This window comes from Bombus pascuorum, unplaced genomic scaffold, assembly GCF_905332965.1.
Source record: "Bombus pascuorum unplaced genomic scaffold, iyBomPasc1.1, whole genome shotgun sequence".
Taxonomy (NCBI): Eukaryota; Metazoa; Arthropoda; class Insecta; order Hymenoptera; family Apidae; genus Bombus; species Bombus pascuorum.
Window position 1 is genome coordinate 689876 of NW_026869730.1, and position 72089 is coordinate 761964.

Consider the following 72089-nt stretch of genomic DNA (forward strand, 5'->3'; position numbering starts at 1 on the left):
TCTATCACTTACTACAACAGCGTTACCATCATCTTTCACAAAGTTGTTGGAATAAACATTATTTTACACGTGTTAATTCAGTTAACTCAATTAAACCACCCCTATTATCGTAATAGAAATAAGGGGATTGATCACTTCGTGCCGTAGATTATCTAATCGTAACGAGTCGACCACGAACCTCCGAGCTAGACCGACCTCTCAGCCCAAAAAAAGGGACTTCTGGCTTAAGAAATTTTGGGGTTAGTTTCAAGGATGGATGTTTGGGTTCCTTACAAGCTAAAGGAAACTGACTTGATTCGATGCACCATCATCTGCATGGCACGATTGAAACGGGGAGAGAATAATGCACATTTGGGGCAAATCGGAATGAGATATGAGAAATTCACTGTTTGCACAAATATTAAACGTTGCTATTTTATCGTTTGTTTGCAAAGGTGTATCTGAAATGACTGGCATTTCCTTGAGTCCAATTCGCGTTAGCTTTTCCTTCTGACATGCATCGCAATTTTTGATACAAGTCTCTACCCTTTCCATTAATCCTGGTATTTTCTATTTTTCTTTAATTCTTTGATAAGTTTTTTGTACTCCCAGGTGTCCTATAGTTTCGTTATGGTTTTCACATAGAATTGTATCTACTTCTTCTTCTGTCGACTCTTTTATTGGTTCCCATGCAAAACTTAATCTTTTGTATGTATCATTGAAATAAAGAATTATGAGTTTCAACTGAATTTTTACAATATACCGACCAAGCCGTACAAATATACTGTGATATAGCTTGTGAAACTGTGTGACCGTATGTTCCGAAATTTCTGCGATACAATGTATTTGATTCGTTACACGGGCTTTCCCATCCAGGGATACGCACCACGCAAAATTTCGTGACGACGCGTTTCGTTTGGCCGTCGATAAACAAGCATTGTCGAAACAGGGCACGGCAATGTATCCCCTGCCAGCGATGTAAGGTCACCAGGCACATATCCACGCCCGTTGTAACATTCAAAAAACATATTAACCAATCAACAATATACACAGAGACATTATCGTGATGCAATACCACGTTTTGGCGTACCCTCGAAAATAAGAACCGATCAAGGACGTCAATGTGAATCAAAACTATTCAACGAATTATGCAAGCTGTTCGGCATCAAATACCATTGCAATGGTTTTCTACTGCTTTCCTTTTCAATAATGAATATCATCTATTCCTTTTGAAAAGGTTAAACTGTTAATATGACTTCAAACATGGTATACCTTGCTCCATATCACATTGATATAAAGAAATATATAGCAATATAAAAAAATTGAGAGATTTTAGATAATTTTGTTCTTATAACACTTGGTATAGTATTAACATCATGCACAATACTGAACACAATAGAATCTAGTTAATTAATATAAATTGTTGCGACCGTTCGCGGAGAGACGCGGTCGCGAGGAAACGCGTCAGCGAGAGTCGTAAATTCTCGCTACGATTCGGCTAATCGACGCCGCGAAATGGTCGCTCCCCGCGTTTCGTTCAGAATAACCGGGATGATTCAATGAACGCAACTTATTCTACGGTTGTAGAATAAATATATATATTTGTATCAGAATAACACTTACAGTTTATATAAGATGTCGGTTTAAATAGTGTTGGAAGTTACCACTAGAAGCTCTCGAGTTAGATCTTATACAATGTGACTGATTTGGACGCGACCGTACAGAGAGTTTTCGACTGCGACTGATCGGTTAGAATGTTAGATTGCGACTTTGCGATGCTTCTCAGTGAGTTCGCTGGACTGAGCGATAGTTGTAGACGTATTGACTGATTTGAGGACGAAGACGAACTGACTTGATAGTGACGATGCTGTGTCGGAGGTGAGCTAAGGAAGGGTGTGTCTAACGCACGGAATCATCTGATTTGTTGATGACAGTTTTTGGTTGGAGAAGTGAGGGTAATAGAAATTGTTTCTATTGGTTAGTAAGACTATCGATGGACTAGGAAGGGTATTAGCCACCCTCGATGGAAAGTTGGGAGTAGGAGGCATCGCACGTGTGAACACTTAGCGTTCACGTGTTTTCCAGACGCTAACCAGAAACCTTAGAAAACGCTTTCGTGGAAAAGCCCTTGTTTGCGATGAAAGACTTTCGCCAGAGTTTTCTGAGATTTATAGTCAGTCTGCGAGTATCTTCAAGAGTACGCAATAAAGATGTGCGGGCATCTGGCTGCCATATGTCCGCGAGGTGAGGTCCGGCTCAGGTAGAGAGTCGGCAGACGTAACAATAAATACTGAAGTATTTATATATAAAATTAAACAAGCATGAAATTTGTCTTTTGTATTTGAAATTTGTAAATAATAATTAGGAAAGGTAATGAATAAATGGAATTCATCACCTTTTTTAAATGGAATAGCGCATCCTACAATTAAGAGTGGATAAAAGAAACGGACTTACCGTGGCAGTGTCACGAATCAACTTTCCTTTTGCCATGTGGTACGCCAGATGTGACGGTCCTTGCGAGATTCCCCGTAGTCCGGACCCCAAGACCTATCTATTGTTCCATTAACTCGCAGCAGGCCTAAGAAGACGACATAAACCGAATCTGTTCAGTTTCAGTTTTCTTCACGTAAACATTTTCGGTTTACAGATGGTCCTTATGTTTGTTGCACGCTCTTACCTAATACGGAGAAAGCGGGTGTCTGGCAAGATAAGAGTTTTTCCACGAACAAGGATGCCCACGAGCCATATCTAGCTCTCCTTGTCTTTACTACATAATTCATTTACCAATGGGCATCGCGGATCGTTACCCTCACTTTTCCACCAAAAAGTGTGGACAACGAATCCGCGTTCTGAGTTCCAAAGGGAACACCCACACCGAGCTTTCTTCTTTGATGGTACGAGACCGTTCAAATAGTTCCATTTTTGATTCCAATTCAGTTACAATATTTACCTTTGTAATAAAACTCTAAGTCTAAAAAATAAAGACTATTCTAAAAATCAACAGTTGTGTAATTATTCAGAAATTACGTGACAGCAGCATGGCGAAGAATTTATGAAGTCTTGACTTGCTCAGAAATCAGTTTCAATCAGCAGACTCTTCAAATAATTTCCTAAAATATTATAGTCAATTAGAAGAACGAAGTAACTGTCGAAGTAAGAGCTTGAGGAAAACTAATATTAAAAGAAACAGAAATAAGGGAAGATTTGCATGCGAAAGGATGCGTAAGTGTTCATTGACAAAAATCAAATTAACTGATAATATAATTAAAAAGTGAGAAAAAAATATCGTCCCGTTCATGTCAGGGGCATAAATGCGGGATTTTTCATCTAATTGTTTCTGTATGAACTGAAGTATCCATTGAATGTCTCCCTTTCCTCTTAATTTTATGTGACGATGACATATATAAAGTCGATTACAAAGATGTTGGGTCACCAGCATAATTTTGTCTTTTAAGCTCTATATTTTGAGTAAGTGTGCAATTATATAGAAAAATGTATTGAAGTATGTTAGAGTATAATATAGAAAATCTATGAATACCAAAACGACTGATTTATTACATATGTTTCAAGAAACATCAGAAAAATGCAAAATTTTATATCACAAAAATTTGAGGCATTTTATTACTTTGTTACAAAGTAAAAGTTATGCCTCCGGTATAATTCTTTAGTATTTCGTTAGATATTCTTTATTTTTAATTATTTCTCTTAAACGATTGGTATGTATAAGTTACTTTTGTGTGTGTGTGTGTGTGTGCGCGCGCGCGCGTGTAATTGTGTGTGTAAAAATATACTATAAACAAAAGATAAGAGTTAGATTTCATTTGAATCATTGTACCTGTCGCTATAAGGCTGCCGGCAATTAATTCCGACGCGTACGTTGTCACAGACGCACAATTATAGGCAGAATTCACTGAAGCGGTCTCGACAACTTTTTGCGCATATTGGGGAAACTATGGCCAAACGGCAATTATATATATAGACAAAAGTTATACAAAAAGTTAATTTCTATAACATATTCAGAAATCATCGAAATCAGTAAAGTGGAAATCTTTGAAGGTAGTTTCCGAAATATTATTAAAAATACTTTCGATAGTGTACATTGAACTTTGCCTATATAAACGTTACTAATATAACCGTCTTAAAGCAATATTACGATACGTTAAACACTGTATGTAATTAAATAAACAAAACAGTGTACCGCCTAAATCTTTCTCACGTTAAACTAAACTTTAGTAACTACTAACTAGTAACTAAACTTTATGCAAGTTATGTCAGACTTCAAAAATATACAACCAATGCATGCTTTTGAACCAATGGATTCCTAAACATAAAATCGTTATATTTCGTCTTTATCCATCGAGTACTACCAAAAAACACAAAAAATGTTTGCAAGAAGGCGATGTTCTGAAAGCGATATTGCACTGCACGCTACCAAGTGTAAATCTGTATAATACGGAAGTAGAATCTAAAACACTCCTTAAGTGAGCAATGTTTCAATAACCGATTTTACGTAGAATATCCTGTAGTAACGAAACCAATATCGCTATTGTGTTATATTCGTCGTTAAGTATAAATAGTACGAATATAACCCCTTTCTGTTTTTGGTTCTTTTTAATATGTGGACTTTTCAAAATGGCTTTTAACACTGTTAAGCTCGAATTATAGTTTTACTCAACGAATACTTAAATCTTTAATGGAAAATACGAAGAGAATAATCTTGCAACTCTTGAATACAGTTCTACAGAAGGAAGAGATACTTTTAAGCTATTAACCAAGTATAGTGGTATAACATTCTAGAAGTGTATAACAATATACTGCCAGAGGATCAAGCATGATTCGAAACTAACAAATTCTGCGACTACAATATTTCTAGTGCCGGAGATTAATATAACAGGAATAATGGTGAAAGGAAAGCACACTATTATTGGACTCAATACTTTATAGATGTGTATTTTGCAGACAATGTAATGAGAAGGTCAGGAAACTTAATACATTTACATGGTAAAGGCGGCATATTTTAAAGTTATTGTATGCAAAACCTCCTTGAAAAGATAGATAAGCTAAAAATATTAATATAGAGCAAAAAGGAAGAAAATAGAGAAATAAGAATGAAATAAATGAAATTCAATGAAGATATATCTAGGGCGTAGCTATATTTACAAAAACAGACACATTCCAAGTAATAACAAAGTAAATCACATACACACATATACAGGACATATATATCTATGGACATATAGCTAGGATTAGGAGAAAGTAAATTTTTCTTTAAAGGAAAGATGGTTATGTATATGAAAATCAACAATGTATTGAAAATACAAAAAACAAAAGAAGAAAACTGTATTTGTTATTACGACTTACTTTTACATGTAGAATAATTTCCTATCCGGTTACTGTACTACCCCATTCATCCTGGAACAAATTTTTAGGTTAAAATTATTTATACAAAACTAATATGTATACGAATCTTTTCATTTTATAAAATTGTATGTACAAAATATTTACCTTCGCTAAATCTCTTTATATAGAAACTTTGCAGCTCAAGTTTCTAATCAAATTCAATTCTCCACTTAATACTCATTACCAAGTAATGCTTGGTAAATTAACAAATTATAACGTTCAGTAAATTTTTATACCATGTACATTCTACCTTGACTCGAATACGAAAGACGATTGAACAGCACCGATGTCCATAATATCAGTGAAGACAAAGGAGTGGTGCTACTTGCTGATTGGCTACGCTTTAGGACTACCGGTGGAATATGTACACAATCATTGCGCACACTTGTAAAATCTAGATGTTATTCTTTTGTTAATTTTCCATGGTTGTATTTCAATTTGAAGATTAATTAAATAAATGTTTAATAACGATTTTAATACCGAAAATAACGATTATTATACTCCGAATTTTTATATGGTTATAGTATAGCAAAATATATGAAATACATGTATGTGTTATGTACAACGGCACACGAAGGTATTTGAAAGCTCGCTACTGAAATATTAAAGACATATATGTGTGTGTGTCTGATGCTCTTGATATTTCAAAGTATTCTCATAACTACAGTAAGATACAGATATCAACATTATGCGTGTAAAATTTGAATTGGATAATATTTGTAAAAGTTAGAGAATACTCGTTACAGTAACACGCAAAAACAGAGTTATAAAAGTTTCTCTATTTCTATTTCTTACCTCATTTTAATATTTAGTTCGATCGCTTTTGCCTCGAATAACATCTCTAGGACATTGTGACATTTATGTCAATGTTATTCCATATTTAAGTAATTATCTGTTTTCATATCGTTTCCTTACTTATTTTACAATTATTTAGTCTTCTACCTATTCCATCCCATAAATATCATATTGGGTTTATATATTGGCTCTGTGATGGCGTGTGTTGTACATTTTTTTTTTTTTTTTTTATTTTATTTTGGTTATTTTACAATTTGTCCTTGCGGACAAAAATTAAACAACAGATATTACAATATTTATTTCTTCCTTATGTAATTCTGTACTTATTTAAATAATAATGTAACCTGTAGTTTATTTAAATATGAACAGTTTATTACATACAATCACAAAAGATCTATATTTTTATCAAGCCTAGGACTTTGGTTATCCGAATTGATCACGATCTGCTGTCGAATTGAATTTTTCCGAAATATTATCTATTCCATATATTTCATCACTTTTTCTTATTTTAAATAAAAGACAGAAGGTAATTTAGTTTGAACTATTTTATAAATATTAGTATTAAGGAGCGCCAAAGCTTTTCAATAAGAATGTAATAATTTCTTTAACATTCTGTTCTTGTTTCTCAATGTCTTTCAATGTTTCTCAAATCTTTTCTTGCAAGGGAGCATCTTTAAATTTTTGATTACTTGATGTTCTGATCATCGAGTCCGTAATAATATTAGAAAACATTTACTTACGATAAGAAAGGAAAAATATTTTTGAAATTATCACATAGTACATGAACAAGTAACACGAGCATGCTTAGTATCTTGATTGGTTTGGATTTCTATACATGAAAAATACACGAATTCCATTGACCGGCCGAGCATACATTTCTCCAAACTGCATAGAAATCGGCGTAAAAGTGAAAACATTTCACTTAGAAGGTCATACTTGTGTAACTCTTTCCGCGGGTTTGCAAACCGTAGAGAATTGCAGCGCTGCAATTCATTGTTATTCGATGTTTTCTGGCGACACTCTAATGAATACAATTATTTCAATGTTCATGTGTACTCTGTTATTTGTATAAGAGACAAAAGTGAGTCTCATTGTAGAATAAGAGAGTTCTTAAACCAATTTCATATATTTTAAGAAGACACACGTTTTATCTTTCACATTGCATTGTGAATCATAATTGATTTAAAAATGTTTCAAAAAGTTGATTACTATGTTTTAGAAGGATTAAGTTCTAAAGTGAAAGTAAACTAAGATAACCATGTATATGTATAATTCTTTGCAATAAAAGGTTTCCCAAGCTTTTTAAATATCCTAATAATATAGATTGCTTTCTAATTTTGAAGACTGTTTAAAATTTTACACATTTAAAAAATTAAAGAAAATTTTCAAATCAGAGTATCTCATATACTTCGTGCTTTTTAATTGGTATTTTAAACTTAAGTAATTGTAATCTTATCATACTTATATAACTCTATATACGATTTACATTTATATATTAAAACTTAATTGAATCATATTTTAATTGTTATCATGCTAAAACACATTATAATATAAATCGATTTTAATGTTTCTCAGGTTTGATTACCTTGGTCTTCACAGTTCTACTGACGCCCTATAAGTCTCTCGGCCAGAGTTTGCAGATGTGCGCAGACGGAGTTGCCATTTTGACAGGACTTGCTGGTATTGTTGATGCGTTGATGACGCCGCGCAACAGATTTTCCGGCTTTACCATGGCTTTCCTTGTATTCGACCTCGCTGCCTTTGGCCTTTCGTTTACATCTCTATCTGTGATCGTCGTTCGTATTTCCACAAACGTAGGGATGCCACTGGATGGTGACAAGTCTAATTCGGTACGTATTGTCTGTACTTTCACCGGTACTGTCCTTTCCTATTTCTTTTTCTCTGCTGAACACTATGTTGCACTACTCAAATGTTAATTACTATTTTTCTACGTTACTTTTGTTTTCTTTTCCTTCAGTTAAATTCTTCATTATTTAATAATCTATATAAAATAAATCTATAAATTTTAATATGTCATCTCCATAGACGATAGCACAATGAAATAAAATAAATATAGCATGTGGGTGGCCACCCCCAGCGGGGTGCCAGCCTCGTGTTTTCCAAGTTATATCTTTTATGAAGATAGACATTTATACTAATGAGTTTTTAAATACTAATACATTAGTTAAATTACATATTCCATAAACAAATGTAATCGTACGTGTAATAAAACTATTTATTATTTATCTGTTGAAAGATATATAATAAACGTAAACATATTGAGTAATAAATATATAATTTTATTATACCATATAATAAAAATTATTCTATATTAGTTATTACAATAAATTATTCCATATTTTATATTCTAGTGATAATAAAGATTATATACCTATAAATCGTAAATATATATTTTACAATATAATATGCACTAAAATTCCTTGTTGAAGATAATTACCATATTTAAAGTCGAAAAAGGTTCATAAAATGCCAAAATTTATAGAAAGTCTAAGGTGATTAATAACCCAGATTAATGTAAATAATCAAATGTAATTGTCGCTAATGACCTCGTAATTAAAGTAACATCAATCATTAATAAAATGAAAGTACCTTATGCCATTACAAATTGCAAAGACCATCATTTATAATATACTTCTAGTATGTTATAATTTTTTGTTTTTGTTTATGATTGTCCAATGAATCTTCTTTTTCTCCTTTTTCTCCTTTTTCAATCTATTTAAGAATAATCGTGATATATCTTTGTTCTCTAACACTAATATCTTCTTTCTAATTCTTCCGAGAATTTTACGCAGTTTACATGTCTTTTACATCTCTTGTTATTTATCAAAATTGATAAATGACAAATTGATAAATGATAAATTGATAAATGACTACGAACCATTGTCTTTTTACAGAATACAGACTCTGGAAGCTATAGCTGGTTCGTGTTAATCCTTAGCATCAGTGAGGTATTGGCAGACTTCATCCTGGTACTGTTTAGCTGCCACTTTTATGTAACTTTGCATCGGAGGGTGCACAGCTGTTTCCAAATGGAGACAATCGACGACGTAGTAAACAATGACGAAATCGAGATGCATGACGTGGTCCAGCACAGCGAGATGCCGGGTATTCAACCGCCTTGGTTGGTGTAGCCGCTTATGCAGGTGAGGCCGAATCCTCTCCCACGACCCTTCTCGGCTACTTACGGCTCGACCTTACTTAAATCGACGCTCATCGCTGAACCGACGCCCAGCGATGATCTGACGCCCAGCGATGAACTGACGTCCAGCGATGAACCGATGCCCATGGCTCGACCATCTCGTAGAACTTCCGCTATTATATCACGAAGCTGGCAATACCCTCATCCATTGCACGAAGTAGGTATTTCATTCGTCATCCTTCACGCTAGAAGATAAGTATCGCCGTGTAAAAATAGCCATCAGTATCTTTGACATCGATTTCTGCCGTTTCCCTTTCCATATATAATTATATGCGTAACCACGGAAAAAATTCTTGAACCGTTCTTGTCGCTCCTAATTACTCTTTCGAAATCTTTTTTGGCAAATTTCAATATTTGTGAAAGCGAAACGTAGCGAATTCTATTTCTTAAGATTCCTTTTGTACTTGATTTGATACGTAAGTGTTCTTAAGATTGTTGAAATTCCATGGAAAATGGTTAATCCCCTACTTACTGTGGCTATTTCATACGACTCGTATGTCATTTAAACGTTTCATTTAAAAATGAGAGTATGTGTCAATACTTGTCATGGCCATTGTATTTATTTGAATTCATTGAGAAAATAATTGTCATATAATTAAACCATCAGATTTAATAGAGGTGAAATTCATTTAAGAGATATGTCACTTCAAAATTTTTCTTGTATCTTCTTCGAAACTACAATGCTCTCTGATCCAGCTATCGCGAAATTTCTAGAACTATACATCAAATTTTCATCAAATTTTATTCTGCATAATTTACTATTATTTTTGCAATTTAAAGCTTTATATCTTCGGAAGAAATTCAAAACCAATAATGTAATGGCACAAACTCTCCTATCCTACCATACTACCATTATATTTATTATTTCTTAAAAACAGACCAATGAAAATAACATACAAAATTGTTGTATTTTCATTACTGCAAGGAATAAGAATAGGCACATAGAATTGTCATTTACAAATCAATTCAGTTAATCAGTTAACTATTTAGTATTTTTTGATCTTTTAAATAATTAAATATAAAAACAAAAATATATGTGGAATGAATATAAGTTTTGGAAATATACTTATTATACACATATATTTACAGAAAAAATTTCTTTAAAAGAAAATTAATTTAGATAGAATATCATTTCATATATTATCATTTATATTCTTTAACGATAGTTAAAGGAATAATGAATAATGGTATTTAATTTTACATTCGACCCAAACAGAGATTTCAACAACGTATCAGACGGCCGATAATGAGAATGCCGACTATCGGCGAAGAAGAGGAGCACCATATACACTTGTATAATGGTATCGACGGTACAGCGGCAGAAGACTTTGTGCTGATATTGATTGCACCCGGCCGACAGTGGGACAAATAATTTCCGACAATGAAATGTATTTAAAACACTGTATCAATTTCTATCATGTTGCAATTGTTCTCTATTGTATCTATTGTTATGTATCATATCCCTTAATTGATTTTCAAAATTCTTCTTTCATTAACGTATCTAAATTTGGTTGATCTAGTATTAAAAGTAGAAAGTTTTTATCATTTCAATTATCAACGCTTTGAAAATTTGTTAGACAATTGTTGTTGTTACACATAGATACATAGAATAGATATATAGATACATGTCGTGTTACTCGATGTATAGATATGATTATATTTAATAAGTAAGATTTAAAAGTTAGTAAATTTATATATATTTTCTGTTGTTTATCATGTAGCTCTGTGTATTTGTTGTGAAATAAATTCCAAATATAAACTATAATTGTGATATTTCTCGCCAGTCACTATAGGTTCTTACAAGTAATAGCATTTCTTTGTTTAATTAATGAATATATTATGATTTATTTCTTTGCAATATCATAAACGGCATAAGTTAACTTAAGGAAATTGTATTTTCGTCCAGTCGCGGGGAGACGCGTTCGCTTTGAGACGCGTCAACGGGAGTCGTAAATTCCCGTTACGATGTACGAATCGACACCGCGAGCAGGGCGATCCACTGATTTCAGTTACGATAATAGGGGTGATTGTGTTGTAATAACTGTAGTCTACAGTTATCTAGTATATATTTATTTATCACCATTAACAACACGTGAGACTTACAGAAATTATTTTTACACCTTACCCGATCTAACCCAGCAAAAGAAGAAAAATTACAACAAACGCAAATACTAGGAGGGCTGCAGAAACAGAAAGTAAGCAGTGGCTCCAAGAAATCTCACTACAAAACCCCTTCAGCATACTACCACAAGAGAAGGAACCAGAAACAACGGAAAAACCAAAACACAACGCCAAACCACCACCAATATACATCGATGGGCAAGTAATAGACCCCCTCCTCGAACTGCTAAACAATACGGCAGGCAAAGAAAACTACTCAATAAAACAATTAAAACTGGACCAGGTAAAAGTGCTAATCAACGCCCCAGAAACCTACAGAAAAGTGGTAAAAGTGCTAAAAGAAAAAAACGCCGGGTACCACACCTACCAGCTCAAAACTGACAAAAGCTATAAAGCAGTTATCAGAGGGCTACACCCAAGAACAAACACAAGCAACATATGCGACGAACTAGTCAAAATCGGACACCAGGTAAGGGCAATAAACAACATAACGAGATTTGGTACCAAACAACCACTACCGCTGTTCCTAATAGAACTAGAACCGAACAAAAACAACAAGGAAATCTATGACATTAAACAAATCTTAAACAAAATAATCACAGTTGAACCACCCAGACAAAAAAAAGACATACCTCAGTGCATGCGGTGCCAACAATATGGGCACACAAAAAATTACTGCAACAGAAACCCGGTGTGCGTCAAATGCGCAGGAAAGCACCTGACAACTTACTGCCCATATACGGGAAAAATAAACGAGGTAAAGTGCTACAACTGCAACGGAAACCACCCAGCCAGCTACAAAGGCTGTCCAGCCAGAAAAATACTCTAACGTAAATTGTTTCCGCCGCTTAGAAGCAGAACATATAATTACCACCACACACAACAAGACAGGGCAGAAGCTGAGACACCAATAAAAGTACAGTACGTAATGAACAACAACCACAACAATATCAACACCACTGGCAGTCGAAGCTACGCGCAAGCAACCAAGGAAGTAACACCCGTAGCCAACCAAAACCACAACAACAACACCAACGACGCTACAGAAATAAAAGAACTATTAAAACAATCCATCAAAAGCACCGACATGTTAACAAGAACGATAAGCGAACTAAACGAAACATTCAAACAGCAATCATTACAAATCACAGCTATGATACAACTGATAACAAACATGCTAAGCAAAAAGTAAAAACGGACATACTAAAAATAGCTGCCTGGAACTCTAACGGCCTACAACAAAGGGCCATTGAAACCAAAGCATTCCTATACCACAACAACATAGACATACTACTCGTATCAGAGACGCATTTCACAACAAAAAGCTACACAAAAATACCGCACTATACCATATACGATACCAAGCACCCCTCAGGAAAAGCACACGGAGGAACCGCAGTGATAATAAGAAACGACATTAAACACCACCTACACAGCCAAGTTAGTAAAGAACACATACAAGCAACTACCGTTACCGTACAAACTAGCAGCAACCGTCTACAGCTGTCAGCAGTATATGCACCACCGCGACACAAAATTACAGCACAAATGTGGGAAGAATACTTCCAACAACTAGGCGACAAGTTTATCGCAGCAGGAGACTACAACTCAAAGCACACAACATGGGGATCAAGAATCACTACACCTCGAGGCAGAACCCTGGAAAAACACATCAGAAAAAACAATCTCAATATATTATCCACAGGAAGACCGACATACTGGCCGACAGACCTGAGCAAAATCCCTGACCTACTCGACTTTGCAGTCACAAAGGGATTAAACGGAAATAAAATAAATATAGCATCCAGCCTCGAGCTTAGCTCCGACCATACACCCATAATAATAACATACAGAAACAAGCCAATACTCTACAACAACTCAGAGACGCTATGCAACAAATCCACTAATTGGCAAACCTTCAAAGAAATAATTGAAAGCAAAATCAACTGCAACATCCCACTGAAAACGCCCCAACACATCGAACAAGCTGTAACAACACTTACAAAAACTATACAAGAGGCAGCACGGGCAACCACAAAACCAGCAACTACCACTAGACAAACAAAACAAATCCCATCAGACATCCTCGAAAAAATTAGAGATAAAAGAAAAGCGAAAGCAAAATGGCAAAAACATAGAACAAAAGAAAACAAAAAACACCTAAACAAACTCGCAAAGGAAATAAAAAACGAAATAAAAGAGCACAACAACGACGAATTCACAAAGTTCATAGAGTCACTATCTGCACACGAGAACTACAACTACTCACTATGGAAAGCCACAAAAAAAAATAAAGAAGGCGATAAAACCAGTCCCAGCAATCAGAAAAGCAGACAACACATGGGCAAGAAGCAACGAAGAGCAAGCCGAAGAATTTTCCATCCACCTATGCAACACATTTACACCACACAACATCAATAACAGCAACCAGAACAGCCATACGGACGACGACGCGATAGCCACTAGCACTGCAATCGACAAGCAATACACCATACCCAAAACAACAGCACAAGAAATAAGAAACATAATAGAAAAAACAAAAAACAACAAAGCACCAGGAATCGATCTAATCAATGGCAAAATATTGAAAAACCTCCCTCCAAAAGCGATACGGCTAATTACAATAATATTCAATGCAATACTAAGAATACAATATCATCCTACATTATGGAGGCACAAATCATAATGTTACCCAAACCAGGCAAAGACCCACATGAAGCAACATCCTACAGACCAATATCACTACTCCCCGTGCTCTCCAAAATACTAGAAAAAGCAATATACGCCCGACTAAAACCAATAATAGAGAAGGAAAAATTAATACCAGACCATCAATTTGGATTCAGAAATAAACACTCCACCATAGAACAAATGCACAGGCTTGTCAACGAAATAATACACACAATAGAAAACAAACAATATTGTACAGCCCTATTCATGGACATAGAGAAAGCATTCGACAAAATAAACCACGAAAGCCTAATACAAACAATCAAGAAACAATTCCCGGAAGAAATATACCAAATAATAAAATCATACATAAGCAACAGAACCTTCACAGTAAAAATCAAGGACGCACACTCCGAAGCAAAAGACATCAAAGCAGGTGTTCCACAAGGAAGCGTCCTAGGACCCATACTATACACACTATACACGGCCAACATTCCAACAACTACCAATAGCAAAATACTGACATTCGCGGACGACACAGCCGTGCTAGTCAGGCACACTAACCCTGTAACAGCAGCCACAATACTACAAGAACACATCACAAAAATAGAAAAGTGGCTACAGGACAAACAAATCAAAGCTAACCCTAACAAATGCAACCACATTACATTCACACTGAGAAAACAGATAACACCAAACATCTTCCTGAACGGCACGCAAATAACACAAACAAGGCAAGTCAAATACCTTGGACTTCACATAGATACACGCTTCACATGGAAACAGCACATCAAATCAATAATAGACAAGATACAGATAGCAAGGAGACAAATGCACTGGCTAACAAGCCGAAAATCCAAACTAAGCACAGAAAACAAACTGAAAATATACAAAATAATCATAAAGCCAATCTGGACTTACGGAATTCCACTATGGGGAACAGCAGCAATGAGCCATATAAACAAAATAGAAACAATCCAAGCCAAAATCCTTAGAACAATGGTAAACGCCCCGTGGTACGTTAGAAACGAGGACATAAGGAAAGACCTCGGAATACCAATGGTCAAGGAGGAGATTACCAGATTCGCAACAAGATACAGAACAAGAATAGAAACACACCCGAACCAGCTGGCAGTTGAAACGTGCAACACAACAAACATCGCAAGAAGACTAAAAAGGAAACACCCAATAGACCTCATAAAAGATATAACTTAGAAAAAAACGAAGCTGGCACCCCGCTGGGGGTAGCCGCCCACATGCTATATTATTTTTTATTTATATTTTTTTTTTCTTCACCAATAAGATATAACACTTTACCAAATGTCCGCAAGGACAAATTGTAAAATAACCAAAATAAAATAAAAAAAAAAAAAAGGAAAAAAGACTGACTCGAGATGCTACAACGGACTGTTTTAGCGCTGGTTAGGAAGGTACTTCTACCGAGGGTCTAGTCCCTTTGGAAGGGCCTTTTTAGTTATTGTTTCAACAGACGTGGCATGCAGGGTGTTCGGTCTATCTGGTTACTGAGCGAATGGTTTCCTTGAGTGTGTGACACATGCAACGTGCATGGAATGCTGTGTTCTCCTTCGCTGTTCTAAAAAAGAGATATATTTTAAATAGAGATCGCTTTATACATGTAACGCATACATGTAGCACCGTTTGACTTGTATAGATCATGCGCGGTAAATATTTTTAAGAGTTTTGACTGAAACTTATTTGGATTAGATTTAAATTTATTTTTTGTTACGATACCGGAGAACGTAAGAACACTTTCTCGTAGAAACAAGGAAATATTGAGTAACATTAATTGAAAGATCTGAGAGAAAGATCTTCTAGGTATATAGGTATTATCTTTTCACCGACTTTCCCTTTTTTCATTTTTTAAGCAGATTCAGATTTGTATGCAATTTAATATTATCACGTATAAGTATCAATCACCTACTAATCTATGTATCACAACTCACTAATCAATTCACTTACGAAACCTCCATACTAATAATAATTTTCTAATTATAAAACCTGCTTATTCCGCGTTTTTATAACGTTATGTCTTCTTTTTAATTATTTAATTTTTTGCGTTTGTTCCAACATTTTTTCTAATATATATCAAGCACTTTGATAACAATCTAATTTTTTTAATTTCCTGTTTTGTTTGATTGTTCAATTTATTTGATTTCCTGGAAAAAAAAGTTACACTTTTGCATTAGAAATCACTTCCTGTTACATCTGCTACAGACTGTTTAGAACCGAAAGTTAGGAAAATAAATTAAAAGGCTAAAATTAAAGTTTTAAGTTATAGTTTTGCTTATCCAAAACTTATTATCTGCGTATATAATGCTTATAGAAATTCTATAAGTTATTAGCTCTGGAAAACGTAATAGGAAATTTTATTAACGATATTTTATTTTATCTATTAATTTCTAATTATCTGTTTATCATACAATTTTATCAGTTTTACGGATTCAGCACCTTAACGCACCCGTTTATTTTAATAAAAGTATGAGAGATCGTCCGCGAAAAAATGTTTGATACATATTTTTTTTATTAATAACATGCAAAACATCTTAAAATCCAGAAGATACAAGAATAAATTTCCTTTAAATCTCATATTGTTGAATAAGGATCCAAAAATTTTAAAAACAAAATTCTCCAAGCAATCATTTATATATGTAATTATATATGTAATATGAATTATTCAGATAATTTTTCTAAATGTTAATCCACTTTCGCGTAAATTTTTGTATGTGGACGTGTATTTTTCGAATGTGCCATATTGTAGATTTTTACTGCTGTAGATAGATACTGCTCACCTGTAAAATACTTTAGTCGCAACCTGTATACAAATAAATCAGGAACAAAATAAAAATACAAGTAAAATATTTAGCAGATAATATAAATATAAATTTATATTCATAAAGTTCGAGAAAGATTTCAGAACAAATTTTCTTATTTTTATTACATTACATTTTATCTGATTCACACTAAATTCAGCAATCGTCTTCAAAAATAAGTGACATACGTGTGTAAGGACCCTAATTTCAACGCTATTTAATATACTATACAAATTAATTCAAATGATTATTAATATTAAGAATATTGTATATAATTATAAATAAATAAAAATAATTATATTATTTCATAAATACCCAATTATACTAACACATAAATAAATGAGCACATAAACATGTAAATAAATATATATTAAACAAATTCAAAGAAGCGGAAACTAAACTATCGCTGCAACGATGCATCGTTAGAAACGCGATTTCTAATATCGCAGAATGACTCGAGAAATTTCTCCGGCTGGATACTTTTTTATGTAAACGAGAAATTGTCGCCATTTCAAAGACGATTACAAGGGACAAAGCGTGGAAAGCATGTAATTGGAGTTGGTGGTGGCTATGAACTCGGCGACGACTTGACCATCTGGTCACACCTGAAATGTTTTCCAGGTCGGAAGATGTAGTCCTTACCTAGCAGCGGATTATTGCAGATGATTTTATCCGTTCAAATGCAATTGCCGCGACAGGATAGCAATTTGAGACGCCAGTGAAAGCCTAGATCGATGCGAACTGCATTCTACTAGATTGTTTCTGAAGTATCCTCTTCAGTAATGTAATATAACACATTTTATTATCTTAATACCAGGGTATTCTTCTTCCGTCTTTGATCGATGGAAGCTTGTGAGTAGAATCGAGTTTATCGATAGAAATAAAGAGGGTTATTTTCTGTATATTCGTTCTTGTCGATTCTAGTCTTTTATTTGTTGTATCGTGCATTACTACAATGTAGTTGTTTCAAAACTTGAAATTTCATGAGATCATTTTCTTCCACATTTAGATAAAGGCAAATTTGTCTCGTCGGTGGAAATAATTGTTCTTCGTATTATGGAAGTTTCAATTTGAGGGCATTAGACTCTATCTAACGATTTTGCCAATTTATGATTTTAAATCACTGTAATAAAAAACTGTGTTTTAATGGAATACTAATATAGGAATACTAATATTTACAAGAAAAGGAAATCGGGCGTTTTATTTAAATTGAATTAAAATACTGATAGGATACTAATATATTAATATATAGCTATCGTCATATTTTTTGCTTCTCAAATCACTTTCTCTTTCGTTAGTAATTACAATATTCGTATTTAATTACGATTACCACACTCACAGATATTAAATTTAGGTACTTTTAATTAGCAATAATCGAGCATACAAATAAATTAATAATTTAACATTATTACCCAAGTGACTGAAAAAATACATCAATTTCTATAACAATGTTAAAAAAATTACTTAAATAACAATAAAAGTAATACATAAAATAAGTCTAAAAGTATGCAAAGTGCATTAATAAAAAAGTTCCGCTAATCTACATTTTCGAAAAAGCTGATATTTCAATGAAAAACTTGATCTTTTATATATATACTTGATTTTATACACGTATGTATGCATTAAATCAAATATCAATAACTCACTGAAGATATTATTATACACAAATAACGGTGCTTTTAAATTGTCGAGAAATACAATTTCTGAATCACTTTCTATCATTCGAAAGATATCAAGTTCAAATTTTTCACACGTTCTCTGATTGCAGGTGATGGTATACCCGGAACAATTGTTGTTCGTGTGGGAAACAATCGGCCGGACTTGGGAACGAATCCAATTTGCAATCGTTTCACCGGTCCCCTCGAAGAAGGGCAACCTCTTTTTTTACCCTGTAATCCGCCTATGCCTGGAACTTTCGTTTCCGTACACTTGGAAGCAAATACACCGGCACTAGTTCCAGTGCAACTTTCATTGTGCGAGTCCTTCGTGTACACTGATCAGGTACGATCAATTTGCTCTACCTGTTTCAAACAAATAAAATTATCCAAGTATCATAAATAGCTTTGTTGTAAGTTATATAATCTATACAATATATACAATATGCAAAAGATATACAAAAACTACGTATAATGCTTGTTATAATATTTAGCAGGTGCAACAAATCTCCACGTAAGTTCAATTTTTTAAATTGTGTTTATAAAAATATAAACTTTCACGAAACTTCCCCTTAGTTACCTTCATAAATTTTGAATCCATGAATGTGAATTATGTTTACTACAGAAGGGACTAATTAATGTGAATTTCAATTGTTAAAAATGGATAATCAAGTTTTAAAAAATATCACATTTCAAAAGACTCTTTATATATACCTTATTTATCATTTCTTATATATATTTTGATAATGTAATTCATTTTGTAGATATAATCAGTATTTTAACACTTTCTACTAATTAAAATGTACCAGGGTTATTAGAAAAACTTGAGTTTTAGGGTTTTTATACTGACTTTTACACCGATTATTCTTTTCTTATGTGTATATTCTTCTTTATGTAAGGTTTTTCCTTTTTATAATTTAAAGAAACGTGATTACTTTTTTATATAGGCTCTTCCCATCGAGAGGTGTCCACAATTTAGAGATCAGCCACCAGGTTCGACAGCAACCTACAATGGAAAATGTTACATATTCTACAATCGCCAACCGATGATATTCCGAGAAGCATTGGCATTCTGTCGTGCACGAGGTGGTACTTTAGTGGATGAAAGTAATCCTGCGTTACAAGGGTTTATTTCGTGGGAACTATGGAGGAGGCACAGGTACCGAATTCATTAATTGTCCACCTCTACGCTTCGCTATCTACTTTCAACTCTTTTCTGTAACATATAACTAGTTCAATTTAATCAAAATCAGACTGATCTATCTAGTTCGTTACAATAGACAATTTATTATATCTAATACTAATAGCAACTTTCATCAAACTGTTATTTTCATATTTAATAGTTAATAAAAATGCTACAGGAAAGGTACAGATATTATTCTATACGGTAGTAATAAAATTTTAAAATAAACACTTTAGCTTCAAAACAAGTCAATTTTCCTATTGTACCATTTGTACCTTGTAATTTGAAATTACTTCTATTACTACCATGAAATAAACTAAACCTACCTTCTGACGTAAATTGTTTACAGTGGCGAGTATAAAAATAGGATAACTTGTACTCATAAATACAAATAATATTAGAGTGAAAACTTTCGTTTATATTCTTCTTCTTTTATATAGAATTCAAAAATACATCTCTTGTAAAATATTAAATAAATTTTAATCAATATGTAGCAGTTAAATACGAGCAATAACAAATACAAATAATTAGATTAGAATCTTAGATTCTGATACATAGATAATTTAATAAATTATTATAGAAATAGTTTAAGCGAAAGGTAAATTACCATAAAGAGAGTTATTATCATAAACGAAAAAATGTTCAATGTTCATTGTGTAATAAGTGTGTTTTCAACAAGCATTTCTAAAAAGATATACCTTATCTTTATTAAGGAGTGATACTTCGAGTCAATATTGGATGGGTGCAGTAAGAGATCAAAAGGATCGTACGGTTTGGAGGTGGACAGGAAGCGGCGACGAAGTTTCTGTTTCTTTCTGGAGTCTACCTCAAGGCAGCGAAGAAGACTGCGCCCGATATGATGGTAGTAGAGGATGGCTTTGGTCTGATACTCCTTGCACAGCTCGATTAAATTTCATCTGTCAACACCGTGAGTAACAAGTATTTTCTCATTAATATCGAATTACTATCGAATGTCATCTATATAAATGTCATCTTCATTACTATAGAAATATATATATATATACTTAATTCTTCATAGATATCTTAATACGTACATGATGACACATTGCACAAAACAATTAGAGGACCTTTTCTCATATCACTTTGTCTTTTATATTCGCTTCTTGTGTTTGTACATTGTTTTTTAATTACCATTCAAGATCAATTTTTAGAATACATCATGATATCGTACGAATAGCATGTTGATATATTAGGTTTATAGAACTTCTCCGCTTTTATTTACTTGATTGGTGCGATAATATAGTCAATCCGTTTACTTTTTTTTAGCAACGCGTAAAGAATAGAAAGATATTAAATAAAGGGTGAAAAATATTATGCGAGCCTCTCAAAAGCTAAACTGAACAACTTGGCTTATTGTTCATTTCGTAATTTCATTACACAAGTACACGATTAACGTTCAACTCTCAAGACACGAATGATTTCCTTCCATCAGTTCATTTATCGCAAAATGATGACACTAATGATAGTAAATTCTGTGATAGTAGATTTAAAAAATAATGTTTATATCATCATCAACTTGTTGTATTTTAGAATTTATGGAATTGATCAATATGGTTGCTGAAAAGCTTATGTATAAAAAATGAAGTTCTTATCTCTCTCTTCTGAAAAAGATAGATAGAAAAAGATAGAGAAAAGTAAGCAAATGTATGGAATATCATCTTGTTTTTTAAACGTTACTCATATAAAATCAGTCACATAAAATACAAGATTTTTGTAGGTATTCAATCATACATTTACACTCAATTTAAGAGCAGTCCCATATTCCTAACGTTACGAGCAATCTTCAGTATTGAACTAACATTTAAAAACGCATAAATTATATCTAATAAGAAACAGGTACTCAACTACTGGAAGCTTAACATCAGGTACAATATTTTCATGGAAAACAAACAAAGAGTATTCTTTTTATTAATTATTCTCCTTATTAATTAAGAAGCTACTTTGCTTATAAAATTTTTAAAAAATTACATACCCAAGTATCAAACTCTCGACCAATACGTTCGTCATGTGCACAATGTCCGCGCTATTTTTCTCCGTCAGAGTATCGCGAGAGAAGTTATTGGAAAAATAAACGGTGCCAAGTGAGGCAGTGAGAGAGCCTCATGACGTTTCACAGATAAGTCACCTGTCAGATTCGATTCGTACAATTTATTTATCGGATTTTTACAAATGTCTCTATTCTATATTAGATAGATACTATTCCATACTTGGTCAAACAATCTGAGACAACAAGTAAAACCAAGGAATTCTTTGTTTGCTCTTAGAACCACGAGCGTGTGGTCGACCAGAACAGCCTCCGAATTCCACGATGACGGTGACCACAACAACAGATCGGAATTCCGGAAGCGCATATGAAGTTGGCGCGACGGTGGATTACACTTGTAACGCCGGCAGCCTTCTTATAGGACCGTCGACTCGTACATGCCTCGATACTGGCTTCTACAACGAGTTTCCACCGGTGTGCAAAAGTAAGAGAGCAAGAATTAGACACAGAGGCCACTCGGTGAACCATACACGATCGTCCTATCGATGTTAAATTCAACATTCTGCTCGTTTCAGGCATCGAGTGCGGTTATCCAGCGAACATAAAACACGGAGGTTACACACTTATCAACAATACCGTTAGTTATCTCAGTCAGGTGCTTTATTCCTGCGATGAAGGATACGAGATGACTGGTAAGAATTTATCGTGGCGTTAGCCATTATTTCTCATTGATAAATGGCTATCGTTTGTGGGTAATATCGTTTGATACCTGTGTTGAAACGCTTCGCCAACGAGCATTTTGAAGGAAATTGGTAAGAATATTAGTTGGTGTTGGATCCTGATGACATCATCTTTCTGATTGTTTATTGATCCTCTCGTTGCGGCTTGATTTTGTTCCTGATTCTAGAATCGTTTAAATTGGTTTATCATTTTTAGAGATTTATGGTAGAGATTGAAATTAATCTGATTGAAGATAAGCTTTGAATGCGTGCATAATTTTTGTTAAGAATTGTGGAATTTTGGTGCCGAAATAATGTTGAAGGAACATTGACTATACACTAGGATGTAATATTTAAATAATAATATATTTATTACTAGAAGGATTTCTCACATATTCTTCGATACATACTTGGACGCGTCTCCTCACTTTCTCTACACTCGACGACTACTAACCGACTCTTCTGGACGCTTCTTCACAACTGCCGATCGTCCTTTGTCTCAACTCAGGCCTGGACGCGCTCTGACGCTACACACACATGTATCCACACACTGATACTCATATACAAGTAACTCTACGCGCATTTAACCCAGTCCAGCACGAAAGATTATACATATCTCAACACACCTCCTTAATTTTTCGTGCTGTATATTCATTTCCCTTTTATAAGTCAATCAAACCATTCTTAAAATTAATCTAAAATTTTCAAATTTATTTCTTCCTAGAGCCTTACTACTTTATCTCCAGCCCAATCAGCGTCAACAAAGCAATCAATAACTTCAGCATTCAAATTTCTTTTATAAGTTAGTTTTAATTTCCTAGTCAAATATAAGTATTTCAAAATTCTCAATGCATACTTGTAGTGGGTCTCGTTATAATTGTTTTGAAATCGACTTGAATAGTTTACACTATAGCTAACGTCTAATCTTGTTCCAGTACTAATACATAATAAAGCTCCTATGAGATTTCTATATCTTATATCGTCTGAGGCTGATTGTGCGGGTTCTAAACTTAAGTTTTGTTCCATTGGTGTGGAATATAGTTTACCATTTTCTATATTATAATTTTTCGCTAATGACTCTATGTAACTACTTTGATCTAATTTCATCTCACCCTTCTCATTATCGTGCTCAATGTTTATTCCTAAATAAGTCTTTACTTCACCTAAGTCCTTCATCGCAAATTTGTTTGACAATTTGTTCTTAATTTCATCGATTTTTGTTTTGTTTCTTCCACATATTAATAAGTCATCTACAAATAGAATTAGATATATGATATCATCGCTCTCATACTTCGTATATAGACAATAATCGCTTTTACTTCTTTGAAATCCTTATTTTCTTATATACTCGTCGAAACATTCATACCAAGCTCTTGAACTTTCACGCAATCCATACAATGCTTTTGATAATTTACATATTTTCCCGCTTTTATCGTCGTAACCTATAGGTTGTTTTACAAATACTTCTGATTTTATAGTTCCGTTTAGGAACGCTGTTTCTACATCCATTTGCATGATCGTCAAACCATATTGACAACAATAGGATAGTAATAACTTCAACGTTTGCATTTTTGCCACTGGAGAGTATAAATCTTCTAGTATTTCCTTTTGTTGGAAGCCTCGAACAACTAGTCGCGCTTTCTTACGGTTATCAGATTTGTTTGTATATATCCATTTTAGGTCTAATACCCTTTTGTCTTTTGGTTTCTCCACTAATTGCCAGGTCTCATTTTTGATTAAACTATCCATCTCTCGATCCATTGCTTCTTTCCATAAAACGCCGTCATCTCCACTTAAAGCTTCTTCATAGGTTTGGGGACTGTCTGCGCTAACTACGTTCACATAAATGAAATATGAGCTCGTTTGGCCATATCTTTGAGGTTTCTTTCTTTCACGCCCTGACCTTCTCAAATTTTTTCCTGCGTCCTCAAGTTCTCTTTCTGATCCGTTATTTAAATTTCTCTCCTCTTTTATTGTAACCTGCTCGACTTCTTCGTCATTTGTTTCATTTTCATGAACCTCGTTTGAATTCTTTTCTATTTCATTGTCTGGTCCATCTTCTCCTTGAAATCCTACTAAGTTATCATCTACATCTACAAATTCTACGTGTCTTGCAATTATAATTTTATTATTAACTAGGATCCTATATCCATTGTTTTCATAACCTACGAGTATCCCAGTGTCTGCTTTTTTGTCCCATTTCGAATTTCTTTTAATTTCAGGTATTCTTACGAAAACTCTACTTCCGTATAATTTTAAATTATTTATATTCGGTTTCCTCTTAAAAAATATCTCAAATGGTGTTTTGTTTTCATATGTGTTTGTAATGGTTCTATTTTTTAAGTGCGCCGCGGCTCTAACTATTTCCGGCCAATACTTAATATTCAGCTTTGAATCATATAATAAGCATCTAGCGGAATTCATGATTGTTCTATTGTAACGCTCAGCTGTTCCATTTAACTCGTGAACATAAGGTGGACATGGTTCTACGACAATTCCCTTTTCTCTAGTTAAATTATACATGTTTCTGTTTATATACTCTTTTCCATTATCGCATCTTAATCTCTTTATCTTTTTACCAGTGAGATTTTCAACTTTATTTATATAATCAAGGAAACAATTGTAAACTTCATCTTTTGATTTCAAAGTATAAATCAATGCACATTTACTATAGTCGTCTATAAATGTTAAGAAATATTTAGATCCATCAAACCCAGTATTTTTATGAGGTCCATTTAAATCGGTATGTACTAATTCTAAAATCTCGCGTGCTCTATTACGGTTATTTTGGAATGGTAAATTATGCATTTTATTTTGGATACATGTACCACATTTTATTTTTACTTGCTCAAAATTTTCTGGCATTCCCTCAACTAGTTTTTTTTTACACATTGTATCTAAATAATTAAAGTTTACATGCCCTAAGATCCTATGAAATTTTTCCTTATCTGTCATTCTTCCTACATTTTTAGCGTGAGATTCTTGCCTTTCAATGTAACTACTTATTTTATATAAACCATGGTCTTTGAATGCGATCCCTATCAACTTTCCGTATTTGTTATATATTTTTGAAGTATTTCCTGCTGAGACTATCTTATTTTCATTCGTTACTCTCGCATAGCTAATCAAGTTATTATCCATTTCTTTCACATAAAATACATTAGACATTATGATTTTAATCCTCCTTTTGTTTACTTCGAAGTAAGTTATAATTTTTCCGACTTTTGTTCCTTTTAGAATTCTACCATCTCCTAACTTTACATTTATCGGATTTTTTAAATTTTCGTATTCAACAAAATAAGAGTCGTTATTTACAATGTGATCTGAACATCCACTATCTAATATCCAATCTATTTTTCGCGTATCGCTAGTATATACCGTAATTTCATTCTTACTATTTTCTCGCTCTATTCTCGTTAGGAAAGATCCAATTTCATGGTTGTCGTAGCCTTCATTGTGTGAATAATTTGCGTCGTGTTGACTTGCCCCATTGTAGCGTTGTTGCCAGCCTCTGCCTTGTCCTCGTTGACCATATTCCCTCGTGCTGGCTGTTGATTGACGACGGATATTTCCACGTCCCCTGCTCGTGTTGCTTCTGTTTTCTTTTCCACTGCTGCGACCACGTGTTGACCCACGCCAATAGCTGTTACTGCTTCCCGCTTGGACGCCATTTTGACACTCTCTCGCAAAGTGTCCTTCTCTTCCGCATCTGAAGCATCCTTCCCTTTTTGCAGAAAAGGCGTTGGTTTGCATTCCTCCTCGATTGGGTTTTCTTTTCTTCTCTGCTATTTCGATTTTATTTTTCACATATGCTACCGTTTGATTTTCTTCTTTCAATGCATCTATTATGTCCGCTATGTAGCTATATTCTTCGGGTAACGTATTCAGCATGTAATTTAGCTTTTCCTTCTCACTTACTTGTGCGCCCGCACCCTTTAATTCATTTATTAAATTTTCGAAGTCGCTAAAGAACGATGCTGAATTACTATAGTCCTCAAGTCTTATCCTTTCCAATCTCCTTCTGCATACGAGCTGTAGTGCCGTCGACTCTTTCAAGTACATTTCGTCGAGCTTTTTCACTATTCCATATGCCGTTTTTTCTTCCCTGATATATTCCAATTGTCTATTTGTGATGGCACTGTAAATTATATTTACTGCCTTCAGATCCCTTTTGTCCCAATCTTCATTATCTGTTTCGGTCTTCACTCTAGTTATAACAATCTCGCATTCTTTATACCTCAGAAGCATCGTGATTCTTTGTTTCCACATACTATAATCCTCACCATCGAATATGGGTATCGTGATTTCCGATCTCTCCATTTTGATTGATTCCTTATCACTTACTCAAGCGTTCCTACGTGCTCGAAGTATATTTTCCTCCCTTTTTTTTTTTTTTTTTTGAACGTTTCTTCCCTTACTAACACTTATTCAAACTGTTTCGCAAGATTGATGAACCACGCTCTGCTACCATGTTAAGAATTGTGGAATTTTGGTGCCGAAATAATGTTGAAGGAACATTGACTATACACTAGGATGTAATATTTAAATAATAATATATTTATTACTAGAAGGATTTCTCACATATTCTTCGATACATACTTGGACGCGTCTCCTCACTTTCTCTACACTCGACGACTACTAACCGACTCTTCTGGACGCTTCTTCACAACTGCCGATCGTCCTTTGTCTCAACTCAGGCCTGGACGCGCTCTGACGCTACACACACATGTATCCACACACTGATACTCATATACAAGTAACTCTACGCGCATTTAACCCAGTCCAGCACGAAAGATTATACATATCTCAACAATTTTAATATGAGAATTTTTATGTTGCACAACTGACAAATTCCTGTGTCAGTTGCACTGTGTAGTGTTTATTCATGAAAATGAATAAATAGTGTAATAACGTAATGCAATGAATCTTTTCCTTTTTTTCTCTCCATGTTGCGAATCATCTACACAAGCGTTTCATGCGACCGTAAGCGATAAAAGTAAAAAGAAAATCATGGAGTACATTCAGTTTAAGCAGATATAAATATAAATATGTACGCATGTACATTTTCCAAGATACTCATCGATACATTATAATAATATATTATGATCAGATTTTTATACTTTCTCTCTAAGATTTCTAATTTGAGATTAAAACAAAATATTTTCGATTTTTATGAGACATTAAATGCTACAATATTTATTAATGAAACTCCGATATAGTAGTAATAAAGCCAAAATGTTGTATAAAACAATTTTATAAAACGGTTTTATAAAAAATAATATAGAAGGATATGTATAACTTATATAAATAGACTTTTCATTTTTAGTTTAACGCTACATAGACATTGTTTACAGCTTATTAATAAATTATAATGGATTAGTAATTTGCAGAAGAAACAATTTGTTCCGATTACAGGTCGTGCAAGACTGACATGCGATATCGATGAGCGCTGGAACGGACCGCCACCACGTTGCGAGCCAATTCTGTGCGATCCTCCTGCTCCTGTTCCACATAGTTATATTCAAATCGATGAAGTCGACGAGACCGAGACAGTACCATCGAAAACGAACTTCAGTCGAAGTCTTCTCGTAGGCAGTATCGTTACATATACTTGCGAGAAGGGTTATAGACTTTCTGGCTTCCGACAAATATTATGCTTGCCTACTGGCTTATATGATCATGTCGCACCCACTTGTACGGGTATGTGATTTAATTATTTTTATGGAATAAATACAAATTTAATTATTTCTTTAGAAAGAGAAGCAAGTCATTTTTCGTGATAGTGTTTGCAATCTTCAAATACGAGGATAATTTAATTTCATAATTAATTATTGAATCTTTATTAATGTAAATGATATAATATGAGAATATTCAAAGGTTGTTTTTCAATCCAATTCATGAGATATTTATTTTATACTTGAAACTTAAATTCATTTATGCATATAACTGTTATGCGCGTAGCAACTCAAAGAATTAATAAGTAATTCATAATTGTTTTAATATATACATATATAAATTTCAAAATGAATTCTGATTTACAACAGTATTGTTTTCAACCAAATTCTACTTAACTATTGTGTACCTTCTGTACCTGACTGTTATATGTGTGTGTCCGTGCGTGTGTGTGTATAAAAATAGTATAATACATATACTATTAATATAATATAAATGCTTATATATTAAAATATTATTTTAAACTAAATCACATATAATACGTATGAAATCTGTATTATAATATATCTGCAATAACTGTAGTTGCAATAATTGCAATAATTAATTTCAGTAATTTCAATAACGATATATGTAGATTATCATTTACATTTAATTTTTTGTTGAAATCGCAAACAATAATCTTTTGTCGTATTGACCTCTTAAGGACTCTTGACCTCTTACTCTACAAAATTCAATCAAAAATGTACTCAATTTTTTCGTTATCAATTTAAAACTATATTAATACGCTAATATATCATAATTAGAATTACAAAAAGGCTCTTTTCACTTAAACCAATACAGGAGGTCTAAGATAACTTGGGATAAAAGAAATTTTACATATGATTGGAAACTGGGAATCTATATATTCCTAAGGGATTATGTGAATACATAATAATAATAATCATTAAATTTTCTTTAACAGAACCTATGTGAATGATTAGAATTACAAGAGAATCAACGTCTCCAAAATTCCTTTATTACAGAAGAACCACGTACCACCGTGACTGTGTCTTCCCGAACAACCGTGCGACCAACGACCAGCAGAACCCGACACACATTCCTACCACCTCGAGTTCGAACCACAACAATCTCGACGACCACAACCACAACCACCTCTGTGCCACCACGAAGAGTGGCTAGCACCGCCGAATTACCCGCGACGGTTCGGGAAACCATAGCAAGGAAACCAAATATTGGTCTTCAGAGACCAGCACCGCCTCCGTCGCCACCTTTGAACGACGACACCAACGATCATCCTCAGGACAATGAAATTTCTGGCAGTGGAGTGGACAATGCTCAGGCTGGCATTGGAACTGGTGTTCCTGAACCTTCTGGACCTTTCAGGGTGGACAACGCCGACCAGTCGAGTAACACTCATCAAGCAAAATTAAATCTAGACGCGGTGATCGCCTTGGGTGTCTTCGGTGGTTTCGTATTCCTTGCTGCTGTAATCACCACCGTTGTAATACTCATACGCAGGTAAAAGCAAATCACTCACCTAAATCCGCGAATCGCGTGTAGAATGATGGCATTATCGAGTTGTTGTCGGTTCTTTTGATTTCTGTGATTTGGTTGCACCAAAAGTAACGCCTGTTTTGTGATGTCAGATTATATTCATCTTTGTTTTTATTTGTTTGTTACGTTTTGCTCGTTTTCTAGCGCGTTGTTTATTCGTTTCTCATTCGTTGCTGAGAGCAATTTGAGGATTATTTTATTATGAGTAAGGATAATTAATTAAATTAATTAAATAATATTTTTCATATATTTCATAGGTAATTTCAATTCTATATTTTGAAACGAAATAATTTGCGTGTGTTTAAATGGAAATATGAATGTTTGATAGAGATTAACATTCAATTTCTAATCGTTGAATTTCAAAATTAGGAGAGAAATTTAAATATTTTTCATTGCATTAATTGGAAAATTAAATGGAAAAAAAAGAACTTGATTTGAAACTTTTACTGATACTGATACTGAAAAAGTTTATTTCGTGGCAAAATACATTTGTTTTAATCTTTGGGATTTGTTTAATTTCGTTCAATTTCTAATATCTCTACTTTAAATTAAACTTCCTAAAATTAGAAATATCCTGATATTTTCACATACTATCAGTTATGGGAATTAAACAAATTTCGTATCACTTCAAATGAATAGAAATCTTAAGATATAAATGGTGGAAGCTAATAAAATTACTCTTATACATATACTACTTCCTTTTATCGTATTACTCTATTAGAAGGAGGAAATTTCTTACTAATTCTCTAATGGCTCGATGGCAACCTACTTATTTAAAAGACTGGTTTTCTCGTCCTTACCATTGACTGACTATCAATTACCGTAAATATTCAAATATACGTAGCGTAGATGCATGTTACATTGTTCCCATTTTGACTTTTAGATTCTTGTGTCATGAAACATGTTATATTGGTAATCATCTGATTCTCTTGTTATCTGCAATTTAAAAATTGTATTGCCTTCGACTTCTCTAACAGGCATTATTTCTTGGACAGACTATGCATAACTATAGCTTCTATATACATACAATACATTCGCTCTTTGACCCTACGTGTATATATTGTATCGCTTACTCTACATTTGTTTAAACTTTCTTTATTCTTTCATCTGTCTTCTTGCCTATTTTCTTCTTATCTAAACTCGCGTTTCGTAGCTCCCTCGAAATATTGTAATTTGTAATTCATTCCGGGTGTTGTAATTAGTGTAACAAAGAGTTGTTACGTAAACAGTCTTTGCAGAAGAAAACGTGTAAGAATCAATAACCTCCGAGCCCTCTTAATTTCGATTATATTTTTGTTTTTAATATTGTCGACTGATAATATTATAAATGTTGTTTCTATGCAGCATGCTGTAAAACATTACATTTTAAGTGAAAAAATACAACGTTACTAGACCAAGATATCTTCTGGAAAATTTCCATCTATATCTAAAATACGCTTTTACGATGTGCATTGTGAATTATTTTGGATGCAGATTAAAAGTTTACAACGAACTACGCTCCAGGTTTTGGTTGATAAAAGAAATATTGTAGAATCTTTGTTATTCGAAAGATTGGAAATTTTTGAATTCATGGAAACGCAATATATTTGTTCTCTTAGTTTCATACATTTTAGAAACATAGGAATCGCAATTTCTTTTTGAATGCAGTTTTAATCCAAACGTTAGTTTTTATAGACATTGAAATCATTGAAATTTCGAATCTGCATAACATTATAATATAGAACATTATATTACCATTGAATTCGTGTAAAGTAATCTGGTTTTGAAAAAAAAAGGAAAGAAAAAGAGCAAAAAATGCGTTATAAAAAAATTACGTACCTTATAGAATGATTTAACACGAATTCTTAACAGAAATTCAAATGAGAGGTTCTATTGCATCTTTTATCAAAACATGAATTATTTTGTTTGATTAAAAAATTGACATAAGACGTACATATGATTTTTGCGTTAGAAAATGTAGAACAAGATTTTTGTAAATTTTTGTTATAAGAGAATACAATTATAAGAAACGGCAAAATGATCGACCCTTTCGAAGGTGATTAACACTTTCTAAATTGAAAGTCCATGTTTGTTAATCAAACCATACATGTTCCTAATTATATTCATTACAATTCTTTAAAATTGATATTACTAACATGATCTATTCTTTTCAAAAAGCATAATAATTTAAAAAGTTCTCTGCATCTTTCATTACGTCGAAGATAATTTATTAATGAGATTGCGTACGATATTCTTTTTTTCTCAAGAGAACAAATTATTGTAGATTATTTTCCGTGACGAAAGGGTTAGAAATTTAAAATTAGACAAACTTGTCTACATGGGACATTCAAACTAATCCTTTCATTGCTGTTAATTACCTATTTACCTACACGATATACATATAAAAAAATTATAATTAACTATAACATCGAAAATTACAAATTTTAAAGTATAATATAACATTTACCTCAATATTTACATTGTATAATTTAAAAAGTTAACAAATCCATTTATACACTGCGTTTCATAATTATAAAACCATCCAAAAACTTTCAATTTTTATGTGTCATATTATAATTTTTATATTTCGTCATAATGTCATATTTCAATAAGCTTAATTGTTCGATTTTGAACTTTCGAATATAATTCTAATTTATTTGTATAAGAATTGAAGAGTTTAGAATGGTTTTATAGTTATGGGACGCAGTGTATATAGTGTCTAAAATACTCACTTTTCTTTAACAATATATTTGCCATGAAGATTCAATTATTACATACATTAACAGATGAAGATTTACATTTAAAAATTATCTCAGCAACGAAAGGGTTAATCCAAACAATCATAATAAAACAATCATTCAAGGGAAGAGAAAAAATATCAGCATTAACCCTTTGTGGTCGTATGTTTATTCTCAGCTACCAAAAAGAAAAAGAACCGTTCTAATTGTATAATAATATTAACTTTTCATATTGACAACATATTTCATTTCGAAGATACACCCTAATAGGATTCTGCAAAATAATACAATTAAATATTTTCTTATCTTGAATTATTTGACAAAGGATGCTCCAAAATGCTCCAAATGCAAAAAGAAAACTGAATGATATAATATATATATACAGTAAACTGCGAATTTTTATGCAAATGCATATTTTGCATATATTTTTTACATATATCAATATAATTAAAAAGAAATAAAATCAAGACAGATATTTGTTTCATCTATTAAGTGTTATAATGAGCACAGTATTTGGATTATTTTTTATATATTTTCGCACATTATTTCGCACATTCTATAAATTTTTACGCCCTCGAAATTGCAATTTAATTACCAGTATCTGTTCAATGAAAATTAATTCCAACTAGCACGGTGCCCATATCTCGGCTGAATAAGATCGCAAAGGGTTAAAAAAGAAATAGTAACGTCCGCAAAAAAAGAAATAATTTTAAAAAGTGGAAAAAATAAAAGAAAAAAAAAAGAAAAAAGGAAAAGATTGATCGGAGGAAACTAGGTAACGATCAAGAAATAACAATTAACACTGAGCCCATTTGCGTTGCGGTGGCTAGCGGCAGTGGCAGCGTCAGAGGAAGGCGTCGCAGGGGGTTTGGCGGGATTGGTGCGTTGAGGGGTGGCGGTAGTGGTGGCCTTGGAAGGGGTGACACCGGGATGCCCTCGCGTTGGTATACGCTACTGGCGCTGCCCTTCCCCGACCAGCACCTGGGGCGCCGCGACTTGACGGCTCGCCGCGGCACCGATCATCCTTATTCCTTCGGCCTCTCGGCGGCCCATCGCGCTGGATACTTTTCCAACCCTGTCCTTTAAGATTATCAAACAATTACTTCCTATATAGTCTATATATATACATATATAGTCCACCATTATCGCCTTCACCCTCCACGCAACCACCGCCCACCACTACATCAACCATCACCACGTACCACTACAACCGCCATGCGCCACCCTCGCGAGTGATTACTAGTCAAGGTAAACGAGCAACGTTTATAATGAGCATCCATATATAGCGATAGCTCGTTCACCACCGCTCACCACGATTACCACGTATTTTTAAAGCTTCTCCTCTTCTTCCGGACGCACACAGGTCAATGCAGCGTTCACGCACTTTCTTCCCCCCAAGTAGCTTCATCTATGTGTACTGTTCTCTTAGCACATCGTTTAAATAGGATTGGGCACTATCCTTTTCGTTAATGGAAGAGATTCGATTTAAGGGAAGAATATACGTATAGTGAGAAGTTTAGAGTTTGATGGGATGAAGTGTTCTATGAAAAAATTTGCTCAGTTTCTGAAAATTATTTGTCTCTGAATTAAGATAACTTGCCCATCGATTAATAATGGTTCGTGATTTAAATAAATAAAGGAAAAGTAATTGCTAGATAGCTTAATAAGACGAAGTAATCGCAAATAAACGAGTAATTAGCGGAAGAAATATAATAATATTTTGTTGACTGTTAAACATAACTCAATTCGCATGAAAAGTTGTTCTAAACTGATATTCGCACTGATTTTTTATTAACTCTTTAACGTTCAAATCTTGTTGTCGAGGGACGTTATACACCATCGCTCAAAAGTCATAAAACAGTTATTATATTAGCTCAAAATTGGAAAAAATTAAATATATAATAAAGACATCAAGAAATAGTATTTGTACAGTGAAGAAATTATACACTACTAATATACATAATGATTTTATTAAAACAGGCTTGTAATTGAAAATTCATGATCTATACCAAATACCAACATTTTATTAAAAATACGAGATGTCCTAACACTTTTGAACAAGGGCGTTCAAGAGATAGTTTCGATTCGATAATATCAATGTTTAAATCAAATAAACCGGCACGTGATCAACCTATTGACTCCATTCGTGAATTATACGGACTTGAGCAAACTGGATGTTTCTACTTGCTTGCTGGTTTATGTTATAGGTTTGCACAAACTAGATATTTCCACTATATGCCAATTTATGCAATATAGAAATATATATCTTCTGTTTCCTTTTTTGTTTTTAATTTAATTTTAAATAGAATTTGTCGTTACATTTAAATTAGATTATATATTTTGTTAGTGTATTAATACCTAATTCTAAGGTTTTAACTTTTCAACTTGAAATGTCGCTGTACTTCCATATTTTATTTCCCACTATGTTCCCTCTGTTCAATACATGTGAATTGTTTCAACAATTTAGTACTAATGCACATATTCAACTGTTTTCGAACTTTCATTTAATTATTTGTATTTCGATATTTCATTGGTCGTAAAAATACTTCCTGTTGTTATATTTGATATAACTCTTCTATTACTTCGGGTTAAAAACGTGGAGCATCATTAAATTGTCAGATAACTTTAATTAACTGATATTTATAGGCTTAAATAATAAGAAATAATAGCATGATATAATTATGACTGAATACGATAAAACTGAATGTATAAAATTCCAGCGACATTCAAAATTACCATACCCATTGAGACTGAATAACCTTTTTAAAATTGGACCAAATGATTTGGATTTTTTTTTTAAATTAGGAAGATTATTTTACTAGATCAAGTATAAAAAAATTTTTTGAAAAAACTACAACTGGTCGGAATCGCCAAGAAAGAAAGTAAACATTATATTTTCCGCAACTTCTTTGTCTGAGCTTGTAATGAAAATTGAAACGATACATTTTAGACATTTATATCAGTTACATACATGCTGAAAATTTCATCGAAATCGGTTAACGTTGCTATGAGCTGCAAACGTTTAAAGATGGTGAAAAATGGCCTAAAATTTACGTCTTTCGGTGCCTGTCGCTTGTTTTCGCGACAACCAATTTTAATAAAATTTTCGGCATATATGTACATGTATAACTGATAGAAATGTTCGAAATGTTGTTTAAAGTTTCATTACAATTCCAAGAAAAAATTTCGGGAAATGCGATCCTTACTTTTTTTCTTGACGATTCCAACCAATTGCAATTTTTTTAGAACTTTTTTTATACGTCATCTAGTAAACTAATCCTCCTAACTTATCAAAAATATTCAAACCGCGCGGTCCTATTTTTAAGCAGTTATTCAGTTTTAAAGAGTGTTACAACAATTTTGGAAGTTACTGTAAATATAGAACTTTAAATTGACAACTAAACATATTTGTATAATCTCAACAAATTAAAATTTACTATCTCTGTATTCACAATTATATCTGTGAATATTAAAATTTATTTAATAGCATAGTTTGATAATGTTTCATAAAGTTTCTGGTTGTACAATAAGCTATGCTGAAGAAAAAATGCGATGATTACTAGAAAATGGCTCACTATATATAGTAAAATAATTTTAATAAAAATCACAAGAGATTTAAATTATAATAAACTCCTAATATATCTATATCTAACTATTTGGTGCTCCTTCCATCTTCAAATTGGTGATGGTATTGCTAATGATTTCACTACAAATTGCTTCAATTACACTTCGCTAAATTATGTTTCCCAAACAAACATACATAATACAAAATGAAACAATCGATTTGGCTTCAGTTTCTCAACTAAAGTGTTATAATAAAAACCAGAAATATTTGAATAAGAATTTTCTATAAGGAACAATCTAAATATCTGAAAGCCAAATCGACAATACAACAAACCGCATATATATCTTGCTTACTGTATATATATGTTCCTAAGAAGAAAGAAGGAAGATCGTAAATTATTAATTAGAAATACACTATGGGTCTAAAGCGAATGAAATCAGCGAGATTCTAAATTCAAAATAAAAATAACAAAATTACATCGAAGCATTTATTTTCGAAAAAATGTATATGTGTTACTTTTCAAGTACATATATATTTGCTTCATTCCCAGCTATACAGGAATAAATAATCGACAAGAGACTATTTTACGTATAAAAATGTAAAATAGAAATTTTTCGTTTGAAGCTTCCTTTTGAAGAAAATAAAGTTTGATCCTATTCGGTCAAGAAATCGCATATTCAACAAACTTTCAAATTTTATTTTCTTGAAAATTAAACTCTAAGCGAATAAATCTTATTCTATATTTTCGGGTCGAAAAAATTTAATTTATTTTCGTATGTAGAATAACATCCTGTCAATTCCTTACTCCTACCCAGTCGAAAATCAATCAAATACATGAATACCTATGTGATAAGTTTCCAAACACGATTTTCTATAAAATGAAATCTTCGACGCAATTTTATCTTTTTATTTTCGTGTTATTTTGAACTAGAGAATCTCTCCTGACTTCATTTATGCTATAAATTTAGATCCAAGGTGTATAAATTAAACACAACAATAATATTGTATTGTTTTCAAGTTAGAAAAATAAAACAGTAATATAAAATATTACTTGGCCCCTCTTGCACAATACAACTAATGTTATTAGTGAAATTTTACATATTACAAATTATAAGTTACCTTCTATACATTAGTTTTCTAGAAAACTACTTCTGTACATCAATTTAACAAATTACCATTCAATAGTCTTATTCGACTAATGTTCTATATAAAATAGAAAAATTGTACAACTTATCATTTTGTCAACCTACAGATATTACCAGTAAATCATTATGCATAAAGGTCTCGAAGTTGAAATAATAATAAATATTTGTTAAACTATTCACACAGAAATCGCGGTAGAAGCAGCAAGCATTACCGACACCGTGCATCTCCAGATTGCAATACCGTGGCCAGCTTTGGAAGCAGTTCCTCTGAGAGTCGAGGAGGACTGAATCGATATTACCGTCAAGCTTGGGAAAATCTGCATGAGACGGCCGGTCATAAGACCAATCATCCTCCTCTTCGTCGCAAGGAGACCCTGGATGAACCAGGATACCGAGAAAATTACCGTGGCAACAACACCGAGAGAGATGGTTCAGAATTAGTTGTGAGCGATGTAGCCACGTACCCGTCTAACAAGCACGCCAGCATTTCTGACAAGAAACGCCATCATCATCATCATCATCATCACCACGGTAACTCTACGCCCGAGTGGAGGCAGTCTCAGTCTCATCACAGATACTAAACATAAAATCGGTTACCTAGAACCGCTTATTTTTTTGAGATTTTCGGTGAATCGATTATTGTGACGAGTCGCGATTAGATCACGAGCAAGTTTATGCTGTATGCATATTTTATAAATGGTGACGCACTGGAAGATGGTGACTTTATGTTAGGAAATACGTACAAAATGTAAGGTAAATTTCTTTCAATATAGAGTTTTAATTTCAGCATATGTATTTTTGATTATTTGTTGAATGTGAAAGATATAATTAATTGAATGTTTATTTGGTAATATTTGGATTTAAAAATATTTGTACAGACAAATTTGTTTAAATAAGTGAAATACTTCTTGTGTATGTGTATTTTTATATATAAGAACATCTCTTTTTTATTTCTTCAATACAGTAGTATGTGAATTTTATATATTGATCTGATTCTTTAAGAAAAAAATTGATGAATTCATACATTGCTTTAATTTCAATTTTAATTTCTAAATAACTTTATTTTTTATAGAAAAGCACATCTATCTCAAAATCTTTTGAGGTGGATCGTTGACATTTTCTATAATATTCTAGATCTAAATTACACATATACATTTTGAAACATGTATAAAATCTTGTGTTTAAAATTCAACTAACTGTTTCTAGTAATTCAGCTAATTCTAAGTTAGAATATCAAAAATGTATATTGTTTTCCATTTACAATTCAAAGTTTACTTAGAAGAATGTATATTTAACATGAATTATAAATCTTTGTCCCAAATTTTTTCAAGAAATATGTATATGTATATCTAATATTCTTAGAACAATATTTTGTAGTCATTTGACGAAGAAATTAGTAAAATAAAATATTACCAAATGCATATATATCATAACAAACGTTTAACAAATATTTAAAATCATTTTTTTTAGAAATAAAGTTTCATGTGGATAAATTTTCTTATATTTCATCTTCTTTTTAGCATTAAGTCACCATCCATCCATGTATTCTGCTATATCATTTATGAAATAATTTGTAACTCCATTTAAAATGGAAACTTAAAAGAACATGGTGAACAATTCAAACGTTGCGTAGGAGAATTTTTAAGCGTGATTCATAGATAGAAAAACTAATTCATCCTACATTTATTGTTCTGTTATACAGTAAATTATTTACTACTACCTTGTTACGTAATGTAAATACCGTATACTGCAGTAGCGTAAGTCAAAGATGAAAGTTGTGAATGTAGGAGGATCACGAGTTGATCGAAGGATATGCCAAAAAAATGAGAAAGTAATATATGTATATGTATAATTACTGATCAAACGAATTCTAATAATTTTTAAACGAATTCGATACAAACTATTATAAGAATGTTCGATTATAATAGGATTGACAATATTTTATGAAAATCATAGGCATACTCGGTTGATCAATATCTGTAATGGGCACCTTGGCCTCGCCTTAAAGGAATCGAACAAACTCATAACGAAACGATATTCGAAGATGGTACCGTTAAGGAAAGGCCGACGCTACACATATCAGAATCAGAATTCATTTAGTTATGGTGCTCATTTTAAGACACTTTGCACTTATTCAAATTCATGTCGGATCTGTTTTTGCAGATTTTAAAACACCTTAATTAATTATTTGTGTTTAGTATTATTTTAACCAGTTGAACATCTTTTCTCATGCTTATCAAGAATAAAACATATATAATTAATAGATATGTATTTATTCATTGACTGACGTAAGATATTCGTAGTAAGTTTGTACATGTATTTATTTAATACTTCAGTAATCTACAAAAAATTGTAATAGTGCCATTATGGGCAAACTTGTTTAATTGTATCTATACATGCATTCTAGTTGTTTAAACATAAACACAGAATGGTGAACACTCGTGTATCTTCAGTAACTTGTTATGTACGTACATAGTTAGTTTTAGTCTTAGTTATGCACGAATTGTTTCAACTAAAAATATTTATGTATCATAATTGTTTCACAGAAGTTCATAAAGGAAAATACAAATTGTTCAAAAAGTTAATAAGATAAATTTAATTCTTTTAATACATCATTTTTGTTTAAAAAAATAAAAAACTACTTATCATAAAGTAGTTAAATGTAGCACACACAGCGTTAAAAATATCATATTTAATTATGCAGCCATTCATCTATTAAATGTCCAACCTCAACTCTGGCAGCTTTCAACTGAAGTGGATCATTTTTGGAAGGAGGATACATGTTGGCACAATGAGCAGTACCTATGGTCATAATAATGAATAAATTTTTTGTATTACACGAAAAATGAAAAATTTCAATTAATATGTACACACCATCAATATAAATGACAGGTATTTGCGGATTTGCTGATTTTGTAATTCCCAAAACATGCCAAGGATCAATTGATCCATGTACAAATACTACATTTGTAGTCTTTAAATCTAATCCTCCATACAGAATATTTGTTCTATTCACTGCCGAATTCAGCAAATGAATATTGTACCTGTTAGAATACGGAAATGTTATAATTTTATAGCTGATGATTTATCATAATTGAGAAATGTATTTATCGTAATTTTAAATAAACCTTGGGCCAAATATATCAATGCATTGTTGTACAAAGAAATCTACTGGGAAAGTTTCACTAAATAATTTTGGACGTGCTGTCGAAGTTTGAAAGAATCCAAATTCTGTACACGTTTGGTACGTCCATTGACGTCCTACAAGAAATATATTTTAAAATACAATAAATAAAAATTAAAACAGCAATAGTATAAGTAAAAAAATACATTACCCCCTTCTGCTTCTTCGCTAGCCCATGTTATGTTCCGAAGTTTATGAATCATTTTATTATACATATAATCCAAACACTTTTTTTCTGATGCTTGTAATATTTTAGTGCTCAAAATTGCAAGTCTGTCAATAGCAATACCCAATGTTTCGTTCGTTAATATGTCGCAGGCACTATCGATAGTTAAATTAGCCATTGCGGAATTATTACGATTGTCTTTATTGTACTGTACAATACCAGCAAAGATGCTTGCTATTGTTTCATACAAATTCGAAATATCATTACGTTTGGTATGTTCGTTGATTGGATCACATAAACTATAAGTAAAAATAATTTTTCAATAATGATATATTTGATTTGTAAATGAAGAATTTTACTTTTACTTACATAAATTTTTTAGCTATTCCTTGTTGACCGATAGGACGATGTAACATTATATGAAATTGTTTGTTTGCTTCTAGTATTGCATTTACACATGCTTCAGAATATTCTTTGAGGGCATTTTCAACAACAACAAAGTATTCTATAAAGTATAATTATTAATATAAAACACTTCTGTTTTAAATAAAATATTTTTTATATTTAAGTGTATCTTATATTTACCCTGAAAATCAATTTCTGCTAATAAAGGACCACTAGCAGAAACAGCCCCGTGTACTAAATGAGGATATTTATTACGCAACCAAGCAGCTAATGATCCAGCATATGATCCTCCAAATGCAATCCATTTAGTACCAGCTGGTAACTTGTAATTAATATTCATGAATTCTATAAAGTAAGCCAAATCTGCAAGTGCCTGTTGCGATGAAAGATACATTAAATTTTTCACGCCGAGATCCCTGCAGATAACAAAAACGTAACATTATAACTTAAAATGTATCAATTATATATTTTATAAACAATGTTACATACGAAGTAGGATGACTTTGTCCATAAAAGCGGTGTTCCACTTAAAAACATAGCGCTCCAAATTGCTTAGCATATTCGATCCATTGACCTTCTGCCATCCATTTAACATTTGCTGCAGCTTCACCACTTATCATCAAAAATACTGGACCACCTTTCTTATAGTGCTCTCCAACCTAACCCCAACCTAACGTTTACGAAATATCTCTGAAAAAATAATAAAAAGATTTATATTATAAAATAAAAATTAAGAAATATTTAATATATTCTTATTACCTGTTGCCAAACACGCGCATCAGTTGGATCAAAGTGATCTAGAAACTGTGTAAACCATTCAGCACTTGGAAGTTCATGATCTTCAGATAAAATTGGAGCACCTAGATTACCATATTTGCTTCGACCCCTCATAAAAGTCTACTAGTAAAGAAGACAAACGGGCATTGCTGAAAGAAGAAACAGTTGATATAGATATATCAAATGCCAGTTAAAAATAGTTCAATTGTTTTATTATCAGAACCTACGCAAAGCAATATTATTCCAAATTTAATGTAATTTTTATATAGGCAATAGTTTGCCAGAAAGAGTGCAGGTCGTACTTTATGAACAATTAATATTTCCTTTGTGCATCAAAATTGAAGATTGTGAGGCTGAACTGAACGAGTGCCTTGTATATATCCTGTTTATTAAACTATGAATTTAATAACTTAGTGTAAAGATATAGAAGGGATTCGGAAATTCAAATAGTTCACTTTATTCAACACACAACAGTTATACACATATGTTATACTCTGAAGACCTCGTAAACCTACTCGCACGCTCGCTTGTTGTCAACCGACTCTTCCAGATGCTTCTTAACGACTGCTTATCGGATTTACATGATTTGTCGAATTACTTAATAGAACCTTTAAACCTTATTACTTTATTTACATTCCTCTTAGTTTACATTCATCCATGACCTAAACCTTTCAAATTTCTCTCTACACAGTGCCTTCGTAAAAATATCCGCAGTATTTTCGCCTGTACTTACTTTAATTATATTTATCTTGTTTTGTTGTTGAAGAGTGTGCTATATTTCGCGTCCTTTATTTGTTGATAATATATACGTTCCAAGCAAGGCGGTTGAATACCCGGCATCTCGCTGTGTCGGGCGACCCACTGCTGGACCATGTCACGCATCTCGATTTCATCATTGTTTCCTACGTCGTCGATTGTCTCTATTTGGAAACAGCTGTGCACCCTCGGATACAAAGTTGAATAAAAGTGGCAGTTAAGCAGTTCCAGGATGAAGTCTGCCAATACCTCACTGATGTTAAGGAGTAACACGATCCAGTTATAGCTTACAGAGTCTGTATTCTGTAAAAAGACAATAGTTCGTAGTCATTTATCAATTTATCATTTATCAATTTGTCATTTATCAATTTTGATAAATAACAAGAGATGTAAAAGACATGTAAACTGCGTAAAATTCTCGGAAGAATTAGAAAGAAGATATTAGTGTTAGAGAACAAAGATATATCACGATTATTCTTAAATAGATTGAAAAAGGAGAAAAAGGAGAAAAAGAAGATTCACTGGACAATCATAAACAAAAAAAAAATTATAACATACTAGAAGTATATTATAAATGATGGTCTTTGCAATTTGTAATGGCATACGGTACTTTCATTTTATTAATGATTGATGTTACTTTAATTACGAGGTCATTAGCGACAATTACATTTGATTATTTACATTAATCTGGGTTATTAATCATCTTAGACTTTCTATAAATTTTGGCATTTTATGAACCTTTTTCGACTTTAAATATGGTAATTATCTTCAACAACGAATTTTAGTGCATATTATATTGTAAAATATATATTTACGATTTATAGATATATAATCTTTATTATCACTAGAATATAAAATATGGAATAATTTATTGTAATAATTAATATAGAATAATTTTTATTATATGGTATAATAAAATTATATATTTATTACTCAATATGTTTACGTTTATTATATATTTTTCAACAGATAAATAATAAGTAGTTTTATTACACGTACGATTACATTTGTTTATGGAATATGTAATTTAACTAATGTATTAGTATTTAAAAACACATTAGTATAAATGTCTATCTTCATAAAAGATATAACTTGGAAAACACGAGGCTGGCACCCCGCTGGGGGTGGCCACCCACATGCTATATTTATTTTATTTTTTTTTTTTTTATTTACCAATGAGATATAACACTTTACCAAATGTCCTTCAGGACAAATTGTAAAAAAAAAAACAACATTAAAGAAAAAAAAAAGAAAAAAAATGTCTATCTTGAAACTTTTGTCAATCGATATTCAGCCGAGCTGAATTTGTTTCCTCTCCTATTATTTCTGCAACCTCACTGCATTGAGTGTCACACGAAAATATGATGTAATTTAATGTACTAACTTGAACTATATAACTATTGTTATATAGTAATATAAACAGCAAGTTTCAATTTTCTTCGTTTGATAAAAGTGTGAGGTTTGATTGATTTTTAAAAAATCTTTTGGTAAAAAAAGGTGGGTCATAAAGTTTAATATTATCTCGATGAAAGACAAATGAGGCATAAAGACGTATGAAATATTCGGAATAATTAACGAGGTACGTTACTGTAGAAGAATGGTAAGCTGGTACTTGTTCGACTGAAAAGTAAAGATAAATATACAGGTACAGGGTACCTACTTCGGAAGAACTCTTGTTCTCTTGTCAGGCGGTTGAACGAAACTACTATAGCAAATTTATATTCGTCAAAGTCTATTTACTTTGACCCAACAACGTTACATTTCAGACTCGTTTAACACCAACAACAACAAACTAATTAAACACAAATTATATTTATCTTGTTTTCCTCTAAGCACTCGTGAACGTAGTGGTAATTCATACTTGAGAAATGTATAAAGTATATCATAATAGTTGTACATAGATATTAATGAGTTGTATGTAGAAACAGGGTTGATATTTTAAGATGTTCATTTTGCAACGAGCAACAGTGCAGTCTATCTGTTATTATAGTATTATAATTTTAATTAAAGGGAAAGCGCACATTACATTATAATGTTCATAATTTTTGGTGACAAATATAAGTTCTAGATTAATTGTCACTGGGAAGTGGTATTTGTAGCTTATTTCATCAAACAATTGTATTTATTTTATATGTGATTATATATAATTATATGTGATTACATATAATTGTATGCAGTTTGTAGCGAATTAAATATGTAAATAATACTTGCATATAGGCTATTTATAATTCATTAGTAAAATGTTCAGTATTAAGAGAAGAGTGTGCTGTATTTCGCGTCCTTTATTTGTTGATTATATATACGTTCCAAGCAAGGCGGTTGAATACCCGGCACCTCGCTGTATTCTGTAAAAAGACAATAGTTCGTAGTCATTTATCAATTTATCATTTATCAATTTATCATTTATCAATTTGTCATTTATCAATTTTGATGTAGCTTACTCTATCGGAGCCTCTTCCATTTCAATGTCTCCTTCTTCCTCCTCACCAGTCGTGATAACATGAATGGGGGCCTGGTGGTCCACCCCCATCCGGCCACGGTCACAAGCTAACGACACAGCGGAGCCCGCTTGTCCACCCACGTCTGCGCCGGTACTGGGGTATCCCTCCCCTGCACCGTAAACTTCATTATTTATATTTTCCGACATATCATCATTATCTTCATCATCAAGGGTTTGTTTTATCGTCTTCTCGTCTTGGTGCCACTCACTCTTTCGCACCCTACCCCGGTCGGGACCGATGCAGGGTGACGGGGAGCCCCACGTGAAGGTGAGGTGAGTGGTCTTGACAGATATGGGCCCACCAACTTCTCCGAAGTTCTCCGCACCGGATCAGCGATCTGACGGGCGCCACAGCGCCGACCAGCCGCCACCCGACTATAGGTGAACATCAGATACATCGGGGTTTCTCAAGGCATGATGCTACGCACTGAGAACCCATACCCGCCTCGTGCTCCCCATGTGAAGTGTGTATCTATGTAAAGTCCAAGGTGTTTGACTTGCCTTGTTTGTGTTATTTGCGTGCCGTTCAGGAAGATGTTTGGTGTTATCTGTTTTCTCAATGTGAATGTGATGTGGTTGCATTTGTTAGGGTTAGCTTTGACAATAGTTGACATGTACAGTGATTCACGAACATGAGTTTGGATCTTATTAAATTTACTTTATAATATAACAGTATTTGAATTTATATTTATTTTTTTAAACTCTTTTTAAACAGTTTCTAGGGGTTCAATTTCGAAAAACGCCCAAACACGTGTTCGTTTATTTCTAGTGGAAAGTTTGTACGTCGAATTTCAGGTTTCTAAACTTAGTGGACATAGAGATACGGTTACCCTGTAAAAAATTAGACCTCTTTTTGCCCCTTTGGGATCTGTAGTTTCCATAAATTATTCTTTATTTCATGTCTACATCATAAAAGAAGTATACTGTGCAAATTTTAGCCACACTGGTTTCTAGGCACACTGGTTTGGACTGTGCGATTGACGAGTAGGTCAATCATTTCTGTAACATAGAAAAAGGCATAGAATTTATTATTCTTTATCTTTATATTAAAATAGAATTATACTATTAAGCTTTATGGAATCTATATTAAACACATCAATAAATTAATACAGTAGAGTTGTCATATTTAATCACAAAATAAACCACCTTATAACCCTTATATACACAAGGCACTTATTGCAATTATTCATCGCAAGAATCTCGTAGGCATTCAGACCGCAACCACGAATTACGCCTGGAGCATCTTCGAGAATTGAAAGGGGAATAGAGTTCGATTATTGGACGTTAAATTTACTTAAATTTATTGGCATAGATTCTCCAAAATTCTTTTTTGGTCATTCAAACATGTTTCGATAAATTCCGATCTGGAAAATTATGGAAAATTATATCTATGGAGATGACATATTAAAATTTATATTACCTAACAATATTGGCATTAAATCAGCAGAATTAATAGCAATTTAACTTCTTATAATTGACCACCGATAACAGGGATGCTATCACATTTATCAAGTATAGAGATCTGATGATATCGCATTTGATATATTGGAAACAAATCACTCCGTAATTAATGAAGGTGAAACAGTTATTTTTGCATAGATGAATATTCCAATGAATTGGCGGCGAAGATAGCAAAGGACGTTCCTACCTTATTTTTAACAAAAAAGTTTGAAAAATCTCCGATTCAACTGGAACAGCTATGTTTAATTTGAATCACCAAACGAATGAAATGGACAAACTCAGCAGCCTCGAATGCAGTCGAATTAATAAATAAAGAATTTTTTAACAAGAACGTAGGTCTCAGGAATCTCGATCATCGACACGAAGTTGTATTAAACAAACTTAGAATTGGTCAGACTAAACTTGCACATACAAATCTAATTCTCAAAATCTAATTCGTCAAAACCTAACACTAACCAACGTACGATATCTGTAATTGTCAAATTACCATCAAACACATGTTCTGTAAATTGTCTTAAATACAATTACTCTCGTAACAAATACCAGATCAAAGGAGCTTTAGGTGGAAATCTCAATGGTAAAACTCAAGTTTCACGCGTCTTATCCTTCCTGAAAGGCATGTCCTTATTTAGCGATATTTAACTAGAATATCCTAATAATAATAAATTCCTTTCTGCTAATATTGTTATTATCAGCTATCGCTAATAACCACGTGATGGAGTTGATGCGATGTTAAAACGTGTCTAAACTAAAGAAACTTTTCCATTTATTTTATTATCCTTTTTAGAATGTTTTTTGCATCATTATTTTTTTAGAATCAACGATTTTCTATTCAAAGAATTTCTTCAATTTAAGACAATGTGGATCTTTGAGTATTTTCTATTGTCAAAAGTGTTTATTTTATAAACGAGTTGAAATATGTTTGTACCACCTTCTTATTTAATGTTTACACTTTGAATAACATTTACAGAATTTACATTGCCCCTAAATTTATTAGTTTTACTGAAAATTCATATTAGTGCTGTTATACTAGTATTATCACAAAACTCTTATCGTTTAATATTAATATTGTTCATTTATTACCATATTTTGATCATTTCACTAGAAAGGATAAGTGCATTTATCTTTCAAATTACCATTTTTGAAATCAACAAAAATTTTCTTAACTTTCTTAACATAACATAACATTTGTATAGATTGGAATTAAATTTAGAAGATTTATAAATCTTTTAATCCATTGTTATTTTTATAATCCTGCTTTCGTGAAAAATTTCCTAGCTTCGAGTCCTCTTATAAGGATTTATGCATCTTTAAAACGGTGTACTTTGAAGTCATCGTTACTTCGACAATCCTCTCTTCCAGTGCTGTTTAAACTCAAGTTAAATCCAAAGATTTAGAAATCCTTCGATGAATTATTACTTTTGCAATGCTCTAGCTTTTTAAAAAGTTTCTCAGACTCAAATTATATTAAAAGAACTTATGAATCTTTCAGATCGTACACCTTCGATCCATCATTAATTCCGTAATCCGCTCTTTCGCGAAACTTTACATTTAGATTCTTATTAGATAACAAGAATTTATGAATTCTTAAGATAGTACATCTTTGATCTCTACGAATACACACGTACATATTATTAAAGTTTAACTTTTTACGAACAAGTTTTTACAATAGAAAACTGAGTTTCACAAATAATAACAGACATTTATACAAGTATAGTAATTGAATAGGTGAATAATTGCTGATATGTATAAATTTTCGGTAAAATTAACAAATTTAGTAACAGTGGTCGTTTTCAAAATATTACATTCAAGGTATAAATGTCGAATTGGAGAATAATATAAAACTATATAGTTCATATAAAACATGAAAAGATTCTCTAATTTTTGTTCTTCTCTCTCTTTTTTTTTTTTTTTTTTTTTAAGAAATATTTTAGTATGAAACAGTTTAGTATGAAACAGTTAAAAGGGAATAACCTGACAGATTCAAAGATATGAATCTTTCAAAAATAGATGACAAAAACACAGTAATTTGTAAGGAACGATTAACATTATTTGTAAAATGATCTTGTTAATATTTTTTAACTATCCAAGAAGCTTTAATTATCCAAGAAGTTTTAACTGTCCAAGAAGTTTTAACTACCCAAGAAGCCAAGATTTAGAAGCTCATTTAACTCGAAAATAAAATGACAGTATAATTTTCATATAGAATTGCTTGACAGCGTATTTTTAAATTACTCTTCCATAAATGATAGATAATATGGATTATCATGGTTTTCATCTCAGACCTTCATATATCATTTCAGCCAATTTAGTTGGAATTTCCTCGATATTTTTCTCATTACCATTTCTTTCCATCGTACGATCTTCTAAAATTTTATGAAATTGAAATATTTTGAATCGTTGAGTTTCTATTTCAATAAGATATCGTGCTTTTTTACATATAAACTGCATCAAATTCTTAAAAGAAACAGGAAAAGATATACTGATATACACATTGGAAAATAAAAATCTATTAAATAAGAAAATATTTAAAATACGAAAATTTCACCAAGCTTCTTTACATTCCAATTACGCTATAACGATTTCTTAATCTTTAAAACATTGCAGTTCCGATCCATCGATTCCCTCCTTTAAAATTCAGGTTATTGCATCTCGAAAAATGTATCTCGAAAAATAGATCATTGAGCCGAAGAGGCGCGACGCGTTCCATCGGGGTCTAGAGGCAAAGTAATTTTGTGAAATTTCACGATGGTGCGTGCCCTGACCGCGTTTTAGCCTTGGCATTGGAAACTTTCTCCGGCGATCGAACGGTTCCAGCGGTTTTAAGCCCTGTTCTGGTTGATTTGCGACGCCGAAACTCATCGACCCGACCGATGAATGAGAAAACGATCGGAAACGAATTTGCGCCACCGACGTTGCTTACTAATTTTTCTTTTTTTTTTTTCTTTTTTCTTTTATTTTGGTTTTTTTACAATTTGTCCTGAAGGACATTTGGTAAAGTGTTATATCTTATTGGTGAAAAAAAAATTAAAATAAAAATAAGTATAGCGTGTGGGTGGCTACCCCCAGCGGGGTGCCAGCTTCGTTTCTTGCAAGTTATATCTTTTATGGCTTACTAATTAGCGTATGAATCGATCGTTGCACTACAAGCTTAAGCATGAAATATAATATAACGTTTGCTATGTTAATCGCTTTCTGTTTTCACTTTAAGAATTTTTCTATACGATCGATCAACAATTTTTCAGTACAGCTCTGAAATGACATTTTTTCTGGAATTATGATCTTCTCGCAAATGAAATAGTGCATATGCATCAGCTAGTTAAAATTCTTCTGGTAGAGGCAATAATAACTTATTATTAGTAAGTAATAAATATTAGTACATTTTCGATAACAATTTTAGCTACTTTTTTAATATTCGTAATACTTTTTAAAAAAAACATTTAATTAATGTAATAAAGCATTGGATACTTTATCTAAGGCGAAGCTATTTTGATAGATAAATTTTAGTTTAATGAAAAAGCATTTTTAAATATATACAATTTTTATTCGGATGAAATTTAATTTAGCATTGTCCTGGCAACAATGTGAGATTTGGCTTACATGAATGTTATCTTATAATTCAAATCGTAATACAAAATATTATTATAATTGTATCATCTATAGTTCAGCACAATTATTGAAAGTTTTCAATAAAAATATGTATGTCCTCTCCAACATTTATTTGATCGTTACTTCAATACTTGTTATTTACTATATAAATAATTGTATAGATTATTAAATAATGAAGAATTTAACTGAAGGAAAAGAAAACAAAAGTAACGTAGAAAAATAGTAATTAACATTTCAGTAGTGCAACATAGTGTTCAGCAGAGAAAAAGAAATAGGAAAGGACAGTACCGGTGAAAGTACAGACAATACGTACCGAATTAGACTTGTCACCATCCAGTGGCATCCCTACGTTTGTGGAAATACGAACGACGATCACAGATAGAGATGTAAACGAAAGGCCAAAGGCAGCGAGGTCGAATACAAGGAAAGCCATGGTAAAGCCGGAAAATCTGTTGCGCGGCGTCATCAACGCATCAACAATACCAGCAAGTCCTGTCAAAATGGCAACTCCGTCTGCGCACATCTGCAAACTCTGGCCGAGAGACTTATAGGGCGTCAGTAGAACTGTGAAGACCAAGGTAATCAAACCTGAGAAACATTAAAATCGATTTATATTATAATGTGTTTTAGCATGATAACAATTAAAATATGATTCAATTAAGTTTTAATATATAAATGTAAATCGTATATAGAGTTATATAAGTATGATAAGATTACAATTACATAAGTTTAAAATACCAATTAAAAAGCACGAAGTATATGAGATACTCTGATTTGAAAATTTTCTTTAATTTTTTAAATGTGTAAAATTTTAAACAGTCTTCAAAATTAGAAAGCAATCTATATTATTAGGATATTTAAAAAGATTGGGAAACCTTTTATTGCAAAGAATTATACATATACATGGTTATCTTAGTTTACTTTCACTTTAGAACTTAATCCTTCTAAAACATAGTAATCAACTTTTTGAAACATTTTTAAATCAATTATGATTCACAATGCAATGTGAAAGATAAAACGTGTGTCTTCTTAAAATATATGAAATTGGTTTAAGAACTCTCTTATTCTACAATGAGACTCACTTTTGTCTCTTATACAAATAACAGAGTACACATGAACATTGAAATAATTGTATTCATTAGAGTGTCGCCAGAAAACATCGAATAACAATGAATTGCAGCGCTGCAATTCTCTACGGTTTGCAAACCCGCGGAAAGAGTTACACAAGTATGACCTTCTAAGTGAAATGTTTTCACTTTTACGCCGATTTCTATGCAGTTTGGAGAAATGTATGCTCGGCCGGTCAATGGAATTCGTGTATTTTTCATGTATAGAAATCCAAACCAATCAAGATACTAAGCATGCTCGTGTTACTTGTTCATGTACTATGTGATAATTTCAAAAATATTTTTCCTTTCTTATCGTAAGTAAATGTTTTCTAATATTATTACGGACTCGATGATCAGAACATCAAGTAATCAAAAATTTAAAGATGCTCCCTTGCAAGAAAAGATTTGAGAAACATTGAAAGACATTGAGAAACAAGAACAGAATGTTAAAGAAATTATTACATTCTTATTGAAAAGCTTTGGCGCTCCTTAATACTAATATTTATAAAATAGTTCAAACTAAATTACCTTCTGTCTTTTATTTAAAATAAGAAAAAGTGATGAAATATATGGAATAGATAATATTTCGGAAAAATTCAATTCGACAGCAGATCGTGATCAATTCGGATAACCAAAGTCCTAGGCTTGATAAAAATATAGATCTTTTGTGATTGTATGTAATAAACTGTTCATATTTAAATAAACTACAGGTTACATTATTATTTAAATAAGTACAGAATTACATAAGGAAGAAATAAATATTGTAATATCTGTTGTTTAATTTTTGTCCGCAAGGACAAATTGTAAAATAACCAAAATAAAATAAAAAAAAAAAAAAAAATGTACAACACACGCCATCACAGAGCCAATATATAAACCCAATATGATATTTATGGGATGGAATAGGTAGAAGACTAAATAATTGTAAAATAAGTAAGGAAACGATATGAAAACAGATAATTACTTAAATATGGAATAACATTGACATAAATGTCACAATGTCCTAGAGATGTTATTCGAGGCAAAAGCGATCGAACTAAATATTAAAATGAGGTAAGAAATAGAAATAGAGAAACTTTTATAACTCTGTTTTTGCGTGTTACTGTAACGAGTATTCTCTAACTTTTACAAATATTATCCAATTCAAATTTTACACGCATAATGTTGATATCTGTATCTTACTGTAGTTATGAGAATACTTTGAAATATCAAGAGCATCAGACACACACACATATATGTCTTTAATATTTCAGTAGCGAGCTTTCAAATACCTTCGTGTGCCGTTGTACATAACACATACATGTATTTCATATATTTTGCTATACTATAACCATATAAAAATTCGGAGTATAATAATCGTTATTTTCGGTATTAAAATCGTTATTAAACATTTATTTAATTAATCTTCAAATTGAAATACAACCATGGAAAATTAACAAAAGAATCACATCTAGATTTTACAAGTGTGCCACAAGGTGACTTCTGCGCAATGATTGTGTACATATTCCACCGGTAGTCCTAAAGCGTAGCCAATCAGCAAGCAGCACCACTCCTTTGTCTTCACTGATATTATAGACATCGGTGCTGTTCAATCGTCTTTCGTATTCGAGTCAAGGTAGAATGTACATGGTATAAAAATTTACTGAACGTAATAACTTGTTAATTTACCAAGCATTACTTGGTAATGAGTATTAAGTGGATAATTGAATTTGATTAGAAACTTGAGCTGCAAAGTTTCTATATAAAGAGATTTAGCGAAGGTAAATATTTTGTACATACAATTTTATAAAATGAAAAGATTCGTATACATATTAGTTTTGTATAAATAATTTTAACCTAAAAATTTGTTCCAGGATGAATGGGGTTGTTACGTCGGCCGACTCTCTACCTGAGCCGGACCTCACATCGCGGACGGATGGCAGCCAGATGTCCGCACATCCTTATCGCGTACTCTTGAAAACACTCGCAGCCTGACTATAAATCTCAGAAAACTCTGGCGAAAGTCTTTCATCGCAAACAAGGGCTTTTCCACGAAAGCGTTTTCTAAGGTTTCTGGTTAACGTCTGGAAAACACGTGAACGCTAAGTGTTCACACGTGCGATGCCTCCTACTCCCAACTTTCCATCGAGGGTGGCTAATACCCTTCCTAGTCCATCGATAGTCTTACTAACCAATAGAAACAATTTCTATTACCCTCACTTCTCCAACCAAAAACTGTCATCAACAAATCAGATGATTCCGTGCGTTAGACACACCCTTCCTTAGCTCACCTCCGACACAGCATCGTCACGATCAAGTCAGTTCGTCTTCGTCGTCAATTCAATCAACACGTCTACCACGATTGCTCAGTCCAACGAACTCACTGAGAAGCATCGTAAAGTCGCAATCTAACATTCTAACCGATCAGTCGCAGTCGAAAACTCTTTGTACGGTCGCGTCCAAATTAATCACATTGTATAAGATATAACTCGAACATTCTAGTGGTAACTTCCGATACTATTTAAACCGACACCTTATATAAATTGTAAGTGTTATTGTGATACAAATATATATTTATTCTACAATCGTAGAATAAGTTGCATTCAGTAAATCACCCCGGTTATCCTAAACGAAACGCGGGGAGCGACCATTTCGCGGCGTCGATTAGCCGAATCGTAGCGAGAATTTACGACTCTCGCTGACGCGTTTCCTCGCGACCGCGTCTCTCCGCGAACGGTCGCAACACTTGGTCCTTCGAGCCGGATTACGTGTCAGTGAAAAAGTGAACTTATCAGTGACCATACAGTGCCACGTGAATCCAACATAATTGGCGGAAGCGTTACCACTCCAGCGAAGTCAGGTGCATCACCTTCGAAGAGATACAACCCGTTGGTCGAGGAACGCAACCACGCAACCTCCCCGCCGCAGCGGGACAATCATCGACATCGCAAGTACAACCATTTCGACTTCACTACCAATGTGTCACCTTCGGGAAGGATCACCTTCCTCGCGAAGCGCACATCAACCACATTCCGCTGCACAGTGACAAGCGATATCTTGCAGCCGGAACAACTTCGGTCTCATACCGCAACTCTAAGGTAAGCTCTTTCAAAATATCGAAATCAGTCATGGCTCCCAATCTGGAAGAGCGCACAAAACAGTTGATACTAAAACGAGAGGGGTTCAGAAAAGAATTAGAGGCAGTTCGCGCAATACTCGACAGTTATGAGGAAGGGGCCCCTATCCACACCATCCAACGTAGTTTGAAAGAGTTAGATATAGAATTCGCATCATTCAAAAAGAATCAGTGTGACCTAGACGATAAGGAAGAAGGCCCGACACAGCAGGATCGCGTGAATTTACAACGGACATTCTATACTATCTTCGGGGACGCGTCGGCCATCATTGACACCGCAACGAAACAATCAGAGCCGACGATCCGAGGTCCGACTTCGAACATTTCCTCGCCGGAACCCGTCGAGTTGCCGACAATTCAGTTACCCACCTTTTCGGGAGCCTACGAGGATTGGCCAGGTTTCGCGGATCAGTTTCGCTCCACGGTTCACGATAACCCTCGTATTGACGACTGTAGAAAATTAATATATCTCCGCTCTTGCTTAACGGGCGCAGCGGCGCTAACCATACCATCTTTGAATAACGTAGCAACCAATTATTCCGCCGCGTGGGCAATACTAGAGAAAAGGTATAACAGGCCAGAGAAGATCGTGCAGAGACACCTGCAAGAGATATTCAACACAGGCCTCGCATCGCGCACAGCACACCTAGACTTGCAATCCTACGCGACCAAACTAGAATGGCATTACAAGGCATTAGAATCGCTCGGACATTTGACGGCAGACTCCGTGCTATTATATCTATGCACCTTTAGATTAGACCGGGATACCGATCTCATCTGGAAGGATAAAACACAACACACACCGTTCCCCACATTCACGGAATTCCTCAATTTCTTGAACGATCGGAGTCTAATCAGCGAACCCTCAAGGACGACGCGCCAGCCACGCGGGCAGGCGTTTGTCACATCACGATCGTCATCAATTTGTCCAATGTGTAGCGGACCGCACAAGATCTGGACTTGTAGAACCTTTAGAACGAAAACCATCGAAGAGCGCATCAGGGCCGCCGAAGAAATATCGGCATGCACTAACTGTCTGACGACAGGACATACACTCCCACAGTGTTCCGCCGGGTCCTGTCGCATTTGCGGACAACGTCATCATACTCTTCTACATAGATCCGACGCTCAGATTACGAATCGAACCATTTCTAGCAACGGGGCACCCGCGACGACACTCCCTGGCAAAAGTATAAATACCTTGAAACATCCAAACGATACTCTACCAACAGGCCCCGACCGACGCCTGCAGAAAACACAATTCGGAAGGGTCAACGGGGGGAGCTCATTCTTCCCATTAACCGCAAGGGTCTTTCACACCTCCACAGCAGATCTCGAAGCGGACATCACTCGCCTTGGGGAACTCGACGATAAACCACGAACAAAACCCACATCAGAGGCGAATCAACAATACGAGGAACACATTCAAAATCACGTCCAACGCATCAACGAAGGGCGATCCATCGTCGCACTCCCCTTCAACGAAAAACTGCCTTCACGCGGATCATCTAAGACAATGGCAATGAAACGACTTGCCTCTCTCTCATCACCAACACGCGACTCGACGACGACCAAGCACGCGACATTATTATCGGCACAATCTGATTCAACGCTAGCAAACTCCTTGAATCAGAAAATCTCTAACACTCGCAACTCTTCGCCTACACGCGAATTGAGGACAACCTCTCACGATCCTCCGGACCGGAAAAAACTGAATCCCGTCCAGGACAACTATGGTCATACTCCGCCGATGGAGAATATCTTATCAAATCCAGTGACGATTCCGTTGCATGATACACGGAACTCAACGCACGACACTCGCACCGCGTCACCGACACGCGACCTGACGACAACCACGTTCGCATCGTCAGCACCACAACACGCTGATTCAACGCCACCAGACGCATTGAATCAGACAATCCTTCACGATCGGCGGGATCGCGAAGAAGAGAGAATCTCATCAGACGACAATTCGGCTCCGCCATTGATCTCTACGAATCCGTCACAGAATGTCTCATGCCCTATCACGGCAATTCATAAAGTAGAGAACAACGTGTTAAACTTCGGCAATGACACCGAGGTCTATCCGAAGTCGAAATCAACGACAAACTCTCCGGAATCCACGACGTTCGATTTATCCAGGAACAGGTTCTCCTCGATCATCACTTTGACGGCTAACAATCTATCCTGCATCACGGCATTTGTAACACATGAAACAAATATCATGCCGGAAACTCAATCTCCAGAAAATAACCTAAAGACTCCGCCTTCGCCACGGCCGAAAGAGTCCACACGCGCGAGTGATCTGAATCGGAATGATCACCACCTTATTGCCTACATCGCTACATCGGGCAACTCTTTGTGCACCACGTTCAATCTGGCGTCGACCTTGGCTCCAACGAAACCAGGACGGTCTCCAATGCCCAAACCATCAGAATACGAAGAACCTTTGAAGCAATCAAAATGGTTCATCAGGCCTACCTCTAATGAACTCACTAGTAAGGCCGCATCATCGCATTTCCTGCCTAATCACTGCCCTCAGACACTGAGATTTAGGCATACCCCGGGTTATACTGAACCATCGGGCGCTCTACCCCACAATACTACGATGCCAAACGGACAACTCCAGAAGGATACAGAACTGATTAATCATCAACGCAATAACGCAGAGTGGCTACAGATGTCTGCAACTGTTCATTCTAACTCACTGTATCCAATCAGGTGGAAGGAGTTGAACCAAAAGGACGGTAAGTCGTCACTTATGTTGTCTTTTATAGATCGTGGGGCCACGTCGGCACAGCCATCAAATATCATCAAGAAGATGCGCTACGGGTGGGACAGCGGGGGGAGCCCGGCCACCCAGTCATTTGTAGATCGCCTTCCAGCTTCTCCAAATCAGCTACATGTCAATCGCATTTGCCGCGATGAAAACGGTGAAATGTATGACGACACCTCCTGGGCCGAGGTGTTCCACGATAATTCAGGGACCGAGCTATATCACGACACTTTATGGATCGTGAACTTCAACGGCAAAGATCCTGGCAATACCGAGGATCACAACGATCCCAAATCCAAGGCTGGCCACGCACCTTCAACGCAACGGTCCTTCGACCGTACAATCGAATTCGCCCTGATGACAACGCCATCATCGAACCAGCCAACATTTCTACGGCAGCAAGCTTTTTGGATCCAAGTGCCACTTAGTTTATACTACTATCGAATCAATCAGATTCAACAAAACTCAAAACGCCAACACACCCGCCAATACCAAGGCAAGTCACAGTCACAACGTCCAACGCCGCGACGCCCAACGCAGCGACATCCAACGCTCGTTAACTACCAAGGAACATCACTGGGAGAACTCGAGTCGGGCGGCTCATCGGGGGGAGCCCAGCCTCCCAATCAACTACAGAACCCCGCATCGTGTCAGACGAATCAGCATCAAGCAACACTGGAATTACGTTCAACGCTACCTCATGGATCAAGCTGGTCCACTACATTCCAGGACCGAGACGGTCCACGATCATCCAAGGACACTTCCTGGGTCAATAATCACAACCGCAAGTTTCCGTACAACCACAAGGATCACGACGGTCGAGACACCAAGGACTCCCGAACAGGACATAAACAACATACCTGTCAAAGTATCATAACTCTGTTATTTTTCCAGATATAATCTGGACTCTCCGAATGGAACAGCATCCATTCATCAGCCTCGGAATCAACCACTGCAAACCATTTTATGTCAACGAGCAAAAGGATCGCAACCGCCACAAAATCCAGAGTCATCGCTCTTGGACAGGGATACCCCATCCAACTGTCTTCAACTGGCATCATGCGGATGGTACCACTACCGAGCAGATCGACACCAGATGACTCCGACCTAATCAGCAGCAACGCGGTCTAATGCGAGATCCACCTCACCAAATCAATCACATCATTTTGATCGGTACCCTCTCAACGGGGGGAGGATGTTACGTCGGCCGACTCTCTACCTGAGCCGGACCTCACATCGCGGACGGATGGCAGCCAGATGTCCGCACATCCTTATCGCGTACTCTTGAAAACACTCGCAGCCTGACTATAAATCTCAGAAAACTCTGGCGAAAGTCTTTCATCGCAAACAAGGGCTTTTCCACGAAAGCGTTTTCTAAGGTTTCTGGTTAACGTCTGGAAAACACGTGAACGCTAAGTGTTCACACGTGCGATGCCTCCTACTCCCAACTTTCCATCGAGGGTGGCTAATACCCTTCCTAGTCCATCGATAGTCTTACTAACCAATAGAAACAATTTCTATTACCCTCACTTCTCCAACCAAAAACTGTCATCAACAAATCAGATGATTCCGTGCGTTAGACACACCCTTCCTTAGCTCACCTCCGACACAGCATCGTCACGATCAAGTCAGTTCGTCTTCGTCGTCAATTCAATCAACACGTCTACCACGATTGCTCAGTCCAACGAACTCACTGAGAAGCATCGTAAAGTCGCAATCTAACATTCTAACCGATCAGTCGCAGTCGAAAACTCTTTGTACGGTCGCGTCCAAATTAATCACATTGTATAAGATATAACTCGAACATTCTAGTGGTAACTTCCGATACTATTTAAACCGACACCTTATATAAATTGTAAGTGTTATTGTGATACAAATATATATTTATTCTACAATCGTAGAATAAGTTGCATTCAGTAAATCACCCCGGTTATCCTAAACGAAACGCGGGGAGCGACCATTTCGCGGCGTCGATTAGCCGAATCGTAGCGAGAATTTACGACTCTCGCTGACGCGTTTCCTCGCGACCGCGTCTCTCCGCGAACGGTCGCAACAGGGGTAGTACAGTAACCGGATAGGAAATTATTCTACATGTAAAAGTAAGTCGTAATAACAAATACAGTTTTCTTCTTTTGTTTTTTGTATTTTCAATACATTGTTGATTTTCATATACATAACCATCTTTCCTTTAAAGAAAAATTTACTTTCTCCTAATCCTAGCTATATGTCCATAGATATATATATATATATATATATATATATATATATATATATATATATATATATATATATATGTCCTGTATATGTGTGTATGTGATTTACTTTGTTATTACTTGGAATGTGTCTGTTTTTGTAAATGTAGCTACGCCCTAGATATATCTTCATTGAATTTCATTTATTTCATTCTTATTTCTCTATTTTCTTCCTTTTTGCTCTATATTAATATTTTTAGCTTATCTATCTTTTCAAGGAGGTTTTGCATACAATAACTTTAAAATATGCCGCCTTTACCATGTAAATGTATTAAGTTTCCTGACCTTCTCATTACATTGTCTGCAAAATACACATCTATAAAGTATTGAGTCCAATAATAGTGTGCTTTCCTTTCACCATTATTCCTGTTATATTAATCTCCGGCACTAGAAATATTGTAGTCGCAGAATTTGTTAGTTTCGAATCATGCTTGATCCTCTGGCAGTATATTGTTATACACTTCTAGAATGTTATACCACTATACTTGGTCAATAGCTTAAAAGTATCTCTTCCTTCTGTAGAACTGTATTCAAGAGTTGCAAGATTATTCTCTTCGTATTTTCCATTAAAGATTTAAGTATTCGTTGAGTAAAACTATAATTCGAGCTTAACAGTGTTAAAAGCCATTTTGAAAAGTCCACATATTAAAAAGAACCAAAAACAGAAAGGGGTTATATTCGTACTATTTATACTTAACGACGAATATAATACAATAGCGATATTGGTTTCGTTACTACAGGATATCCTACGTAAAATCGGTTATTGAAACATTGCTCACTTAAGGAATGTTTTAGATTCCACTTCCGTATTATACAGATTTACACTTGGTAGCGTGCAGTGCAATATCGTTTTCAGAACATCGCCTTCTTGCAAACATTTTTTGTGTTTTTTGGTAGTACTCGATGGATAAAGGCGAAATATAACGATTTTATGTTTAGGAATCCATTGGTTCAAAAGCATGCATTGGTTGTGTATTTTTGAAGTCTGACATAACTTGCATAAAGTTTAGTTACTAGTTAGTAGTTACTAAAGTTTAGTTTAACGTGAGAAAGATTTAGGCGGTACACTGTTTTGTTTATTTAATTACATACAGTGTTTAACGTATCGTAATATTGCTTTAAGACGGTTATATTAGTAACGTTTATATAGGCAAAGTTCAATGTACACTATCGAAAGTATTTTTAATAATATTTCGGAAACTACCTTCAAAGATTTCCACTTTACTGATTTCGATGATTTCTGAATATGTTATAGAAATTAACTTTTTGTATAACTTTTGTCTATATATATAATTGCCGTTTGGCCATAGTTTCCCCAATATGCGCAAAAAGTTGTCGAGACCGCTTCAGTGAATTCTGCCTATAATTGTGCGTCTGTGACAACGTACGCGTCGGAATTAATTGCCGGCAGCCTTATAGCGACAGGTACAATGATTCAAATGAAATCTAACTCTTATCTTTTGTTTATAGTATATTTTTACACACACAATTACACGCGCGCGCGCGCACACACACACACACACACAAAAGTAACTTATACATACCAATCGTTTAAGAGAAATAATTAAAAATAAAGAATATCTAACGAAATACTAAAGAATTATACCGGAGGCATAACTTTTACTTTGTAACAAAGTAATAAAATGCCTCAAATTTTTGTGATATAAAATTTTGCATTTTTCTGATGTTTCTTGAAACATATGTAATAAATCAGTCGTTTTGGTATTCATAGATTTTCTATATTATACTCTAACATACTTCAATACATTTTTCTATATAATTGCACACTTACTCAAAATATAGAGCTTAAAAGACAAAATTATGCTGGTGACCCAACATCTTTGTAATCGACTTTATATATGTCATCGTCACATAAAATTAAGAGGAAAGGGAGACATTCAATGGATACTTCAGTTCATACAGAAACAATTAGATGAAAAATCCCGCATTTATGCCCCTGACATGAACGGGACGATATTTTTTTCTCACTTTTTAATTATATTATCAGTTAATTTGATTTTTGTCAATGAACACTTACGCATCCTTTCGCATGCAAATCTTCCCTTATTTCTGTTTCTTTTAATATTAGTTTTCCTCAAGCTCTTACTTCGACAGTTACTTCGTTCTTCTAATTGACTATAATATTTTAGGAAATTATTTGAAGAGTCTGCTGATTGAAACTGATTTCTGAGCAAGTCAAGACTTCATAAATTCTTCGCCATGCTGCTGTCACGTAATTTCTGAATAATTACACAACTGTTGATTTTTAGAATAGTCTTTATTTTTTAGACTTAGAGTTTTATTACAAAGGTAAATATTGTAACTGAATTGGAATCAAAAATGGAACTATTTGAACGGTCTCGTACCATCAAAGAAGAAAGCTCGGTGTGGGTGTTCCCTTTGGAACTCAGAACGCGGATTCGTTGTCCACACTTTTTGGTGGAAAAGTGAGGGTAACGATCCGCGATGCCCATTGGTAAATGAATTATGTAGTAAAGACAAGGAGAGCTAGATATGGCTCGTGGGCATCCTTGTTCGTGGAAAAACTCTTATCTTGCCAGACACCCGCTTTCTCCGTATTAGGTAAGAGCGTGCAACAAACATAAGGACCATCTGTAAACCGAAAATGTTTACGTGAAGAAAACTGAAACTGAACAGATTCGGTTTATGTCGTCTTCTTAGGCCTGCTGCGAGTTAATGGAACAATAGATAGGTCTTGGGGTCCGGACTACGGGGAATCTCGCAAGGACCGTCACATCTGGCGTACCACATGGCAAAAGGAAAGTTGATTCGTGACACTGCCACGGTAAGTCCGTTTCTTTTATCCACTCTTAATTGTAGGATGCGCTATTCCATTTAAAAAAGGTGATGAATTCCATTTATTCATTACCTTTCCTAATTATTATTTACAAATTTCAAATGCAAAAGACAAATTTCATGCTTGTTTAATTTTATATATAAATACTTCAGTATTTATTGTTACGTCTGCCGACTCTCTACCTGAGCCGGACCTCACCTCGCGGACATATGGCAGCCAGATGCCCGCACATCTTTATTGCGTACTCTTGAAGATACTCGCAGACTGACTATAAATCTCAGAAAACTCTGGCGAAAGTCTTTCATCGCAAACAAGGGCTTTTCCACGAAAGCGTTTTCTAAGGTTTCTGGTTAGCGTCTGGAAAACACGTGAACGCTAAGTGTTCACACGTGCGATGCCTCCTACTCCCAACTTTCCATCGAGGGTGGCTAATACCCTTCCTAGTCCATCGATAGTCTTACTAACCAATAGAAACAATTTCTATTACCCTCACTTCTCCAACCAAAAACTGTCATCAACAAATCAGATGATTCCGTGCGTTAGACACACCCTTCCTTAGCTCACCTCCGACACAGCATCGTCACTATCAAGTCAGTTCGTCTTCGTCCTCAAATCAGTCAATACGTCTACAACTATCGCTCAGTCCAGCGAACTCACTGAGAAGCATCGCAAAGTCGCAATCTAACATTCTAACCGATCAGTCGCAGTCGAAAACTCTCTGTACGGTCGCGTCCAAATCAGTCACATTGTATAAGATCTAACTCGAGAGCTTCTAGTGGTAACTTCCAACACTATTTAAACCGACATCTTATATAAACTGTAAGTGTTATTCTGATACAAATATATATATTTATTCTACAACCGTAGAATAAGTTGCGTTCATTGAATCATCCCGGTTATTCTGAACGAAACGCGGGGAGCGACCATTTCGCGGCGTCGATTAGCCGAATCGTAGCGAGAATTTACGACTCTCGCTGACGCGTTTCCTCGCGACCGCGTCTCTCCGCGAACGGTCGCAACAATTTATATTAATTAACTAGATTCTATTGTGTTCAGTATTGTGCATGATGTTAATACTATACCAAGTGTTATAAGAACAAAATTATCTAAAATCTCTCAATTTTTTTATATTGCTATATATTTCTTTATATCAATGTGATATGGAGCAAGGTATACCATGTTTGAAGTCATATTAACAGTTTAACCTTTTCAAAAGGAATAGATGATATTCATTATTGAAAAGGAAAGCAGTAGAAAACCATTGCAATGGTATTTGATGCCGAACAGCTTGCATAATTCGTTGAATAGTTTTGATTCACATTGACGTCCTTGATCGGTTCTTATTTTCGAGGGTACGCCAAAACGTGGTATTGCATCACGATAATGTCTCTGTGTATATTGTTGATTGGTTAATATGTTTTTTGAATGTTACAACGGGCGTGGATATGTGCCTGGTGACCTTACATCGCTGGCAGGGGATACATTGCCGTGCCCTGTTTCGACAATGCTTGTTTATCGACGGCCAAACGAAACGCGTCGTCACGAAATTTTGCGTGGTGCGTATCCCTGGATGGGAAAGCCCGTGTAACGAATCAAATACATTGTATCGCAGAAATTTCGGAACATACGGTCACACAGTTTCACAAGCTATATCACAGTATATTTGTACGGCTTGGTCGGTATATTGTAAAAATTCAGTTGAAACTCATAATTCTTTATTTCAATGATACATACAAAAGATTAAGTTTTGCATGGGAACCAATAAAAGAGTCGACAGAAGAAGAAGTAGATACAATTCTATGTGAAAACCATAACGAAACTATAGGACACCTGGGAGTACAAAAAACTTATCAAAGAATTAAAGAAAAATAGAAAATACCAGGATTAATGGAAAGGGTAGAGACTTGTATCAAAAATTGCGATGCATGTCAGAAGGAAAAGCTAACGCGAATTGGACTCAAGGAAATGCCAGTCATTTCAGATACACCTTTGCAAACAAACGATAAAATAGCAACGTTTAATATTTGTGCAAACAGTAAATTTCTCATATCTCATTCCGATTTGCCCCAAATGTGCATTATTCTCTCCCCGTTTCAATCGTGCCATGCAGATGATGGTGCATCGAATCAAGTCAGTTTCCTTTAGCTTGTAAGGAACCCAAACATCCATCCTTGAAACTAACCCCAAAATTTCTTAAGCGATCGTGTATGATCGAATTCTTCATATAAATAACATTGAACTGAATTATATTTGAAGATGATGAAATCAGTGGCTACTGAAACACCTTCATTTGTTAAGCTCTCAAAAGAAAATTTCTCTTACGCTGCTTAAGTAGCTGACAGCTGACAATTTCTGGCAGTGATAGGCTATGCGCATATCGGCCAGCCATTTACTTTATTACATAACAGTTACTGCGCTTTATTTTTATGTAATATGTTTTGTTTTACTGCATAAGCTATTCTTTCTCTTTTAAATAATATTTATTCTTTAGGTATAAAAAGGGGATCAAATTTTTTTTACATTAAAGTTGTTTGATTATATAGGAAAAACGTAATCAAATATTTCAATAACTTTAGAAAATAATCAGAGATTCATCTCTTTATTTAATCTCTTCGTGGCCATATTTTATTATATACAAGATGATAGATCCTTCGTTAGAGTATCAATAGGGAAATGTAACGATATTTTTGGGTTTGTACGAAAATCGCAAGAAATTTGAACAGAATCACCATTTTGGTGGAACTAAAAATGTCGTATTTTCATGACTTTGAAGCAGGTTTTGCTGCTCAATATTTTGAACAACTTTCTTCCATACATACTTATAAGCCATGGTTTACCTTATTTTTCGAATTATTCGGAAAATTATCCCACCGCTCGGCCTTAGTTTTCGAGCTGAGTTTAGTTAGAGACAAGTAATGTTTGCGTTTCACGACCCGACCTTTTGGTTGACCGCGTCATACCTCTAATAGGAACTCGCACTGACTTCGTATCTAGGTGTTCGTATTCGATTCTCGTCTACTTCCCAGCGCTCCTTGCCCGGAGGGCGGCGCGCGACTTGGAAAAACCCTACCCTCTTCTTGCGGATCATTGAACAAGTTGAAGCAATCTTTTCGGGGAACAAGCAGGTCGCTTGGCCGATTCCACGCGATGCGTGCATCGCGCCGCGCCGTTACCAATGTGGGCCACGAGGAGGCGGAACCGCCAGCGTAAAACTCGGTTCCAACAGGTTGGCTCTCCAGCCGATTATCCCTGCACCGTCTCTTCGTGCACCGACCGTCAACAGAGACAGCCAGCCCTGAGATTCCCTAAACATTATTAACCCTTTTGCCACGGCGATTCGGTCCGCCGTAGCACCGCCACTAAAGTGGACCCCGTGCCGAAAGTGTACACAATGCGCGTGGACAATTTATCTTGGAAGAAAAGGGACTTTTCTTCTAAACAATATACTCATAATTTCTACATAAAGGATATAAACTTATTTAATGGGTATAAAGAGTCTGATTAACGATTGAAAATAGTGAAAGAACAATATACTGTAATTAATAATTTAGTTCAGTATGATATGTTTTGGAACATGTAAACACGTACAACCCAGCATCACATTCATGGCATTGATAACGAGATACTCGTCTTTTATCGTTTCTCGCACACCCAACACATCTTCGTGGTCTATTTTTTCCTGTAGCTTCAGAAAGTGAAGGAAAATATCTTCCGTTGAGTTTTAATGAGCGATTATATCCGGGTATAATGGGACGCCTTGTTGTTTCTTTTTTCTGATGTTTCTTTAAAATTTGACCGATCAATTACAGTTGAAATTTCGCAATTGTTATTGTTTTGTTGATTTTCAATTTGTACAGACAATACGAATTCCATAAACACGTATCAATCATACGGAAGAAATATTTTTTGTACCATTTCGTTGTTTTGCGAGTATAATTTATAGTGCTGGTGACTATGTCTATAGCACCCATCAATTTATTACAGTCATGTACACAGGATGATTTCTGTAAAATTTCTTGTGCACTGTAGTGTTTTAGTACATCCGCAAATTCTTCTGTATGTATTGTTGAAATTAAGAAAATCTCTTTTTTATCGTGTCATTTTATGGCTAATATATTTGCAAACGTGCGAAAGCACGCTTCTCCTTTTTGTAATTTTTCGTTCATTCTTGGTATTCCTTTTCTTCCCTTTTTTACGGCGCCACACGCATTTGTAAAATTTTTGTGTAATATATCAAATAATGCGGGACTTGCGTACCAATTGCCGACGTAAAGGGCGTGGCCTTTACCTAAATGTGGTTCTAGGAGGGACATAACAATACTTCTTGATTTACCACACTCTTTATGTTCGGACCCTATAGAAGTACCAGCCACCGTATAAAAAATAAAGTCTGGAATGCAACCCGTCTTGCAGTCACAAAGAGCATATATAATCTATTGACAAAGCTGATTAGTTTGTAGTTTCGTTTGTACATTTTTTCTACATAATTTGTAAACTAACGATCATCAGTTACACATGTATAGGAAAACAAAATTGTCCACAATATTGAGCCTTGCAACATATTACAATACCATCGAAATCGCAGAGAAATTAGCTTTCAGACAAGTTGCCCAAAATGGTGATTATTCTTAAAATTTCCAGCAATTCCCGTACTAAATCACTAGTATCGTTACTAGTATCGCGCTGCTAACGAAGTGTAGGTGTTCTCAGTAGCATATAAAAATGCATTATAGTTACAGTCGTAAATTATTTATCATGGTTTATGCATGCGCGCAGTTTTGTTGAAATATCAATCCTGAAGTGGAAAATAGATAGTGCATACTCTACTTTGAATTCATTTAAAAAAAATAATACAAGTAATGATTTGGATCTAATGAATCTCCACCAAAGTTGATCGACGATTAGACCTACTTTGACTCTATGATTCTTCGCTAATTCTAACATAAACAGGTCAACTGAGAGTCCATGGCACTCTCATCGCGTCCTACAGATACAAGAGATTTAAAAGCTATGTGCAACTTGTATATAGTATATAAAATTATGTAAAATATTTGTATTAGTATGTAAAATAGCTCGTGCGATACAGCCCCATGCAATGCCCCGGACATTACCGTTTGAAACGCCTGAGCTGGTCCATCTGACTCGTTGTAACATTTAGCCAAATCGGACAGGCATAAGTCGGGATAGGATTGGTGACAGCAATTTGTACAACAGAAGACTACATTTCACGCAGAGATGCTTTGAGAGGACCGAACCTTTATTTGCTATAATAGTCTTTTCTGATTTATTTTACATTTGCGTCTTAACGTGCTGTGTAATCTGTAATTTGCAATACAAATATATACCGGGATATTTGACCATTTTCTTATGCGGAACGGATAGGGGCTATTGCCGGTGATAAGAAATCAGCGAGAATGTACGGAACTTTCAGTTACCACAGCAAACCATAATTCGATCGAAAATTTCCTGTAGCTTGGAATTAATTTTGGATGAATACATTCCCGTCGCGTAAATGAGGAGGCCATTGGCAAATACTAACGCGCATAGGTTAAAGTCGCTATTCAGATGGAAGAGGCTCGAAGCACGACTAAAATACAAATTGAACAGGATGGAGGTGTTGAACGTTCCCTGTTGCAGACCGTTATTCACTCCGAAGACGATATTCGAGCTTGACATCCAATGAGACACATTTCGAAGATTGTGGACCAAATCACCTGAACTGCATGTTTAAAGAAACCGTATCGTATCAGCTTTTATAGCAAACCGCTCGTTCGAAACATGTCAAAATCCCTTTCCAGGACTATGAGTAGAGTTTTGTTGCCAGCAGACGCCTGTCACGAATTTTATTATGGCGTGGACCTTACTGTATTTGACCCGGAAGCCAAATTGCTGATCGGGAGGAATGTCAGCCTCTTTACAATGAAACGGTATGAGTCTCTGTATCACACTCTCAAAGACCTTACTAATGGATACTCTGCAAACAGCTAACTCATTGATCTGTATCTGGCTGGATTTGGTTTGTTGGTTTGTTCTTATCCTTCTCCAGCAAGGGAACTACTTTCCCCATCTTCCATATCTTAGAAAAGTATGCTGGTACAAGAGATCATTGAGCATCAAGGAGAAGAAGAATGTGCATCTTTGCGGGAGCTATAGCTATATTGGTACTGCGTTGAAGATATCGAAGCCTGATAACCTATCCCATTCAGCAACTTAAATAGAATCGTTAACGAATCTACCGATGTGAAATAATTCTCTGAGACATCGGAGCCGGAGCGGTTACTAGCCCTGTTTCCTCAGGTGAAGGTACAGACCCTGTTCCAGCGGCTCAACGAAAATCTGCATTTTCAAGATTATGAAATTTGGGAATCTGAGAAGATCATCATACACATTTCGGCGCACCCTTCCAAAATTTGTCCCCAGTAGTCTTGTGGGATTCACGAAACTTTTCGCGCGGTAGAAAGGAGACCGGATAAAGAATGCTTCGCTACATACAAATAACAAATGCTGTTGGAACGAGTGATAAAAGTTTAACAAGTTTGAAGTGATGAAATAGTACGCAAGCACAATACTAATTAAAGACCTGTACAAAGAACAGTTTATAACTTGAAAGGAAGAAACGACACAAGATCGTGAATAACAGAAGCACGTGTTGCGTAGACGTTTATTCTTATTCTTGGCATGTCATCGCGTTACTAGTAAGTTCCGGGAAGCCGGCGGTACCGGAGACGTCACGAAGTGGACTTATTTGTCGACTTGGTACCAGTAACGATGTATCTTCTGTTCTGTCATACGAGGAGGTTATTCAACTATGGAAGACGGTGAGAATCGTCCGAAGAAAATTTGAGGGCGCCGATCAAGAGGTATAGCATTCGTCTTACTTGCGGAAACGTGGTTTTGGAATCTTTAATTCTCTGAGTGCAGAGAACTCGGAATCTATCAGAGGCCTTACTGATAAGCATTTTTATGGCTCTATATCCCTTGCCGTGTTCGATGACCGATGGGATAGTGTAACATAGAGTGCCGAAGCGCTTCTTCAGCCGATCTAAGGTGCGGAAGATTCGGTGTTTGTCTTGTAGCAATTTTAAAGATTATTATTATTTATGGTCTGGAGGACGATCTCTATGTTGTTACTGTTGTCTCAGTGGTCTTATCCCCGTGGACAAAGATATCAAATTCTGACAGTTCGATGCATTGGCATTTTATTTTCAATATTTACAACATTTTTTAATACTCGAATAACATTCTTCCTCGTTTCATAAACATATTGTATCGGTTCTTTTGAACACTCATTTCGATCGTTTTCACTTTTCGGTTCTGGAAGTTGAGGCGATGATGTAAATTTCATGTGCGGTATAGGTACTGATATTTGTGGATTTTGCAGGGATAAATTGTAAAATGGTTTGTGTTTAAATCTTTTCCCATCCTTTTCATATAGTGCCTGCATAAAATATGTGCATTTCAGTTATAATATATTCATGTAATAAATTCAGTTTATATATATATAGTTTATTTTGGTTTTTACAATTTGTCCTGAAGGACATTTGGTAAAGTGTTATATCTCATCGGTAATAAAAAAAATAAAATAAAAATAAACATAGCGTGTGGGTGGCTACCCCCAGCAGGGTGCCAACTTCGTGTTTTCTAAGTTATATCTTTTATGATAAATTCAGTTTGTTAAAAATAATGTGAGATATTTAATATACCTGACCACAGCGATAATACAAGCTACCACTTGCACGGCAAAATGATGTTTTGAATACTTCTTCTTCGTAGATAGGTACATGAACATATAAATAAGGAAACAACTGTGCCCAAAATAGATCTTCTATTTCTTGGAATGTCTTAGATACGAAAAATTCGTGAGTCCAACCTGGACCAAAAAGCGCAACAGAAAGTCCTTCGTGTCGTATTTTTTGTAAAGCCTGTAGATTATAATGGTTTAATGAAATATTAAATGACTATACGCTACAATAAAATAAGTAATATTGTAATTACATATGTTGAATTAAATCCACCACCACCAGGACAACATCTTCCCCAAATATCAAGTCCTACATAAATATCATGAATATCTCTGCTGTGATTTTTTGCAAGTGCCAAACCGTTTTCCAATTTTGATTTCGTCCAGTTATAATTCAAGTAAATGCCATCGCAGTTTAAAAAGAAATCTCTGAAACATTGTATTCAGAACATTAAATAAAATTTACAAACAGAAACAATTGTAATTAAGCTCATTTTGCCAATTTAATTTTCCTTCATTGGTTACGCCGTCGTACCATATAATTTCAGAATTTCTAATTGCTTCATGAATATTTTCTGTTAGATATTTTACAAAATAAATTAAATTATTAACTTGCTCACTTTTAATGGTATTTTCAATATTTAATAACCAGCCATCGAATTTATAAAATTTTGCAACAAGTATTAGTGCATCTGCAAGTCTTCTTACTTCTTCCTGAGATTCAAGTATTACATCCCAGGTACCTTCTCTTTCCGTAATTACAGTACCAAGAACTTTTACACCATGATTATGTGCTACATTAATCCATCCAAAAGGTGGCGCAGTTATGAAATGATGACTAAAATACACAAACGTGTCAATAACACTCCAGTGATAAAATAGGTAAGAATCATAAGATTCTGATCCATATATAAATCTGAAAAATCACGGGTATATTATGCATAATATATGAATTAATAAATATAGTGATTTCTATTACCTGTCTTCTAGGTAGCCACCTTTCATATCATGACAGAGCAACGTTTTCGGATGTACTTCTCTATCCAAATTTTCTAACCGCGTTCTTCCTGCGCTTATTTCTAAACCACTGTACACATAATCAGTTGAATCTCCTAGTTATTCAATTTCCGGTCATGGTTTCAAATTACCCACGTTATCGAATAATTCTTTTAAGTTTTTGAAAGGTTGTGACTCTGTAATTTCCGTCCTCATCTCTCTGAATTATACTGTTCCACAGATCACTTTCAAATAGTTTTTAATTCATTAACTCAAACAAAGGTTTCTCTTCTTATTTTGGTTCACCGGAAACTTGTATATACATGCGAAGCAGATAGTGTTCCCATCTAACAGAACTGGCATATCAAATTACGTCTCATGATATAATACCATTATCTACCAACTGCTAATGGGCAAAAAGATGTTCATTTCTCTATCAAACAAAGTATACAAAATAAAATTATGAATTTATAATGCTCCTACATCAATGTTTATATGATTGTTTCGACTTTGAAAGTAATATTCTTATTTACGCAAGTATATATTCTTTAATATTTTGCAAAAATTATACCGAAACAAACAATTTGGAATAAACATAACTAAGTAAATACTTTAACTTTTTTTTATATTTAATTAAATATTTTATTTGATTTGAGTAGAATTTAACACCTAACCTTTACGTTTAAAATATTACTCTTTCTCATTCTCTCTTTCAATGTTATTTCTTCTGCTTCCGTTTTATGATATTTATGACATTTCTTAGTTCAGATATAAGTAACTTTTTCGTAATTTATAAAAAATGACACTCTTTTTAATTATCCTACACTATTAATCCATTACATGTCTTGTTGTAATTTAACTTTTAGCAACTTAAGATATGTGCATGTACAGAGTAATTTTCTTCCTAAAAATAATCATTTAATATTACGATGGCGCCCGTCAGATCGCTGATTCGGTGCGGAGAACTTCGGAGAAGTTGGTGGGCCCATATCTGTCAAGACCACTCACCTCACCTTCACGTGGAGCTCCCCGTCGTCCTGCATCGGTTCCGACCGGGGTAGGGTGCGAAAGAGTGAGTGGCAAAGGAAACGAGGGCATGGCTCGTTAACCATACACACGAAGAATGATGATGATGGAGCAGAATAAAGATATTATTTACGGTGCAGGAGAGGGATACCGCAGTACCGGCGCA

At 34.4% G+C, this 72089-nt stretch overlaps 1 protein-coding gene and 1 pseudogene across 1 annotated transcript; one reads left to right on the forward strand and one right to left on the reverse strand.

Annotated features, from left to right (window-relative positions):
• Window positions 1-2189: 2189 nt before the first annotated feature.
• On the forward strand, window positions 2190-39844 carry LOC132915625 (uncharacterized). The gene is made up of 12 exons (XM_060975464.1): window positions 2190-2223; window positions 7750-8024; window positions 9090-9164; window positions 9339-9555; window positions 18785-19017; window positions 19619-19830; window positions 20568-20782; window positions 22140-22343; window positions 22435-22551; window positions 27994-28278; window positions 29274-29769; window positions 37417-39844. Exons 1-12 carry the CDS (start codon window positions 2190-2192, stop codon window positions 37811-37813), a joined length of 2760 nt encoding a protein of 919 aa, XP_060831447.1. The 3' UTR covers window positions 37814-39844.
• On the reverse strand, window positions 39802-42067 carry LOC132915640 (putative serine protease K12H4.7; annotated as a pseudogene).
• Between the last annotated feature and the right edge of the window lie 30022 nt (window positions 42068-72089).

Excerpts from the sequence above, each read along its gene's own strand:
- LOC132915625 (XM_060975464.1), top strand. The coding sequence starts at position 2,190 with ATGTGCGGGCATCTGGCTGCCATATGTCCGCGAG. Across the intron at positions 19,831-20,567 it reads GAACTATGGAGGAGGCACAG|GAGTGATACTTCGAGTCAAT; the intron begins GTACCGAATTCA and ends ATCTTTATTAAG. Across the intron at positions 29,770-37,416 it reads GTTGTAATACTCATACGCAG|AAATCGCGGTAGAAGCAGCA; the intron begins GTAAAAGCAAAT and ends CTATTCACACAG.